At 46.1% G+C, this 71,069-nt stretch overlaps 2 protein-coding genes across 3 annotated transcripts; one reads left to right on the plus strand and one right to left on the minus strand.

Annotated features, from left to right (window-relative positions):
* The first annotated feature begins 3,166 nt into the window (after window positions 1-3,166).
* Window positions 3,167-23,718, plus strand: CCDC63 (coiled-coil domain containing 63). The gene is made up of 10 exons (XM_049787768.1): window positions 3,167-3,324; window positions 5,440-5,629; window positions 7,582-7,701; window positions 8,629-8,810; window positions 12,202-12,383; window positions 12,635-12,855; window positions 14,662-14,736; window positions 18,988-19,180; window positions 21,304-21,504; window positions 23,588-23,718. Exons 1-10 carry the CDS (start codon window positions 3,185-3,187, stop codon window positions 23,716-23,718), a joined length of 1,635 nt encoding a protein of 544 aa, XP_049643725.1. The 5' UTR covers window positions 3,167-3,184.
* Window positions 23,719-25,516: 1,798 nt separating this feature from the next.
* On the minus strand, window positions 25,517-30,970 carry MYL2 (myosin light chain 2). Of its 2 annotated transcripts, XM_049789384.1 has the most exons (6): window positions 30,920-30,970; window positions 29,878-29,953; window positions 27,869-27,973; window positions 26,948-27,026; window positions 26,809-26,857; window positions 25,517-25,615 (listed from the first exon to the last, which is right to left on the minus strand). In XM_049789384.1, the coding sequence occupies exons 1-6, from the start codon at window positions 30,953-30,955 to the stop codon at window positions 25,517-25,519; spliced, it is 444 nt and encodes a 147-aa protein (XP_049645341.1). In that variant the 5' UTR covers window positions 30,956-30,970. The 2 variants fall into 2 exon arrangements, with proteins under 2 accessions (XP_049645341.1, XP_049645342.1); XM_049789385.1 differs by lacking the exon at window positions 29,878-29,953 and having other exon boundaries at window positions 27,869-28,007.
* Window positions 30,971-71,069: the final 40,099 nt, after the last annotated feature.

A 71,069-nucleotide genomic window follows, 5' to 3' on the forward strand; every position in this document is an offset into this window, starting at 1 on the left:
ATCCAGCATGAGGCAGCAGACCCTGGTCTTTACCCTACTTCACTGCCAGCTGAATCTCCCCAACACCTTATTTTCCTTTAGGTTCAATTTACCAAAGCTCTGTCAGTGTCCAACCTTCTAGAATATAGTGAAAAAGACTCTCTCAGCTCCTGCTTCCCTGTTATTCAGCTGGAGAGTCATTTTTTTGGATTATGGACCATGTGAGATAAGAATGTTCTAGGCAGGGCCCGGAGAGATAGCACAGCAGCGTTTGCCTTGCAAGCAGCCGATCCAGTACCAAAGGTGGTTGGTTCGAATCCCGGTGTCCCATATGGTCCCCTGTGCCTGCCAGGAGCTATTTCTGAGCAGACAGCCAGGAGTGACCCCTGAGCAATGTCGGTGTGGCCCAAAAACTGGAAAAAAAAAAAAGAATGTTCTAGGCAGGGAAGGCAATTCTTGATATAGTTGTTCTCGAAACAATTGCTGGTGAGATGACTCAAAGGAGATGACTCAAATATAGCACATGGTTTGCATATGGTTGCCCTGGGTTTCACCCCTAGTACTGTATGGAACCTCTGAGTGGGGGAAAAAAAAGAAAGATAAAAGTTTCTTAATCAACTAATAGTTCCCCTTAACAAAAACTCTAGAGGTGAATAGGCCCAAAATGAGACCATTAGAAGCAGCTTCAATAATTAATAAGTGCCTTGGGGCCGGAGAGATAACATGGAGGTAGCGCGTTTGCCTTGCATGCAGAAGGACAGTGGTTTGAATCCTGGCATCCCATATGGTCCGCCGAGTCTGCCATGAACAATTTCTGAGCATAGAGCCAGGAGTAACCCCTGAGTGCTGTCGGGTATGACACAAAAAAACAAACAAAAAAATTAATAAGTACCTTAAAATGTCCCCATCTTCTCTCTGTTCTCCACCAAGTTTACCTCAGAGTTAAAGGCTGGTTGCTTCAGCTACAATCATCACACCTTCAAGATAATTTACAAAAGGTGGCAAAGGGGAATATGGACAAGTTCTTTTTTTTTTAATCACAAAGAAATAGAAAGACTACTCCTTATGTCAAGTTGGCCAGATTTGAGTCATATGCCCATTTTTAGACCAGTCATTGAAAAAGGGACAGGGGTACCATAATGAGTAAGAACATTGAGATTATGCACTTTGAGGAATGACGTCATCTTAATTCTATTAATAAAGAAGGGGCAGTATTTTTCAGTCATGCCAGCTGCTCTTACAGACCAATCTCCACATCCTAGGGGCTTGCCACAATATAAATGAGTTACCAATTTGCAAAAATCCAACGAGGATGTTCCTACTAGGCAAGTGGCTTCCATCATACATGGTTGGGAGGTTTGTCTTGTGCTTCTGTCCATCAAGGAACCATCTTCCCTAAATCTCTAGGGAGAAGAATGAATAAAAAAGCTGCCTCGATGTCTTCTTTTTATTTTTTTTTGGGGGGGGCACACCCATTCAGGAGTTACTCCTGGCTCTGCATTCAGAAATCACTCCTGGCAGGCTCAGGGAACCATATGGGATGCTGGGAATTGAACCCAGGTCTGTCTCAAGTTGACTGCTTGCAAGGCAAATGCACTACTACTGTGCTATCTCTCTGGCCCCTGAAACTCCCATGGAAGTAACACGAAGAAGAATCCATCCAGACAAGGGGGCTGGGATTATGTAGATTAGTCTGAAATACAGATTGGCCCATCCAGAGCCCTAGTTTTCTCAAGCACCAGGCTAGAGAAGAGCTGTGGGTGGTGATGGTGGTGGGATCAGCAGTAGAAAAGAAAAATAATGACCAATGGGGTGGGGGGAGGTAGGAATGTGTCTTCCCCTCCAGAAACCAGGTGTTACCTGTAGTTAGAGGGATGCTGTATACCCCTCCAGCCCTCATAAATATTGATTACCCTAGACTGAAAACATCTATGTCACAGTATATCACAGCCCTTAACTAATCCCTCACTAGGTACCATCCTGCGCATTAACTGGTGCCAAAGCTACTGTCCCAAAGCCCCCCAAAAAGGTGTGGGAGCAGAGGTGCTGTGGGTTTCACAGCCTTGCAGGCCTCAGAGGCTCGACATGTTGTTTCTTTTTTTTTTTGGGGGGGGCCACACCCGGTAACGCTCAGGGGTTACTCCTGGCTATGAGCTCAGAAGTTGCTCCTGGCTTGGGGGACCATATGGGACGCCGGGGATCAAACCGCGGTCCGTTCAAGGCTAGCGCAGGTAAGGCAGGCACCTTACCTCTTGCGCCACCGCCCGGCCCCCAACATGTTGTTTCTTAAGGACCAGATATGCTTCATGTTCTGACATAAAAAGCTGCCTCAGTGCCACTGGAACCAGCTATAAATGAGGAAGGAAATTCAGCAAATGCTGCCTTCACCCTGAAAACACCAGGAGTAGGAGGGTGACTGGTCCTTGGAACTGTCTGCCAGCTCCTGAGAGTGAATCATGGGGAATATGTGGTGGTACCAGCAAGCAACTCTCCCCCACCAAAAAAAATAAATAAATAAACACCAAGAAAATGTCCAAAGTCTCTTCTTGCAGCCATCCTGGGCTAGGCTGTGGGTGGAGGAGAGGCCCGGGGTCCTGGGTCTGGGAAGGCCATGCGGTTCATCCTTTCTCTTCCTTTCCTCTCTGTGCACAGGGCATTGTTGAGAGAGAAAAGGGTACCCGTGGGCCTCTATGTCCTGGGTCTGGAGTCTGGACTATTTCTGAGAAGAGGGAAAACAGGAGTCATTGAGAATGCCAGTAAGTAATAGTGGCTCCTGTGTCCTGAGGGCTTCCTGTGGAAGGTCTAACAGATCTAATAGGTTGATCTCATAGATCAACTATTCCTAATCTAATAAGAGGATCAAATAGAGCTCATCTAATGCCCACAACGGACAGATGCAACAGAGTTCATAGATGACATGATGGCTCAGAGATGTTAAATACTCTCCCAAGATCACAAAGCAAGGTCCCCACTTGATGGAGTTTGGAGTAATGGGGCCCGGGCGACTCAGGGCGAGTTTGCCATGTAATAGACAAGCTCATGACATGACCCAAGGCTGGGCTTTTACATCCAGTCCTGCCCTGGCACATCTCCTTGCTTTCCTCCCTGAACTGAAAGAAGAGATTCTCTTATCACCTGGCCCATGCCCTCATGCCCCCTCTCCTGTCTCACCCAGGCAAAGAAACTATGGAGAAAGAACTCTGAGATGTTCCCAAAACGTTTGGAGAAGGCCAAAGAGCAACTGGCTGAGTCAGAGCTATGGAAACTGAAGCAGCATTTCAAGAACATGGTGGAAAGCCGCAAGGCCATTGACCTGCACTCCCAGAAGGTCAACCTGAACCAGCAGTGAGTGAGGTGGGCTGGGTGGAGCGGGCCCAGAGGAAAGCTCAAGGTTGGAGCCACAGAGGGCCTTGGCCTCTTTACACAGGGGCCACTTCTCCAGGTCCCAGAAAAAGATTCAAGAAAGCATTGCTGCCCCTGCTCCTTCTAGCCTAGGGTTTGTGCTCTCTGAGCCTCAGCCCTGCAATGAGAGGTGACCTGCTCCGACTCAGGGTCACACAGAGACCCTGTAAGCTCCCAGTCATGTTCCCAGAATCTGGGAGAATCTGGTTGGCTCACTTTGTGCCCAAGTATCTGACCCTAGGGTGTTTGGTGGCATCAGTATGGCTGGGCCACAGTCTAAGATGAACTATTTGTGTCCTCCTGGCAGAGGAACAGAGAGCTCCTGCAGAAGGGCCAATCATGGATACACTTCAAAGGGCATTTTGAGAGACCTGTGTGCCCCATTTGTGTGTCCTTGTGGCATATGTATGAAAGGAAAGCTTAAACATTGTCAACTCTACCACAAATAATGGTGTGTCTTTGAGCACTAGCAAAGGTATTTCCTGGGGCTAAAGAAACATTAAACAACCTTCTAAGATCCCCCCCCCCACACACATCACCAAGGGAACAGATTATTTTAGCTACATTCAAAAGGTTTCCACAGACAGAAACTATCCATTCCATTATTTAAAAGAATGTCTCAGGGGCTGGAGTGGTGGCGTAAGCAGTAGGGCATTTGCCTTGCAAGCACTGACCTAGGATGGACTGCCTTTCGATCCCCCAGCATCCCATATAGTCCCCTGAGCCAAGAGCTATTTCTGAGCGCATAGCCAGGAGTAACTCCTGAGCGTCACGGGGTGTGCCCGCCCAAACAAAAGAATGTCTCATACTGATGAAATCATGGGTGATATTCAGAAAATGGGCCGAAGGGGCTTCTTAAGATTGTCCATGGAATCAATCCACTTGGAATATGAATACTGGTTCCCTGAGGTCTTGAAGGAATTTACAGAAAGTTTCTTCCTTAAAGCACTTTACTGCTATCTGTTGGAAATGGTCATTATGTCTCCCAGAAAAGTGTAATCTATCAACAGACAACAGGGACACTATTTTAGGTCAAGTTTCTCAGGCAGCCTGCTTCTTTGTAGAAAGAAAAATTACTCAGCACCACCTCAGGAAGTTTACCTACTTGGGATTGGAATGATAGGAGCTCGGGGAGGGCACATGCCTTACACGTGGCTGACCAGGGTTTGGTCCCTGGCACCTCATATAGTTCCTTGAAGCCCACCAGGAGTGATTTCTGGACATACAGCTAGGTGGAATCTCTAAGTACTACAAGGAAGGAAAAAGGAAGGAAGGAAGGAAGGAAGATAGATAGAAAGAAAAAAGAAAGAGAAAGGAAGGAAGGAAGAAAGAAAAAGAAAGGAAGGAAGGAAGGAGGAAGGAAGGAGGGAGGAGGGAAGAAAAGAAGGAGGGAAGAAAGGAAAGAATGAAGGAAGAAAGGAAGGAGGGAGGGAGGAAAGGAAGAAGAAGGAAAAAAGGAAGAATGGAGGGAAGGAGTGAGGGAGCATCGGAAGAATGTAGGAGGATTTTTATCTTCTTCAAGTGAGCAGAGAGCATCCCCACCCCATTTTACCCTAGGCTATCTCTCCCCTATAAATCTGTGTAGCACTCCCCGTAGAGGCAGTATTGGCCATTTTGGGGAACACTGTTTTGCAAGAACTGAAAGCCTACTTCTGACAGATTAATGAACTCTCCTTTGTTATTGGTCTTTGGGGGGGCAGCGAGGGAAGGGGGCACACCTAGTGATGTGTGAGGATTGAACCGAGGCTCTTGCACTCAACCATGTGCTCTAGCTCTGGTCAGATTTGGAAGATGGTGCTCTCTGGGGGCCCCAAGCCACCAGGACCTCTTTAAACCTGTCAATTATTGCAATAAGCACTACCAGCAACTCAGTTCTGCAGGTGGCTGCATTTCAAGTGCTTGGAACCACTCGAGACAGTGGCACTGCCAGCACAGAGGAGCATTCCCATCATCGGAGAACATTCTAGAGGCTGTGCTGCATTAGAAAGTCCAGTTGGGGGTCAGGGGAAGGGTTCACATGCATTTGGGGCTAATGCTGGCCCCTGCCTTTTCCAACAGGAAGGAAATCAAGAGCCTGCAGGAAGAGAAGGATGAAATCACCCTACTTTTGAGCCTCCTCAAGTCCTCCCGAAATATGCGACTGAATGAGAAAAACTACACGGATCTGCATTTCCTACTGCAAACCAAAGAGGACTACGAGGGCCTCATCAAATCCATGAAGGCCCTCTTGGAGGAACTGAACCAGAAGGTGTGGGCCTGTCTGACACAGGGATGGTGGAATTACCTAGCATGCCTTAGGCCAGCTCTGATCCCCCTCCCCATAGCCAACTGTTAACCTTGATGATGACCTCTGCTACTACCATCTGTGATCCCTGATGTCCTGCCATACTGATCTATTTTTCCACAGAGGGCTCCAGGGCATCCCATGGCATTTCAAAGAATCTTCCAAATCTGTGGTCCCCATGAGGATGGGTCAGCATAGTGCGTAGTAACAAACAACCCCCTACCTCTGGCATTCACCAAGAAAGTTTTCTTCCTTCCATGATTCAAAAATACATCCCCTGTGGATTGGCTAGCAGCTCTTAGGGCTTCTTGTCCTGGCACTCAGCTGAAGGCACAGCACAATGTTACACACCTGTAACATTGCCAGGTGCCAGGGTAAAGCAAAAGGTCTGGGGCTGGCAATGGAATATTTCCATCTGGAAATGACAGACATCACTTCTGCCAGTCACTCATTGGCTGGCCATTGCCTACCAATGAATGTTTAGAAGACACCCCAAGTAGTGAATGCTCCCCAACTGCAAAAGGTTGAGAAGAGCTGGAGATGTTCTCTGGGCAGTGCCAACATCTGTATTCCTTCCTGTGGAGGGTATGGTCTTGCCCTGCTTCCTGCTGACTGGTCCCATTTCTCCCACTCTGCATCCCTCACCCACCACTATGGATTCAAGAGTCCCCCAATACATGGAGACTCTCACCTCAAGACATGCTTCCCTTCCTTGCTTCCTGTCCTTTCTGTCCCAGAAACATGCAATCCTGGTGGCTGACACTACTCAAAGAGAAGGTGAAACCCTTTTTTAGTTTGTTTGCTTTGGGACCACACCCAGCAATGCTTGGGTTACTCCTGGCTCTGCACTCTGGAATCACTCCTGGTAGTGCTTTGGGGACAAAAGGGGGAAGCCAGGAATCGAACCTGGGTCAGCCATGTCAAGTGCCTTACTTACTGTACAATCTCTCTAGCCCTGAAGTCAAACCTTCCTGTCTTTGAGCAAACTGCTCTTGGCAGGGTCCCCAGAGAAGAGTTTGTAAAGAGCAAAGAGTTTGGGGCTGGGTCAGAGAGATAGCATTGAGGTAAGGCTGCCTTGCATGCAGAAAAACGGTGGTTTGAATCCCGGCATCCCATATGGTCCCCGGAGCCTGCCAGGAGCAATTTCTGAGCGTAGAGCCAGGAGTAACCCCTGAGCACTGCCGGGTGTGACCCAAAAACAAAACAACAACAACAACAAAGAAGAGTTTGAGGCTGATTTTGGGGCCATACTTGGTGGTGCTCAGGACTTACTCCTGGGTCTGTGTTCAGGGGTCACTCCTGGCTATGCTCGAGGGACATGTATGCAGCTCTGGCATCAAATCAGGTCAGCTGCTTGTGAAGCAAGTGATCAATTCCTGATCTCTCTCTCTCTCTCTCTCTCTCTCTCTCTCTCTCTCTCTCTCTGTCTCTCACTCTCTGTCTCTCTCTCTGTCTCTGTCTTTCTCTCTCTCTCTGATCCTGAACTGATATTTGTTCTTTCTGATTCTCTTAACTGGTTCCCTCCTGTGGCCACAATCTGGCTGCCAATGCATTGCTGGGGTGAAATTATACCCTATTTCAGGTTTTAGGGGATAGTGGAATTTACACTCACGGGTAGAAGAGAATTTTACGTGCACAGACCCAACCCTTCAAAAGCTAGGCTGCTAAGCTACATCAAATTCAGCCAGCATCCAAGAGAGAAATTAAAATTCTGCTCATGGGAAAAGAGAGACCAAGGCAGCGTCTGTTCTAGCACTCTTGGGTTAGTGAACTGTGGAGTTCATACTCATCCAGATGTTAACCCAGCTGGGCTTTCTCTCTCTCTCTCTCTCTCTCTCTCTCTCTCTCTCTCTCTCTCTCTCTCTCTCTCTCTCTCTCTCTCTCTCTCTCTCTCTCTCTCTCTCTCTCTCTTTCAGATTGCTGAGACAGAAAAAAAAATTCTCAGCCACAAACAAACCTTCGCAAAGCTGCAGGAGGCCAATAATCCCCAGAAACTCCAGAAGCAGATTCACACATTGGAGGCCCGTTTAAATCTTGTAAGATGAACGAACGCTCTATCTAGCTCTGCAGATGACCTCCTGGCCTTGGCTTGAGTGAAGAATGACGTTGCAGGGTCATAAGCAGAATATTCCCCTTTCCTCAGCTGAGTTAAGAGGGTCCCCAAATTAAGAGGGCAGCTGTGTGGCATTTACTGCCCACCCCCTTTACCTACTCTGTCATCCATCTTTATTCACCCATTGCTGCCTTTGTGGCTCTCTAATTTGGACTTACTATTGTCTCCAAATTTTCACCCCCATCTCCCAGCCTCCTGGGATGCCAACTTTTCATGCCCTGATTCAAAATCTCCTGCTTTCTCAAATATGACCTTACAGCAAGAGACTTGACTCTGGTAATTGGCTTGTGCCTTTGATTATTGTGTCTCTAAGAAATATCAGTGATGGACTGGAGCGATAGCGCAACAGGTAGACCCTTTGCCTTGCACACAGCAGACCTGAGTTCAATCCCTGGCATCCCATATGGTCCCCTCAACCTGACAGGAGTGACTTCTGAGCTCAGAGCCAGGAATAACCTCTGAAAGCTGGTGGGTGTGGTCTCCAAACAAAACAAAACAAACGAACAAATAAGGAATATTAGTGACAGGGTGCATAGCTTGATTAAAAAACAAAAAAGGTAACTCAATCACTGCAATTACTTTTGCTCTATGCATAATCTCTACATTGTTCACTGACTTTAGCCAAAAAAGGAAAAAAATCATTGTGGAAGGGAATGTATTATTAATAGGCTTGAAACAGGGAGTTGGGAAGGCAGGTAGTGGGAGCATTTGAAATGCAGGAAAAGGTTGACAAAGGTCATGTAGCTCATTGGCAGTTGACTTAGGCTCCTTTATTCTGTGGCCCCTGGCTAATAATAGCTGGTCCTATGGGTCTGAGGTGACCCCTGTTTGAGGCATGATTTTTCCACAGGTCACCACCAATTTTGACAAGATGCTGACTGCCAATGCAAAGCTCCGGGAGGAGATTGACAACCTCCGATGTGAGAAGGCCTCATATGACCATGTCTACCAGGAACTTAGAAAGCGCCTGTTGGTGCAGAAGAGAACCATGTACTCTGCCATTGAGCTCTCTTCTCAGGCCTATAAACAGAGGTGGGCTGGGGCCAGCACCTCTAGCTGAGTAGTTTCTTCGCCTTCTACTGAGCTTCTAGCTTTCTCCTGGGCTTCATCTCTGTCCTCGTGCTTAAGTGTTGAGAACCCTAAAATCATATTCAGTCTATCTTTGAGCAGGGACTGTGTGTGACACTGGGTGCCCTAAGCATTTCTCTCTCTTTTTTTTTTTTATTAAATTTTTTATTTAAGCACCATGATTACAAACATGATTATAGTTGGCTTTTAGTCACAAACAGAACACCCCCTTCACCAGTGCAACATTCCCACCCCCCATTACCCCCCTCCCTCCTTCCTATCCCCTGCCTGTATTCAAGACAGGCATTCTACTACAGTTATTTTTTTAAGTTCAGTATACTGTCTTTTTCCCTTTCTTAAAGGATAAGTGTTAAAAAAAAAAACCACAGTAAAGGTGTAAAAGTGGCAATTGCCATTGTTTGCATAGGCCCAGCAAAATATGGGGAAAACGGAAAATAAATTCTTGGCCTAATTACAAGAAGGCCTCACCCCAGAAGTTTATTGGCATAAGACCGACTCTGGGCTCCAGGCATACCAGTCTGCCCAACCCCTGAATCATTCCCCATGGTCCTGGTGAAACTTTTTTGCACTTTAGCTGTTGTTGGTGTCAGGTTCCTGTATTTAAAGATTCTGGATTCTGTGCATTTCCTTCATCAAAGTCAGGCTGATGTGGAGCATCCTCTAGTTTCACCTCATCATTAGATGCAGAGAGACCTATCCTACAAGCAGGTTGTTGCTAAGTCGTCTGGGTGTTGAGAGCACTCTTTGGAGTAAGTCAATATCAGAGCAGTGGTAGGGTCTTCCCTGGTAGAGGTTTGCATCTTGGTAATGTTATAGACAACTGTGGTTGTTTCCATAGATGGTATCCATTGTTTAGGGGTTTATGGGCAATGCCCATTCTTCTGAGGCCTAAGTCAAATCATTATGCCAATGTTCAGGGTATAAGGCCTAACTGCATTACAAATTTTGTGTTTACATATGTATTATTTTCCCATTTTAATGTGCCTATGCAAAAGAGAAACAATGCCACAAGATATTGTTGATGCATCTGGGGGCTGAGGAATCAAGCCCAACATTCTCCATAACTTAGTTCTAACATGAATTCTATACAGAGATACTCTTCTACCAGCATTGCTTATTGAACAAATCTCAAAGGGGAAAAAGCAAGCAAACAAACAAACAAAAAACAGTAGACAAAATTGTCACTATATGGGCCCGGAGAGATAGCACAGCGGCGTTTGCCTTGCAAGCAGCCAATCCAGGACCAAAGGTGGTTGGTTCGAATCCCGGTGTCCCATATGGTCCCCCGTGCCTGCCAGGAGCTATTTCTGAGCAGATAGCCAGGAGTGACCCCTGAGCACTGCCGGGTGTGGCCCAAAAACAAAAACAAAAACAAAACAAAACAAAATTGTCACTATATAAGAGGATATTCAAAAAAGAGTTATAGATGTTAAGGGAATACATCTGAGATATACAAAGGAGATACACATTCCCTTTTATGTTTTAGAAATAATAGAGGGAGGGAGGGTGTTGTTTCTGGGACACCATTTTGGTCTGTGATTTGGCCACCTGAAATCTGTAAACAACTCCCAGCACTCTCATATCAGAAAATGTCTTTGAGTGGGGGTGTCTTGGAAACTGATTATGGTAGCAAGCATAGGTACCCAGTGAAGGGAGTTGGAGGATAGGAGTCCGTTGATAATAGATTGATAGGAACAGAGTTTTGGTTTCTTCTCAGGCTGAGAGTCCATGTTTTCATTTTGGGAGCTGGCTGAGAGAGGATAATAAAAGGACTAGAAATGGGCCTGTAAAGTGGTGAGCTAATGGGGGCAGGGAATAATACAACATAGACATTCTGTATATTGTAAACATAGATGAACACCTATGATATCCTATTTAACTATCTCTAATGTGTAACGTAAAGTGGATTAAACTATATGATATCCTATAAATCTATATAAATTGCATGTATGGGGGCAATAGCCCCTGAGCGGTTTGAGAATGGGGATTAGTGGGAGGGGAAGTTCACCAGTCCCCTCCCCCAACCCGTCCCTCTGGTGCAGGGTGGGGGATGGGGGAGGCCTGGGGTCCCCTTTAAACTGCTCGCCAGAACCCACCTTGCTGGCACCCTGGGCAGGCGGCCAGGGGTGACGCTGGGGTCCGGAGGAAGGAGAGAGAAGGCCTTGGGGGCAGCTGGAGGCTGCATCTTCCCCTAAGCTTGGCCATAAAGCCTACAGCATGGAGCCATGCCATTCCCTGTGTTGCCTGCTGAAGCTTCCGGCTCCCAGAGAGGAGTTTGGATCCTTAATTAGGCTGTAAGCCAGAAGTTCAACAGTCCCCTCCCTCACCCCACCCCGTGCAGGATGGCGGAAGCCTGGGGTCCCCTTTAAACTGATGAGCATTTATTTCATTCCTACCATTTGCCCTTAGCATTTATCCCCATTTTACAGATCAGAACATAGAGGGCAAGGCTTGCACAAATACTTAGCCTGGAAAACCATGTGAATAGTAGATGTTATGCAACTGAGTTAGGAGCCCACCAGGCTCCCTCTCCTACAGCTGCTCCCAGTGCTCATTCTGGGTTATTATCCTTTGCTTTCACACCCAAATGGGTAAGAGATGCAGCATCATGCTGTGAAGAACATATTTTTCAATCAGAGGGACCTGGGTTTGAGTCCGTGCTCTCCATCACTACTCCATTGTTGTAGGACTTCTTCCTGGGGCCGTGAGAATTCAGTACCATGTGAATAAACATAAGGAAGAGGCCAGGGGGACAATATGGGATGCCAGTCTTCGAACCACCATCCATCCTGGATCCACTGCGTGCAAGGCAAAAGCTCTATCGCTGTGCTATCTTTCTGGCCCTGTTGTAGATACTTATTTATTTATTTATTTATTTATTTATTTAATTTTTGGTTTTTGAGTGACACCCCGCAGCGCTCAGAGGTTACTCCTGGCTCTATGCTCAGAAATCACTCCTGGTAGGTTTGGGGGACCATATGGGATGCTGGGATTCAAACCACTGACCTGCAAGCAAGGCAAACGCCTTATCTCCATGCCATCTCTCCGGTCCCAGTAGAATCTTTTTGATGGCAATGGTGATATGTTTCTGATGATTATAGTGGTGGTGGTGGTGGTAGTAATGGTGATATGATGATTCTGAAGATTGTGATAGGCATTATGATAGAATGATCATTTCTTGGGGTGATCTAGAGCTTTAAATTGTTATTTAAGCAAGGAGGTGCTTCTTCAACTCTCATGGTGAAAAGAGACAGTAATCATCAACCCAGGCAGGACACAGCTTTGGGAGGAGAAGGTTAGTCACTGGAGGCTAACCCAGGTCTTCCTCCCCCAGGCTGGAAGCCTTAGCTCGGATGACTGCCATGAAGGACCGTCAGCAGAAGGAAGTCATCCAGCACAGCCTGGAAATCAAAGAGCTAGCGCGTATCTACAACCATGAGGCCAAGCTCAAATCCTTCCTGTTCATTAAGCTGAACGATCGCCTGGAATTTGAGGAACAGGCCAGAGAAAAAGCAGGTACACTCTCCACATCCTCTCCCACTCTCTCCATTGGAAACACTCACTTTTACTTGCTGGATTTAGCAACACATATTGCACGCATGCACATAGTAAATACTTAATGAGGTACTTGTGAAGTCACTAAAGATTGTGGTGATTCTTGATCGTCTCTTGGAAATATTCAGTTGTCCCTCCGAGGTGTCAGAAGTAGAGGAAGCAGGAGCGATGCTTCAGGTGCCTCTCACTGTTTTGGGCTTGTCCGTTCCTAGCTCTCAAGGCAAAGAAGTCTCGAAAGAAGAGAAAGGGCGAGAGTTTTGAGAGCTGGGAGATGGCCTACTTCCGGTTACTGAAGTTAACCAAGAATGGAAACCTGGATCAACTTGTTAATCACTTCCTGGCCAGAGAGGAGAGGAACTTCGCTCGCTTCATGTATGTCGCCGAGCTCAACAATGAAATGGAGATGATGCAAAAGAAGGTCAAGAAAATCCAGGTTGGGGCATTTCTTGTTTCCAGGTCTTGGTCCCTGTCTGCTCCTGGGACAACCTTCTCCAAAATGGGTTCCCAGAACACCTCTTTGAGCTACTCAGCAGGGAAAAAAAGGGCCTTGACCTATATCTCCATCTTTCATATTAATCTTTCTGAAGTGATAATTTTCAGTGCACACACACACACAAACACAAACACAAACACACACACACACACACACACACACACACACACCCCAGGTAGCTTTGTATCCTCCCCCACTGCATATTTTATGACTCAGAACTCAGTGAAATAACTACACTCTGGTTCTTGACCTTAACATCTGGCAGACCCCAGCTGATCAGTAGTTTCAGTGAATCGAGGTAAGTCAGCTATGTTATTCTGGAGCAGCTTAATGGACATCAACAGAGCAAAGGCTCTGACAGAACCTTGCAGTAAAGACAACCAGGGATGGGGCCGGAGAGATAGCATGGAGGTAAGGTGTTTGCCTTGCATGCAGAAGGACGGTGATTCAAATCCCGGCATCCCATATGGTCCCCCAGGAGTGATTTCTGAGCATAGAGCCAGGAGCAACCTCTGAGCACTGCCAGGTGTGATCCCCCCCAAAAAAAAACAAATAAAGAAAAGACAGCTAGGGATCTGGCTGAATGTTCACATCAGTTACATTCGCCCCCAAACATATGTCCATGCACAGGAGAATCTAAATCCCTTAGCAGAATCCTAAGCCCCAGCAAAAGAGGTCTCCAACCTGCATCTCTGCAGGCTTAGCACCTAGCTGCACCCCAGGTACTCTCAGTCAGTCCCAGGACCCCAAGACTACCTCCAGTGTCCCAACCCTTGGTTTTCTCCTCATGAAGTTCTGCTGCTGCATAAATTGTCACTTCATCTGGGAAGCCCACCTTTGGAAAATCCAGTGCTCCTAGACCTTCTGTTTGTGTCCAGGTGCAAGTAGAAACATCTAGAACATAGGACACAATGTGATGGACTAGGTCCCTTTTCCTGAGCTTCTTGTTCATTACATCCTGGTGAACAAGCTCTAGAGATTTCCCCAGAGACCTTTTTCTCCCGGACTTTTATCCTCTTTTTTTTTTTTTTTTTTTTTTTTTTTTGGTTTTTGGGTCACACCCAGCAGTGCTCAGGGGTTATTCCTGGCTCCAGGCTCAGAAATTGCTCCTGGCAGGCACGGGGGACCATATGGGACGCCGGGATTCGAACCGATGACCTCCTGCATGAAAGGCAAACGCTTTACCTCCATGCTATCTCTCCGGCCCCTTTTATCCTCTTTTTACTTAAGAAACATCCTAGAGGTGGGGCTGGAGAGATAGCACAGAGGTAGGGCACTTGCCTTGCACTCGGCCAACTCAGGATGAATGGTGGTTTGATTCCCGGCATTCCATGTGGTCCCCCAGGCCTGCCAGGGGTGATTTCTGACCACTGCCGGGTGTGACCCAAAAACCAAAAACCAAACAAACAAAACAAAACCATCCCAGAGGGAGCCAGAGTGATAATGATAATGGGGAAGGGCACTTGCCCTGCTTATGGCTAACCAGGTTTGATCCCTGGCAGCGTCTTTGGTCCCCTGAGCACCACCACGAGTGATTTCTGATTGCACAGCCAGTAGTAATCTCTGAGTACCACCTGGTGTTGTTTCTCCCAAACCAAAGCAAACAAACAAACAAACAAACACAAAAACATCCAGAGAAAGTATGAGCATCACAGGGGGCCCAGGAATGGGGCTCCTGGGGATGGGACATCTGAGTGGCCGGAGGGCATGGCTGCTTTTGCTGACGTCTGTTCCTGTCTCGAGCAGGATGAGATCACCTACTTGCGATCCCAGCAGAAGATTTCGCAGGATGACAGCCATGCCCTGCTGAGAAGGCTGGAGGTGAGGTCGGACTGTCCTCTCTGCCTGACTTTCTGTTTGTCTGTCCACCTAGCTTCCTTCCTGGCTGGCAGCCTGTCCTTTGGTTCTCAGGATCAAGTAGTCCTGTCTTGGCTCATTCTGACCTTTTGTTCCAGGAACCTCTTTCATAAGTACTGTGGAGGGGGTATTCCCTAGGGTAGGGGTCTCAAACTCGAGGCCCTCGGGCCAATTGCAGCCCTTCGTACAACATTTTGTGGCCCACGGCTGGCCTTCAAATATCGCAGTATTTGCGATTATTCGCTTACCGAATAATCGCAATAAAAATCGCATTAGTAAGAAAAAAATCGCATTAAACATTCGCATACCTCGAGCAGTTCCGTTGGGGTATGCAAATGTTTAATGCGATTTTTTTGTGATTTTTTTCTTACTAATGCGATTTTTTATTGCGAATATTCGGTAAGCAAAATCCCTTATGCGGCCCTGCCTCACCCTGACTTTGCCTCCTGCGGCCCCCAGGTAAATTGAGTTTGAGACCCCTGCTCTAGGGTCTCGTCCTCCTACAGAAGCCCCACCTCAGGGACATCTGGAAATTTCTCCCCAGATTGGTCCCTCCAGAGAGATCTCCGCCTCTACTCTTTTGCTGACACTTCTCTGTCTGCTGTACTCAGAGTCTGTACACCTTTCTGAGACAATCGTTGTGCACTGGGCCAAGTGCTCTGTGGATATTCTTTTCACCTTCATAACTGTGGGAGCACCTTAGTATTTCCAGTTCCCAAGTGTGGGACGTTCAGAGAGCTACTGAACCAACAGCACAGAGATGGGCCCAAAGCACAAAGAGGAACCCATAGCACAAAGATGGGTCAGTAACTCATACATGGGTCAGTAGCACAGAACTGGGCTATTATATGAGGTTGACCGTGTCTTCAGCTGCTAATAAGGACCCCAAACCACAGAGGAGGTGAGCATTGATTGACTCTGTTAAGAAACAATCTGAGGGCCCGGAGAGATAGCACAGCGGTGTTTGCCTTGCAAGCATCCGATCCAGGACCAAAGGTGGTTGGTTCTAATCCCGGTGTCCCATATGGTCCCCCGTGCCTGCCAGGAGCTATTTCTGAGCAGACAGCCAGGAGTAACCCCTGAGCACCGCCGGGTGTGGCCCAAAAACCAAAAAAAAAAAAAAAAAAAAAAAAAAGAAACAATCTGAATGGGCCCGGAGAGATAGCACAGCGGTGTTTGCCTTGCAAACAGCTGATCCAGGACCAAAGGTGGTTGGTTCGAATCCCGGTGTCCCATATGGTCCCCCGTGCCTGCCAGGAGCTATTTCTGAGCAGACAGCCAGGAGTAACCCCTGAGCACCGCCGGGTGTGGCCCAAAAACAAAACAAAACAAAACAAAACAAAACAAAAGAAACAAGCTGAAGTGAGACTGCAGAGCTGGTATGATGTCATCCTTATCCCTGGTATTTTTGTTCTGTTTTGTCATCATTTGAATGTGGTTTAAATACCCAAAGAATGCTTCATGGTCATATTACAGCTGCCACGAGACCTGTCTTTACATATGCATTCTGGGCAGGAAGAAAGTGGAGAAACGCACAACATAATTTACCAGTTTAAAAGCTCTTTCCCTAGGGGCTGGAGAGAGAGCACAGCAGTAGGGCGTTTGCCTTGTACATAGCCGGTGATTCGAATCCCGGCATCCCATATGGTCCACATGCCTACCAGGAACTATTTCTGAGCACAAAGCCAGGAGTGACCTCTGAGTGCTGCCAGTTGTGACCCAGAAACAGACAGACAGACAGACAGACAGACAGACAAAAAGTTCTTTCTCTGAAGTGCATATATATCATGAAAAATTTGGCAAAGAATTTTGAGCAAGGTACACTGTCACCCCGAATACAAGGGTTCTCTTATAAGGGGAGAGAGAGAGAGAGGAGAGAGGGTAGCAAATATGTGACAAAGATATCATCCCACGGATGATAAGTTGAATTGTAAATTCTGTTCTAGCACAGAGCAAATGCTTCTCCAGAATCTTCAATTCCCAGCTCTGTGACCTGTTCTGGGAAGAGCAGGGGGAGGGTGTCATTCTCCATGTGGCCAATCGGGGGCAGCAAAACACAGACCGACCATTAAGTCACTCCAGCTGTGGCCTTAGAGTCTGCTGGGGTCCTTTATCCTCCAGGAGAATTATTCACCATCTAGGCCAGAGCTTATCTGGTCTTTCCATCTCCTCTATAGAAAAGAAATCACTTAGCACAGGACCTCCAACCCCCTACTCCCCACCAGAAATGTATCTTTCCAAGGGGAACCAAAAAGGAACAACCCTCTAATAGCACCCTAGGTCAGTCCCAACCCCTGGAGCAAACTAATGTTTTGAAGCTTCCTAGGCAAGGATGGTATTTCTCTACATTTCTGGTCTAGGAAGGTGTTATGGGGTTCAGCCTGGGGGTACTGACCAGGTAACCCTAAGGATCGCCCCCTGCCTGAAGCCCTTCCTGTTAGCTCCTTGTTCTTTTGACTTTTACAAAACATCTGTTTTTTTTTTTTTCAAATGCAAACACTCTAAGCAGGAGAGAATTTTTAATAGTTAACACTTATTATTAAAAAGTTTAAAAATGGGGCCGGGTAGGTGGCGCTGGCGGTAAGGTGTCTGCCTTGCAAGCGCTAGCCAAGGAAGGACCGCGGTTCGATCCCCCGGTGTCCCATATGGTCCCCCCAAGCCAGGGGCGATTTCTGAGCACATAGCCAGGAGTAACCCCTGAGCGTCAAACGGGTGTGGCCCAAAAACCAAAAAAAAAAAAAAAGTTTAAAAATATTAAAAATATTATTAAAAATCATTATTCTAAACTATGATTTAGAATCCTATTAATGACAAGGTATTGTGTATAATGTTTAAACAGGCTAGCCTCACTCCTTCCCCAAGTGTCTACTTCCTTCCACCATTGTCTCAGTTATTTCCTGACCATGTTTTTCTATTCCAATTTCCTTTATTTAAAGAACATGTGTCACATAGTTGACAGAGTTGATTATATTACATTTGTTTTCAGATAAGTAAGAGCAAAATTATTTAGAAAAAATAGAAAAGGGGAAAAGAAGGAAGAGAAGATAATAAAATAAAAAGAAAATACAATTACAAGCAAAAATTTATTTTTTTAATTTATTTTTCTTGGCCACACCCAGTGACACTCAGGGCTTACTCCTACCTATATGCTCAGAAGTTGCTCCTGGCTTGGGGGACCATATGGGACGCTGGGAGATCAAACCACTGTCCTTCCTATGGTAGTGCCTATGCAAACACCTTACCACTTGCATCACCTCTTCAGCCCCATTGACAAGCAAATTTATAAAAATTATTATATCTCCAATGAGATCATTAAGTCATTGTCAGAAGGTTTAGTAAGCTCTTGTTGCTAGCTGATCATTCTCCATTCTGTTATTTCTTTCGTTTCTGAACATTAAGTGACATTCACATTAGCATCTAAATCAGTGTGTACTTCTGGGAATGACACTATTAAACAAATAGTTATTTGTCCAGGCGTTCAAAACACTATTACTGATACTGAGGCTTTTGTGGGTTGTGTTTTCGGCTGCTAGGTATCCTGGAAGTATGAGGGTAGTGTGTGTGCATGCGTGTGTGTGTGTGTGTGTGTGTGTGTGTGTGTGTGTGTGTGTGTGTGTGTGCCTGCACTCGCCCCCTCCAAAGTCCTGTAGATATCAACCAAAATACCAAAATAACTGGAATTTAGCTAGATTAGTGTCTCTGCAGAGAGTTGCAAAGTGGTGATTATGGGTGATGGATGCATCAAGAGGTGTGGCTTTGGGAGAGTGGAAGCTTGGCCTACCTTTTCCTCCTGAGATTGCCAGCATTCAGCTATGCAGTTGGTACACCCATGATTTTTCATGGGTTGGCTTATATCTTTTTCAAGAACAGAGTGAGCCTATGGAACTGGCTTGGTGCAAACATGGCAACTGCATTTGTTCCTATAATGTTTTTTTTATATCCCACATATGAAATTACTCTGTGTCTGTTCCTCTCCCCTGACAAACTTCACTCAGTTTGATACTCTCCAGATCCACCAATGTTGCAGCAAATCTCATGATTTCATCTCTCCTTATGCCCAAGTAGTATCCCACTGTGCCCATGTACCAAGGTTTTTTGATCTGCTCCTCTGTTCCTGGATGCTCAGATAGTTTCTGGGATAATTTTCAGAATGGGGGGCCCCAGGTAGGTATTTCCCTGCCTCCTGCTAATGCAGAGAGTGGGGTGTTTCACCAGGAGGAGCTGAAGAGGACCACAGAAGAGGCTGACAGGTTTGAGTTCAGCTGCGAGGAGATCAACAATACTCTGGACAGGCTCAAGGATGCTGTGAAGACATTGCTCAAAAACATTGACTGTGATGCTACCAAGATCATGGAGCAGCTTGGGGATAAGGGCAGGGTCACTGATACCAACCTTTTTCAGTACTTGGGTGAGTTCAATTGGGGCCCTGGCACTCATTTACAGACTCTCAGTGAGCTCCCAGACTGCCAGGGGGCTGGAGGTGGATTGTGGGTATCTGTGTGCTTCTGAACCCAGGGCATTGCTTGAGTGTCTCTGGGGATGCACCCAGAGAAGATGGAAGGCCCTAACTGCTGTCCTGGCTCCTGACCCTGGCGACCATCCTCCCAGGATAAGACACTCCCCAAAGGCACCCTGGACCTGTCATGCTTTTATTCCTCTTCTCTCCTGCTTTCTTCTCTCATCTCCTCAACTCCACCTCTCCCCAAACTCTTCCACCTCATCTCCCCTGCAGAGATGTTCTGTCATTCCTCACTCTTAGATCTAGGTTTCAGGGCTCCCCTTCCCATCCCTCACACCATATAGTTTGCCAACCATATTTAATAGTCCCCATAGAGTCCTCTCTGCTCATGAGATTCTTGAGCCCCGCCCCAGTGATTATTGAATTATGATCACGGGTAATTCGCTAGTGAGAGACACCATGTTGGTTGGTGCAATCTGTCTCATGCCCACCCACCTTCAGCCAGAGACTCACAGGGACAAGAGTTGTATTTTTTTTTTTTTTTTGGTCTTTTGGTTCACACCCGGCAGTGCTCAGGGGTTACTCCTGGCTCCATGCTCAGAAATTGCTCCTGGCAGGCACAGGGGACCATATGGGACACCGGGATTCGAACTGATGACCTGCACGAAAGGCAAACGCCTTACCTCCATGCTATCTCTCCGGCCCCAGATTTGTATCTTTGTCACCTTTACCACATACTTGTTCTAGCCATCTCCATACCTCTGTGACATACCACAGTGTCTGGGTTGATGGCATGTAGTTGTCACTTACGAAGGAAGGACAGAAGGAAGAGAGGAGGGCCTAACTAATTCCAGGGACTCCAGGGAGCTGAGTTCTGGAAGACTCGTGGGAAGGGTAGGTCACTCATACAATATCCAGGGAGAGGTACAGGGAAAAGTATTCTTGGCTGAAGGAGGAGAATATGCAAAGGCTCTAAGACTCAAGGCAGAGGGGACTGTTTGCAAATCAATAGTTTACAAAGGATGTCAGCATCTCCCAATCTCAGAGTAGTTATATTTTCTCTTATTTAGTATTGTCCCAAAGACCCTTTTTAGAATTAAAAAAAAAAAAGCAATAGCACAGCGGGTAGCATGTTGACCTTGCTTGCTACCAACCCGGTTTTGATCCCCAGCATCTCATATGATCCCCTGAGCCTGCCAGGAGTGATTCTGAGTGCAGAGCCAGGAGTAACCCTGAGCACTGCTGGGTATGGCCCCCAAACAAAAACAAGTAAAAAAGGTTTTGAACTTCCCATGGTGATGCCTGGTATCAAGTCTGTGGCTCTCACATGCAAACATGTACCCCAGGGCCATCTCCCTGGTCCCCCCCTTTTAGACATGTTCCAATTCTCCCTCATGACACATTAGTAGTAAAGATTGGCTGCATAATTGTGTGACCTGTTTCCCTAAATAAATTAGAACAGTTTTATTGTCTCTCAGAAACCAAATGTTGGGGCCGGGCGGTGGCGCTGGAGGTAAGGTGCCTGCCTTACCTGCGCTAGCCTAGGAGACGGACCGCGGTTCGATCCCCCGGCGTCCCATATGGTCCCCCAAGCCAGGAGCGACTTCTGAGCGCATAGCCAGGAGTAACCCCTGAGCGTTACCGGGTGTGGCCCAAAAACCAAAAAAAAAAAAAAAAAAAAAAAAAAAAAAAAAAAAAAAAAAAAGAAACCAAATGTTGCCTTTTGAGGGCTCTGCTCTGCTCCCCTCCTCTAGGAGATATGGTGTCACCCAGGAAAAAGACCTCTGTATTTGTTTGTTTGTGTTTTTATTTTTTGGTCAAATCTAGTGGTGCTGGCAGGCTCGGGGACCCATATGGGATGCCGGGAATCAAACCCAGATCTATTCCAGTTGACAGCATGCAAGGCAAATGCCCTATCGCTATGCTGTGACTTCAGCCTTTAAAAGACCTTATTTTTTACAGGCCCTCATGAGCCCCTTTCCTGTCCCTCCCTTCCCTTCCTCCCCACTTCAGAACTTTCTGCCTTCCCCAGACCAGGCCTCCTGATGCTCACCTTTGCCTGTTGTTTCCAGCCATCATTGAAAAGAAAACCCATGAGCTCCTCATGCGAGAGTCATATAAGAGACTCCTGGACATAAAAAGGTCAGATGCTGAGATGCTACAGCCTTTCACCAACCCTTTCCGGGTTGGCTCTGCCCTCTTCAAGCCATCTGAATTCAGCAAAGTCATCCCTCCTGTGTTTGGGTTTGACCCCTTGGACAAGTTGGAGGATGGTGAGTTGGGCATGTCCTCAGGTCCAGGCAGGTGGTGGTGAGAACATCTTAGTAGTAAATCTCAGTTCACCGCCAGGCAGCAGAAAACTCTGCAGCCATGTAAAAAAAGCCCGAGTACTGCATCCCAGATAGAATATTCCACCCACCACATAGCATGTTCTGTGTGACATGGACAAGGGGTGGTTCAGGCAACTTACAGATTCTGGGTTGAAAGCATCTGAGAACTTTGCTTTTTGTTGTTGCTTTGCAGTGAAGGCGAAAAGACCTGGGATTTCACAAATACAAGGCAAGTGTTTTAAACTGGTCTGCATTTTCTCTTTCTCCCTTTCTTTTTTTCTTTTTTCTTTTTGGGCCACTCAGGGGTGACACTCAGGGGTTACTCCTGGCTATGTGCTCAGAAATTGCTCCTGGCTTGGGGGACCATATGGGACCCTGGGGGATTGAACCTCAGTGTGTCCTGGGTCAGCGCGTGCAAGGCAAATGCCCTACCACTGCACCATTGCTCTGGCCCCTCTCTTTTTCTTTTAAAAGTATTTAATTTTCTTATATTATAGTATATTTTTATATTTATTATACTATATTATATTATTTTATTTTATTTTATTTTATTATTTTTTGGGTCACACCCTGCAGCACTCAGGGGTTCCTCCTGGCTCTACGCTCAGAAATCACTCCTGGAAGGCTCAGGGAACCATATGGGATGCTGGGATTCGAACCACTGTCTTTCTGCATGCAAGGCAAATGCACTACCTCCACGCTATCTTTCCAGCCTCTATTTTTTATTATTTTATTTTATTTTATTTTATTTTATTTTATTTTATTTTATTTTATTTTATTTTATTTTATTTTATTTTATTTTATTTTATTTTTTTGTGGTTTTTGGGTCACACCCGGCAGTGCTCAGGGGTTACTCCTGGCTCTATGCTCAGAAATCGCTCCTGGTTGGCTCGGGGGACCATATGGGATGCCGGAATTTGAACCACCGACCTTCTGCACGCAAGGCAAATGTCTTACCTCCCTGCTATCTCTCCGGCCCCCTTCCTTTATTTTATTTTATTTGTTGTGCTGCCAGGGATCAAACCCAGGGTCTCATACTTACAAGACACACACTGCCACTGAGATACATCTGTTACCCAAAATTTTGCATCTTTGTGGGGAACAATTTTGCATTGTTTCAAATATTTTTCTTTTTCTTTTCTTTTTTTTTTTTTTGGTTTTTGGGCCACACCCGGTAACGCTCAGGGGTTACTCCTGGCTATGTGCTCAGAAGTTGCTCCTGGCTTGGGGGACCATATGGGACACCGGGGGATCGAACCGCGGTCCATCCAAGGCTAGCGCAGGCAAGGCAGGCACCTTTCCTTTAGCGCCACCGCCGGCCCCTCAAATATTTTTCTTTGTGAGAACCTCTGATTTTTCAGATCTAAGTTTGAATGCAGCCTTGCACCTGGGAGTTGTATTTTCAGGGTAGGGACAAGGTTGGGGAGGAGGCGAGGCTGCCAGTGTGTGTGCAGAGGTTGCAAGCATGCAGGCACACCCCCACATCTGCATACACTCTCACCTCTCTCTGACTTGGCCCAGGCCTGTGAAATTTATGGGATGGAGACCTGGGCCCAGTGGCTTATTAGTCCCGTTAGCCCAGAGGAGACATGTGGCCTGGATGCTAACACTACTGCCCTTACAGGTGGTGGCCCTCATTTCTCCTCCAGGGAATGTTGCTGGACTCTGGAGCTTCAACCCACTGCCTCATGGCTCATGTGGGAACGAGATGAGGCTTCTGAAATAGGGTCCCCCTCTGGGTAAAGTGGGGGGCTCCTCATCTTCCCATCCACTCATTGGTTTCTGCCATGTGTCCATCCTGAGCCATTATTGTTAATGGTGGCCTAGCTTCACCTTCACAGCTACCTTCGGGGCAAACAAATCATTTTCAAACCCCATGCCTACCCTCCTACTTTCTGAACCCCAGAAATTTTTGCACCCCAACTTCCTACTCTTACCTGCTCAACCAGGGCTGGGTGTTCTAGCTGGGCAGAGGGGCTCTGGAGAAGGAAGACAGGGCTGACCTCACTGCATCCTCTCTGCGCAGTGGATCAGCCCTTGGATCACAACAGCCTACGGCAGCTGGTTCTCAATACTCTCAACATCTGGGACCCTGGAAACCAGGAGGGGTTCCCAGATGGCTCGCTCAAGAAGGCGGACTCAGAGTCCAGAAAGTAATGGGCTCAACCCCAAGGGACGATGCTCCGGGCAGAATCCGTGTGAATAAATATTCCTTCCCTAGTTCTGGATGCTTCACTGGTGCTGGGGAAGGGTCAAGAAGGGGCCATGAGAAGCTGGTACAAGGGTCATGAGCCATCCCCATTCTCCTAGTACCCGGGCACAGCAGTAGGGCATTTGCCTTGCACGTGGCTGATCCAGGAAGGACCTAGGTTCCATGCCCGGTGTCCCATATGGTCCCCCAGTTCAGGAGCGATTTCTGAGCACAGAGCCAGGAGGAACCCTTGAGCGTGACTGGGTGTGGCCCAAAACCCAATGTCCACCCCAAGAAAAGTACCTGGGCCTCAGATCAACATGGGGATCCCTGTTCAGCAGATAAACACACTATGGGTTGCCTAGGAGATAACTGGGTTTTGGCTTCAACTGTCCCTATCTCGTGGGTGTGTCTGTATACATGTGTGTGTGTGTTTGTCCATCTCTGTTGCCTATATGTGTCTGTCTCTAGAGTTCCATGTATGTTTAATCCTCAATCTTCTCTCCTTGAGTGGTCTAAGCTGAACACCACCCCCAAAATATGTCCATATCTCTGTGGAACCCCAGGTGACAGCTAGTTCCTGACTCATGGGACATGAGGACCAAAGTGGGGGACCGGAGAGGGGGTCTCCTGCTGACCTTCCCCAGTGGAGGGGATCCTGAGATGTGCTAGTCTTGAGACTCCTTCCTCCACCACCTGGACCCCCATTTCCTCTACATGACCCAGTTTCAGCTTTGCCGTGTCCTGTGTTCTTAGGATTGTCTTGAGCACTTGGACCCCTACCTTCTGATCCTCTTTTCTTCTGGCTTTCTGGCTGCTGGCTTTCCTTTGGGGATACCAGTATCAGTACCAGGTTGACCATGGACCTGGGTTGTACCCCCGAAGTTAAGTTTGGCTCTAGGACCTTCTTCTCATATTTGTATGGAGCTGAAGGGTTGCCCTTTCCCACTGGTTTCATTGCCAGGGACCAGCTCCCTGGAATAGAGCAGCATACAAGAAAAACAGAGCATCTTCCTCACACTGATTGTGAGGTCCTGGGTGCAGCCAAACCTGATGATGTGGTTTGCATTATTCTGTGAACCTTACTCTCCAAAAGATGGAGACTTCTGCTCCCTCAAAAGACAGGGCTATTTTCACTGTGGCTTTAATCACTCAAAACATAGTGAGCTCACTTTCAGGGCTATCCCTGGATCCCATATAGGGTTCCCCCTGCCATCAGTGCCACCCTGTATTTGCAAGGTAAAAGCTACTATTCAAACTTGGTCAGAACTTTAATTCTTCCAAGGAGCAGGTGTTATTTTGGCCAGAGTTGCTCTGTGCTGGTCCTGCACTTCCCCAGAGTCTATGGAGCCTGTCTCAGCACACTTGTGTGAGAAGCGAGGAGCTGAAAGAGGACTGGGGGGTCCCTAGAACATTCCCAGGAAACATGGCCCATGAACCCAACTGTCCTGAATAGCAGCCACTAAAATTCATTCCTTCTAAGGGACAGCCAAGCCACCTAACTCTCACATCTCAAGGGATTTCCCATGGCAGCAGAGATGTTCCCATACTCTCATATTCTCCTGTTTATTGCTCTCGGTCTCTGCAGCCATGGCAGGTAAGGTTGGCAGCATCCAGAAGCATTGCTTCCATTCCCCTGGCAAAAATGGGGAGTTGGTGGGACATGAAGCTGCTGCAGCACCCACAGTCCAGGGGCAGAGCTTAGAAGAGTTTCTGGGCCAAGTGCAGGAGGCTAGGCAAACCCAGAGCCCAGCTCGGGGCGCTTCAATCCTTCTCTTCTCCATGCGTGATGATATGCACCAGGTTCTTGTAGTCCAGGCTGCCTGTCACATCAGGGGGGAAGGCGGCGAACATCTGGTCTACCTGCAAGTGGCCAGCAAGGTGTTGAATGATGGGGCTGGGAATCAAGGGCATGGAGGGAGAGGGGGGGGGTCTGTGTGGTGTGTGGACCCGCTGCCCAGTGCCAACACTGCCAGACCGTATTGGGAGCTAAAGCCATAGCACAGTGGATAGGGATTTGCCTTCAACAGGGCCAACCGGGTTCGATCCCCGGCACCCCGTATAACTCCCCACCTAGCCAGGAGTGCTCCCTGAGCACAGAGTCAGGAGTTAGCCCTAAACGTTGCTGGATGTGGCCCCCAAAACAAAACATTATTGACTGATCATTGCTGATCAACATGTGATCTATCCGGTCTGTAAATTTACATACTAGGGCTGGGGGCAGGGCTCATGACCCCCATCACTGTGTCACTCTACAGATAAGGAAACTGAAGCCCAGTGAGGTCAGGGGTCTCACACACACATTCTCCCCTGGAGGAAGGCAAAGAGGCTTTGAATTTGGGAGTGGAAATCTGAATAAACATTTGAGTTCAGGAAGAACATCAAGAAATTGAGCCCAAGAGGACCCAATAACCTGTTTTAAATTAACACATTTAAGAAGTAAGAAGAATGTTCAGTGAGTGTTGGGGCATGAACTAGAGAGTTTCTTGCAGACACATAACAGCTTGCCAGCTGCCTGGAAGAGTCCCAATAACTATTTTCAAACAGTGACAACAAGACTGCCATCTTCTGGAAAACTATCGCAACACCTACTATGGCACATAACTGCTGCGAGCATGAACCTTTCCACTTTTCCTTGCTGCAGCCCCACATAGGCCTACATTTGGCTCACAGCAGGGCATTTAGGTTCAAGGGAGGGCACTGTGGTTCTAGCCTTTCTACCCCTGCACCGGCATGTGGATCAGTGGTTGAAGTCCATGGATACTAGGGACCTGAAACACCCCAGGAGAATTGTTCAGTGCGGAGCCAAGAGATGCAGAGAGGTGGGCTCAGATGCAGGCTTAGGTATTAACCATTCAGGTTGTCAGCTGGTTTTTGAGCTACGCCCTTGGTGTCCCCATCCAGAAAATGACCATAATATTTGTTCCCACTTGAGTAGGTGTGTGAGATAAATGAGAGGGGATCCTGTGTGGTGTTGGGGTGTTTTGGGGGAAGAACAGGTGAGTGGGCCCAGGTTCTGTGTGGCTGGACTAGGGTGCATTCCAGAGATACTGTACCTCCTCCTTGGAGAACCTCTCAGCCTGTGTGGTCAGCATCTCCTGCACACTGCAGACAGAAAAACCGAGGTTGAGATCCATGGGGTGAGTTGGGAGGCAGACCAAGTCCCCCAAATCTTCCACACAGATTCCCACTCACTAGTCAGCCTTGAGCACCCCTTTGCCTTCAGGGTCGAACACTTTGAATGCATTGAGAATGGTCTCCTCGGGGTCTGCCCCTGAAATAGAAGAAGGGGTGTCCTGAGTGCAAAAACCCACAAGTCCACTGGCAGAGGGGGCCAAGTCTCCACGGAGCTTACGTTGCCTTAACAAGAATGTTTGCCTTCAAGGTCAGGCCCTTCTTCAGACACCCTAAATTCGGGGACTTGGAGGATACCAACAATCCGCTTCTTTCCCAGATGACCCCAGGCTGAACAAGTGAATCCTGGCTCCCTGCTGCCTGCTGTGTGCCACACATGTGAGACAGTCTGTGCCATAGTTTCCCTCCTGGAGATGCAAGGTGGGGTGTACTGGCACACCTAGAGTTCAGAGCACTTCTGGGTATAGTCTTGGGATCCTGGCATGTGCTGAAGTGTCAGGGAGGATGTCCCTGGGGTCCCCAGTGCACTCCTTGAGATGCCCCACAAAATAGATTAAACTTCCCCTCCTTGCTTTGATATGGTTAAATGAAATAAGAATGAAATGCTTAGCATAGAGCCTGGAATTGGGCAAGTTTCAGAGCAGTACAAGCTTTCCTACTTTCTTTTTTGTTTGCTTGTTTGTTTGTTTTTTGGGTCACACCTGGCAGCACTCAGGGGTTACTCCTGGCTCTATGCTCAGAAGTCACTCCTGGCAGGCTCAGGGGACCATATGGATGCCAGGATTCGAACCACCGACCTTCTGCATATAAGGCAAACGCCTTACCTCCATGCTATCTCTCCAGCCCCCAGCTTTCCTACTTTCTAGCCTCTGGCTCTTCTGATTCCAAAATGAAGACAGTCACATGTACACACGCAAAGACTAACCTGTGACATTTTCTCTTAAAAAGCCCCACACACATACCCACACATGGGCCATTTACCCTTAAGTTTCTCCCCAAACATGGTCAGGAACACAGTGAAGTTAATTGGGCCTGGAGCTTCCTTGATCATCTCATCGATTTCTTCATTTTTCACATTCACTCGTCCTAGGGCAGAGAACACACACTCAGAGCCTTGAAGCTGTCAGGGAGAGGCGTGGACATTGTCATTTCATCTCAGGGAATCTGGCCTGAAGAGCATCAGACAAGGTGTGGATGGGGCCACAGGTGAGAGTTAGATGTTCTCAAGAGTGGCATTTAGACTTGACAGAGAACTGGAAATGGCCCGAGCAGATGGTGTGGGGAGGGCTAATTTCTTTTTAAAAGAGTAACCGGGTCAGGTGGTTAGTACAAGGGTTCCAGCACTTGTCTGCAGTGTATACAGTCGATCCAGCACCACCGGTGGTTGCCCGAGCACTATCAGGAGTGATCCCTGAGCACAAGGCCAGGAGTAGTCTGCAAACACTAACCCAGCATGACTCAAAACTTTCTTCCCCTGCAAAAATAAGTGTCTTAGGAGCCTGGACCCATTTGTGCGTGTGTTTTTGTGTTTTATTAAACTGTAATCATGAGTGGATGATTTCGCTCTGGTGGGCGACCAGAATAGGCTTTCCTAAGGTGGGCATGAGCCTGCTGTGGGGGTGCTGGAAATATCCAGGGGGCAGTAGGAGCCTCAGGTACCATTGGGCACATTTTTTGTTTGCTTAAAATGTTAGATTTTAAGAGCACTTGAGACTTCGTTTCTGCTCAGAAAAATGAAGAGCAGGGACTGGAGAGATAGCATGGCATTAAGGCATATGCCTTGCATGTGGCAGACCCAGGAAAAACCTGATTTGATTCCCGGAATCCCATATGGTCCCCACAGCCTGCCAGGGGCAATTTCTGAGTGCAGAGCCCGGAGTAACCCTGGGGCAACACTGGGTGTGGCCCAAACACCAGCCAATCAATCAATCAATCAATCAATAAAGATTATAAAAAATGAAAGAAAATGGAGAACTGGGCCAAAGAAGTCAGGGAACCCACATAGCCCTAGCTAATCTGAACGATCTGTTCAGCCCCCCCTCAGACCCATAAAGTACCTTAGTGTGAATTAGAAAAACCAACCCCTTAAGGCAATATTTGCTTTAAATATAAGAATCTTGGGGTCAGAGAGATAGTACAGCTGGCAAGGCACTTGCTTTGCACATGGTTGACCTGAGTTGGAGTCAGCATCCCATATGGTTCCCTGAGTACCACCAAGAGTAATTCCTGAGTGCAGAACCAGGAGTAACCCCTGAGCCAGGGGTCTCGAACTCAATTTACCTGGGGGCCGCAGGAGGCAAAGTCGGGGTGATCCTTGAGTGCAAAGTCAGTGACCCAAACAACTAAAACAAAACAAAACAAAAAAAGATTCCTCTAGGGCAGGGCCACAAAATGTTGTACAGAGGGTTGCAAACGGCTTGCGGGCTGTGAGTTTGAGACCCCTGCCTGAGCACTGGCAGATGTGACCCCAAAACAGAAACCAAAGAAGAATCTACAAAGGCTACAGCAGGCCTGATACCTAGTCGAATTGGGTAGTGTACAATCATGGGATCAATGGGGAAAGAGATGGTGAGTGGATATATTCTTAAAAGCTCCAAGAATTGAAATATCCCATGGCTGGATCCAGTCTAGAATGAGTCCAACTATTAAAACAACAGCAACCACCAGCAACATATGTGCTAAGAAAGTACCTCATGAAAGAGAAGCTAAAACTTTTACAAAATAGGATGGGACCCAAGGTCTGTGTTGCTCCTTCCTTAACCTTTTTCTGGACAGTCTGAGTTTTCTGTCATGAGTTGGTTTTGCATTCAGAAACTATCAGCAACCATACACATAAGTAAAGCTTGAAGGGCTCTAAATTCCCAGAACTTGCCTCAAGCTTGTCAGTTAGGTCAGTGTTCAAGCTGATTCTCAGGAAAACGACAAGCACATGTCTTTTCTGTGGTCCCACCTCCTGGCCCTCAGGGGATCTAATGGGAAGACCCTCTTACCGAGAGCAGCAAAGGTGTCCCTCAAGTCGTTCTTGTCAATGAAACCATCTCTGTTCTGGTCCATGATGGTGAAGGCCTGTGAGGGGGTGAAGGTCAGGAAGTAAAACACTTCGGTTTTTGTTTTGTTTTGTTTTTGTTTTTGGGTCACACCTGGAAGCATTCAGGAGTTACTCCTGCTCTATGCTCAGAAATTGCTCCTGGCAGGCTCAGGAGACCATATGGGATGCTGGAATTCAAACCACCATCCTTCTACTTGTAAGGCAAATGCCTACCTCCATGCTATCTCTCCAGCCCCAAGAAATACTTCAATTTTTAAGATGCATAGAAGGGTTTTTATTAGTTTTTGGCTTTGTGGGTCACATCCAGCAGTGTTCAGGGATGACTCCTGGTTCTGTGCTCAGGGATCACTTCTGCTGAGGTTCATGGGACATGGTGGTGCCAGGGATAAAACCCAGTGGCCTTATGCAAGGCAAACATCTTTCCCACTATTCTATCTCTCTGGCTTGCATTAAGGGTTTTAGAAGAAGATCAAAATAGTCTAGAATTTTCTCAAAAGGTTAGGCATGGAGGGCCATAGAGATAGTACAGTGGCTAAGGCATCTACTTTGTAGATGGGTTTGGTCCGTGGCACCCATTTGGTCCCCTGAGCTGCCACCACAGTTCTGTTTCAGCAAAGATCTTAAGCTGGCAACTTTTCAGGAACCAGAAAGGCCTTAGTATTAGGGGCTGGGTGAAGGGTCCCTGGGGGGAATGCTGGTGGGGGATTGGGTCATACCCAATGGAGCTCTGGGGCTACTTCTGGCTCTGTGCTCAAGAGATCATTCCTACCACTGCTTTGGGGCCATGTACAGTGATGGGGATTGAACTGGGATCAGCTCCATGACCCTTGTACTGTCTCTCTGGCTCCAGAGAAGTTATGAAAAGCAATCTTTTCATGGGGATAATGTTTGGGGAAGAAAGATTTGTCACCACAGGTTTCTACAGGGACCCCAGCCCCCAGTTCCGTGGACTGTTCTGGGGAAAGATTTCACAGCAGACCCACCTCCTTGAACTCCTGGATCTGGGCCTGTTCAAACATGGAGAACACGTTGGAGTTGGCACCCTCTGCTCTCTTCTTAGCTTTCTTAGGTGCCTGCGGGAAGAAGCGGGTTACCAGAGCCACACTGGGAGTCCAGGTAAGTGGAGGGTAAACCCAAGGGGCCTCTCTATGACCTGGGGCCTCAGTGCCACCCGCACTCCAAAAACAAAACAAAACAAAACAAAAAACAAGCAGTTGGGGGTGTGGGAGGTTGCAGAGGGTCCAGAATGATGGATCTCAACAGCATCTTAGTTCTATGGGAGACAGTGGAGGTTATTGAAACAGACTTGGGGGGGGTGTGCTGGGCCCACCCCAATCTTTCCAGTAAAGCCCAGAGGGATAATTAACTGTGGAAGGTGGAGTCAGACACTCAAATCTCCAGATATGTGAGATGAAAAGTGACACTTTCTCGAAGTCTTAAAACCCATTAGCTCCAAGTCTCCTTTCCCCTTAAAACACAGAGTATTGGAGAGGAGTGGTAGCACAGTGGTAGGGCGTTTGCCTTGCATGCGGCTGACCCAGGATGACGCAGGTTCGATCCCTGATATCCCATAAGGTCCCCCAAGCCTGCAGGAGAGATGTCTGAGCGCAGAGCCATGAGTAACCCCCTAGTGTGGTTCCCTAAAACCAAACCAAAACAAAACAAACCAAAACAAAATAAAACAAACAAAAAAAACCCCACAACATTTTTCTCCACCAGAAGGGCAGTGACTGCTCTAGTGACAGCCTAGCATCATACAAACTGCAGAGAAGGGTGAGGTAGCGCCACCTACTGCCTGACTTGGCCTAATTACATCGACTGCATCTCCGTCCTTTGCCCTGGGCACAGCTCTTCAAGTCTAGAGCCTTGAGCACTGTCTTTTTTTTTTTTTTTTTTTTTAAATCAGGGAGGCACCTAGGCCTAGGGTTTAGAAAGGCTGCCCTCCCTCTCCTTGGTCACACAGTCTCAGAAAGGCACAGCAGGAGGATGCTTACATGGGGAGAACGCTTACACAAAAAGGAACCTGGCAGGTACCACATTGGGTCGTCTGAGCCCCACCAGGGGTGACCCCTGAGCACTGCCAGGTGTAGCCCCCAAACAAACAAAGAAAAAAGGCAGGGTGGGTGGAAGTTGAGTCGTGTGACTCCAGACTCTGTGTTCATGCTCCCCTTTGCCCACTCTGCCTTGAGAGCAGTGCACCCAGCCCAGAGCCAGGAGGGAGAAAGGTGCTAAATAAATGGGCAAGATCAAAAGGTGAGAAGCGCAAAGACTCCCCTCACCCTTCTGCAATTGTCTGAAGGATGGCAGTGGAATCCTTAAAAAAAAAAACAAAACGGTCAATCCCATTTGGAAGGCCCGGAAGTGATCGATTCCACGGGAGGTCAGCAGACAAGGCATAAAAAAGCCAACTCTGACTCTGCTGCTGGGCACCCCCAGGAGCTGCTGCTATTTGTGGCACGTTGGGGTATTGACTGGGGCTCCCCTCTGAGGCACAGCCAGCCCTGCTTTTTGCACCGAAGTTGCCACTCCAACTGTGGGCCTTTGCTTGCAGGTGGAATCGCTTCCTGCCCTTACCAGAACCCCCTGATTACTTACCATGGTGAGCGGGATTCAGTGCTGTCCCCTGGAAGAATACCCCAGCAGCCCGGGGGTTCTCCTGAGCTGTGAACAATAAATACTTCCTCCCCAAGTTTAAAAATAACCCCATGACCACTTTTGGCAGTGCTAGGTGAGGCCCACAGCACCGGCCCATCCCCGCCCCATGCCTTTCTCCTGAAGTCAGGGCTTCTGCCTCACCGGGAGAGCTAGAGGGACAGTCAAGGTTAAAGAGGGGAGAGAGCTGTTGGTTCTGGGTAGCCCAGGCAGGCAGGTGGCATTTGTACTTGTCCCTCCTGCAAAAGGAAACAGCAAAGAAGGGGTTCAGGGTTCCTTAACATCAGCAGGCCAGGCCTGGCCGCCTCAGAACCTTTGCATCAGTTTTCCCAGCAGACCCCCTTTTCCTTTTTTTATTTTTGGGGCCAGACCTAGTGGTGCTCAGGGATTACTCCTAGTTCTGTGCTCAGAAATCACTCCTGGCTGGCTCGGGGGACCGTGTGGGATGCTGGGAATCAAACCCAGGTCTCTCCTGGATCAGCCACATGCAAGGCAAGCACCCTATTGCTATGCTATCTCTCTGGCCCCTATATCCCCATTTCCTGCTGGGCTTTGCTCAAATGCCATCGGCTCTGTGAGGCTTCCCTGAAACCCAGGAAAGCTGGGTTCTTCACCCCTTGCTCTCCAGCCCCCTTCCCAGCTATGTTTTTTCTCCCAGAGCTGCAATCACTTCCCAATGATCTCTGCAGTTCCCTAATCGACAGCTAAACTGACCCTGGAACTGCCTAGCATGGGTAGTTGGGGCTTCCACGTGCCTTTCTAGCAACAGACCCGACATCTGTGGGTCTTGGCATTGCAGAGTCATAGCACGCGTGCTAAAGGGCTTAGTGTGTGCAGAACCTGTGGACGCCGAGCATGACTTTAAATCATGCTGGTTATAGTGTGGCGGTTATGCCCAGCTCATTCCTCGGGCTGCTCCCCACCATGCTGATGGGACAGTTTGGTGCTGCGGATTAAGCCATGCCAAGCCTGTGCTCCGGCCCATTGAGCCATCTGGGGCCCTTGAGCAGTATTTTAAATGAAAACGGGACATTTTTCAGCATTTGCAGTGGCACGTGTACACACCCAAAATGCCCCCCGGCACACAACACAATACCCACACCTACACTTCCTCTTGTATATGTGAAGCACACTCAAGCACACATGGGCTCTCTCATACACACATGCATGCATACACGGTGTATCTGTGTACATGCCCACAGCCAAGTCAGGAGGAGTTTCTGTGCTCTGACAGCCCTAGAACAAATGTTTTCCTAGCTAATCGGCATGCATGGATTTTCGTTAGGAAGCCCCGCTGGCCGTCAGGAGCTGTTAATGGACTAGGGCAAGGTTGTTAGAGTCTGAGTGGTAGTGGGAGTCAGGGGGCTGATGGAGTCAAGGAGGAACTCAGGCCCTCGAGGTTGTGGGATGAAAGTTGGAAGGGGGCTTAGGCACTCTCTGGGGTGTATGAGAATCAGGGTGGGGCGCACACCCTCGGGAGGCAGGTGAGGTGGGGACAGTGTCTCTGGAGGGCTCCCAGGCAGCTGGGAATGTAAATGTGGGAAGCAGTCAATGGGACTTCGGAATCTGGAGTGCTGGCAGGAATTTGGATTCCCCGGGGAGAGCACTAGGCCCTCTGACAAGTCTGCTAGGCACCTTTTCTGGCCTCAGTTTCCATTTCTGGCAAATGGAGCCCAGAATCACTCTGCCATTGCGTAAACTTCATGGGAGGCTAATGTGAAGTGAGATAGTGTGTCGGGTCTTCTGGGGTCTAAGTACATGAAGAGCCACATGACTGCCCAGTCTTAGGGCTCAGACAACAAAGGAGAGTACTGGAGCCCTGAGACCCTCCTTTACGGATGGGCTAGATCCGTGCTGGGAGCCCATAACCAGCAGGCCAGGGTTTGGTATCCACAAATTTCAGGAGAGGCTCAGCGGGGCCTTCAGGCCATCTCACCAGGAGTCTCGGGCCTTGGCCCCAGCTCCAAAGACCCCACTTCTACCATCCACAAAACTTCAGCAGCTAATTGTCCCACAAGCACAGCCTATTTTGGGGGAGTGGAGATATCAAGAACAGCTGCCTAGGGCACGCAGAAGCATGAGAGAACCCTTGGCACAGCTGTTAGAAGAATGAGCTCCAGAGCAGTCAGCAGACCTAGTGTGTGATTTCCATGTTCAGGTATAAAGATATCACGATAGATCCAGAAAGATAGGGCAAGAGGTGGGTGCTGCCAAGTCCAAATGAGCACCTCGAGGTGTGGCCCCTACAAAAACAAGAAAATAAAAAATGGGGGATGGGGGGCCGGCGAGGTGGCGCTAGAGGTAAGGTGTCTCCCTTGCAAGCGCTAGCCAAGGAAGGACGTGGTTCGATCCCCTGGCGTCCCATATGGTCCCCCCAAGCCAAGGGCAATTTCTGAGCACTTAGCCAGGAGTAACCCCTGAGCATCAAACGGGTGTGGCCCGAAAAAAAAATGGGGGATGGAGAGGGCATTTGTCTTGAATGCATCTGTCTTAGGTCAAACCGGGTTCAATCCCTGGCATCCCATATGGTCCCCGGAGCCAAGAGTAATTTCTGAGCACAGAGCCAGGAGTAATCCCTGAGTGCCACAGAGTGTGGCCCTAAGATAAAATATAACAACAACAAAAAAGAATAAATAAAAACGTCACCTTCAATTTGGTGGCTAAAATCCCACCAAATTTACCACACAGGACAATTGTGAGAGGTCAAGGGGGAGATGCTACTGAGGTCCTTGTGGAGACTCTCACCTCTGCCACTAGAAAATCTATCCTTGACAGCATCTCTTGCCTCCAGCTTCAGCCTCCCCTCCCTGGGTCCCTGTGGTGATGTCAGCCCTCCCGCTTTGGGGGAGGGATGGTCCCCAACTCCAGATCTGAAATAGCAGCTGCAAAGTCCCAGGGCCACAGAGATCACAGATCATAAGCTTTGAGGCCTGGGACATGGTGTCCTGGGGAATCTTTAAATCAGCCAACTCCCATCTGAGGGAACAGGCAGAGAGATGGAGAGCTGAGAGCCGCCGAACAACTGGGAATCATATTAATTACAACAATAAAATTTAAGTGTGTGAAAAGTCATGGAACTCTACTCCCAAAAAGAAAGTCAATTTTATTGAATGACCCAAAAAAAAAAAAAAAAAGTCTCACCACTGACAATTTTAAAAGGAGGAAGTCATGTTTACAGACCTGCACTGTTTTGAGGTGAGAATGATTTGAACCCAAAATGCAAAGAGCGTTCATGCCTAAATATCTACTCGATTGTCACTGTGCAGGGCTGTTCCCAGGCCTGATGCTCCCAGGACACCTCACAAGAAAGTACTAGCTATGTGACCACAGCATGTTCACATCCATGAAAAGTAGGTCTCTGGGTTCAGTTATATCAGATACAATCATCTGTCCTAGAAAAATAGGAGCTTTATCATTTATAGTTTTTGCTTTGTTTGGGGTTCATTCCCAGGAGTGCTTAGGGGTTCTTTTGACTTCGTCCACAGTGGGGCCTCACGAACCATTTGTCACTGACAACCAAACCTGAGCCTTCTGCATGCAAAGTTGAATGATCTCTCTGGCCTTGATTTTTTCCCTTTTCTTTTCCTCTCCCCCCTTTTCTCTCTCTTTTTTTTTAAGGCTCAAGTAAGTATTGATTTACTTTTGTCAGAAAACAAAAACAAAAACTAAAGAAAACATGTCGAGACATTCAAGTGAAACCCCCAAGTGCCTTCCTGCAGCTTTTAGACATGATTTCTGAGCTGAAAAATTTAAGCAGATGAATTTCCCGAAAAAGATGGTCCCTGCTGCATTGCAAATTGTGTCCTGGTTGATGGTGTGCAGGAACAGCTGTGACCAAGAAAGGAAGAGATGCAGATGGGAGAGGCCCAAAGTCAAGAGGGAAAATGAGAAAATTTTCTTTAGAGACCTGGGACAGATAACTCAGTGAAAAAGCACCTGCCTTACAAGATCTGGGACCTTGAGTTCGATGCCTCGTCCACACCACATACCATCATCTCTGATGCAGCCAAATGTGGGTTGTGCCTAGTCGTTGCAGCAGCAACCAATGAAGAGGGAGGAGGGATTGTTTGTTAGTGAGAAAGAAATAAAAGAACTGTCAATGGAAAGGATTCAAGAACTTCAGGCAGTGGGTAAGGGAAACACATTCATTAAGGAATACCCTGGCAGAATTCACTAGCTCGCAGGAAAGGAAAAATCTGACCTACTTCCTGGCGGAAAGAATGTTCCAGAGAGATGTTTGACAGTTGCATCCAACTTTACTCACAAGACCCAGGCCACCTCTTGGTAAAGGACAGGGGAATCATTTGCCTTTAAATTTCCTTGAAGTGACTACCTGGGGTTCAGGGAGCCAAGCAAAGCTTGACCCCTACCAGCTGTGCAGCCGTAGGCAAGAGTATTCCCCACTCCTGGCCTCAATTTTCTCATCTGTGAAATGGGGATAAAGGAAATTCACCTCCTCAGAAGGCACCACGAGTGCTCACAGTCTCGCCCAGAAAGCAGTCTTGGTAGGAAACACCACAGATTCATTTTCAAGGAGAAGCCCATTCCAGAAGGCACCGTGTTTGTGATTTGGAGCAAAGCCAAAGTGGGGTTCTAAGTCTCTCTAAGGTCTTTGAGCTCAGCTCTACCCAGGGCAATGCATGTCTCCTCAGTGCCCAGAGTGATGTTTTGTGATTCTACTCCACACCCCATGCCACCTCAAGAACCAGGGCTGTCCATGCCTGGAGCTTGGCTGTGTACCCTGTGCCACCCATGGTGCCAACAGCACTTCTCTCTGACCTCTGGCACTGCCAGTGGGTTCTGCCATAAAGATGCCACAAATACAATGGAAAGTCCTTTTGAACGACAACAATCTAATTTTAGAATTTGGAGAAAATGTGCCGAGTTTCCAGAGAGCCTCGTCCAGATGCCCCCCCCCCACCTGCTGTGGCCCCAGAGCTAGAAGCAGACATGGACAGATGCAAACACAGAAATTCCGATGTGAGAGATTGTCTCAAGCTTGCTTGCTCTCCCCAGGATTGAATTCCAGACCCCATGCTGGATTTGATCTTGCATTTGATACACGTATGCTCATGTCACATCAACTTCATACCGTGTTTGCACGCGCGCGCACACACACACACACACACACACACACACACACACTTCTTTATTTTTGTTTTTAGGTCACACCCAGCAGTGCTCAGGGGTTACTCCTGGCTCTACACTCAGAAATCGCTCCTGGCAGATTTGGGGGACCATATGGGATGCCGGGATTTGAACCACCATCTTTCTGCATGCAAGGCAATGCCTTACCTCCATGCTATCTCTCCGGCCCCAACACACACACTTCTTTACTCTCTACAATACTCTCCACCTCAAAGACCTTTTCAGAGGCCCAGCCCTCACCTCCCTGGGGAGACAGTATGTCCACTGAGAGGCTCTGTGGAACAATAGCTGCTCAGAGCTGCTCATGCTGGGGTGCTATCCCCAAAGAAGATATTTGAGGTACCCTTTGAGGAAAATGACTAAGACACCAGCTTGCAAAGCTGAAAGAGTCTCCAGAGGGAAACTAAGGACATTGTCGGCCCCTCTGCAAACTGGGCCATTTCAGACTCTCTAGTTTCCATGAAGTGATGGGAGCTGACCAATCTATTTGTTTTCTGTTTTATATTTGTTTCTTTGTTTAATTTTTTTTGTCACACTGGCTGCACTAAGGGGTTACCACTGGCTCTGTGCTCAGAAATTGCTCCTGGCAGGCATGGGGGTGACCACATGGGATGCCAGGATTCAAAACGTCCTTCCTGGGCAGCTGCATGCAAAGCAAACACCCTGCCGCTGTGCTATTGCTCCGGCTCCCTGTTTGTTTGATTTTTTTAAAAAAGATTTCAGTCCAGTCCAGTTGGGTTCACTTGACCAATTAATTTCATTTCTTTTGCTCCATTGCAGCTTCCCGTATTTTAGCCTGCACCCCAACACCCAACCAGGTCACACACACACACACACACACACACACACACACACACACACACACACACACACACCCGTCATGCCCTCCGCCATGCTTCAGAAGCCGCTTCAGCAGCTAGTGTCTCGTTTGCTAACATGGGCCCAGGACAGAGTCAGTGCTGGGACGTGCCAGCAGGCAGCACAGCTCTACCCCATGTCCTGTGTGTCCTCCCTCCATGGCGGGACACAAACTGGTGAATTTGGCGTGGGACCAGATGCCCCTTTAAGGAGTGAGAGGTCAGTCGTGTCCCAGAGAACAAAGGCATGTGGGGCCCGTGGCTGATGGCTGCTGTCACCAAGTGATAGTCTTTATCTCCCCTGTCAGGGTCCCCAGGTGTCAGTGAGAGCTGCCAAGTGGGACAGATGGCTGTGCCAGTGGGACTGGCCTGGGCAGTCTGTGGGCTGGGTGTACCTACTATGACCTGAGCACAGGCCAGACCCAAGCCCTCAGCTTCCTCATTTGGAGACATTTGCTCTGATCTTGCATCTAAGCATTCTTGGGAGCATGGGACAAAGTGATCGATGCTGGGCTCAGCTGGGGACATTCTGTGTGTTTGCCAACATTGGTATAATGTACCAACTCTTATGCCAGAGACCAGATCAGAGAGAGAATATCTTCAGACCTTTTCTCCCCCTTTCTACTCCCAGTTCCCTTTTCTAAAGTGATGACTTCGCCAGTGACAGATCTATGCTTTTTGCAATCCCTCCCCTCCTCTGTCTCACCTGGCCCAGTTCTGGTCTTTGGTCATTGCTCCCAGTGGGTTTTGGCCTTTTGTTGTTTTGCTGGTTCTACCCTAATCAATATTTGTACTCCACCCTAGGGTGTGATCTGATGATGGGATTATTGGATTATTCCCTACTTGGCATTCCTCTCCCACCCTAGGGTAGGGCCTGGTTCTTGTCGATAAAAGCAGGAATCTGAGGAAGGCAGAGGCTCATTTTTTAGTCTTCTTCCACTAAGCTGCCTTCCTTTTGAGGAGTAGAAAGCTTGGATGGTTGAATGACTTCGAGTGCTGGATTTCCTGAACCTGTTCTAGTACCTTTTCATTGTGTGGATTATTTCCTGTGTCAATGTTTGCTTCCAGACCTGTGTCTCAGTAGATCCTCATTTTGGAGCCTTGGGATCCACTAGCAGCCTCTCCTCCATGACCTTAGTTTCTTCTCTGTCCTGCCTCCCAATAATTTCTATAATTTTGGTGACTCCCCGTAAACTCAGGACAGTCTCTCCTCCTTAGCTCTTGTTGTTTTTAGCATTCTGTTTTGCAGCCATGCCTTGTGGTACTCAGGGGCTACTTCTGCTTGGTGTTCGCTCTAGTCATAGTTTGGAGGATCCTTGGGTGCCGAGGATCGAGGTCTTGAGCCTGAGCTCAGCCCTGAGCTGCCCTTCTTCCAGCTGCCTTTTACTTCCTGTCCCAATATCCCACAATAATGCAGTGATTGGCAGCTGATTCCAGAGGAGACCCAAGCCTTCCCAGGGGGTCCTAGAAGAGTGACAGCCCTCCCTCAACCTAAGAGTCCCCTTGTCTAATGGGGGAGCATCAATGCTGACTGTGGGAAGAGGGTTTGGGCCACACTTGGTGATTCTCAGGGGATCACTCACTCCTGGTGATGCCTGGGACATCCACGTTCCCTGGGAGCAAAATACACCCAAACTGAGAAAGTAATTTGAATCCAAAGGAAGGGGCTGGAGCCATACATAGTACAGGGGGTACGGTGCATATATTACATGTGGCTGATTCGGGCTTGATCCCTGGCACTCTACGAATACTGCCAGGAGTGATCCCTGAGTGTAGAGTCAGAAGGGAGTCCTGAGCACCACCCAGTGGGGTTCAGAAACCAAAAAAAAAACAAAAACAAAAACAAAAAAACAAACAAACAAAAAAACACAGGAGCTGGAGAGATAGCACAGTGATAGGGCGTTTGCCTTGCTTGCAGCCAATTTAGGACAGACGGTAGTTCAAACCCCTGCATACTATATTGTCCCCGTGCCTGCAAGGAGTGATTTTGAGTGCACAGCCAGGAGTAACTCCTGAGCAGCGTTGGGTGTGACCCTCCACCCCCACAAAAAAGAAAAGAAACACAAGAATAAAGTGTAAGCATGAGACAAATGCAGGAACCAGTGAAGGATCAGTGGAATGCTGGCAGCTTGGCCCCCAAACTGGTAGACTCTGATTCTCCATGCTGGCAAAGGCCCCCCACACCTACCTTGTAGTGGGCTTGTTGGTACCCCCTGAAGGACAGTCTTCGTTTCCTCTTGGGTAATAATAGGTTTGCTCTAGAAAATTGATGCTAAAAGACCCAGAAGCGAGTCACGTGTGCCTTTGTTCTACAGAGATAAATGAGCGTGTGTGTTTTCATGCGTTCCCGTGTCTCCTTAATAATTATGCTCAGTGCTGAATTTGTTCCTGGAACCTGGTTCCTGTGCACCTCAGCTTTGAGAAAATTTCAGTCCCTCCCACCCAGGGGACTCGTGTTGGAGTCACCTCAGTGCAGAGAAGAAAACTGAGGCAGGGAGGCTGTGCCATCCAGTGGTCAGGCACTGCATGGTGCTGAACTCAGGTCAGATCCCACCGGTGACCCAACTCTTCCTCCTCAGTTCCCACGTGTGCTCTGGGGGCTCAGGGGTCTGGGCACCAGCTCTCATCACCCCCAGGTGCCTGGAGGTCAGACATCCAGACGGTGCTCTGTGGATTTTTCCCTTTGGATATTTTTAGCTTCTGTCATCTGCCTGGCTACTGGGGGCGGTGAAAGCACCCAGACAATTCTGCTCATTGGTGTCCTTCAGACATTTCCCAGCATCGGCCACCCACTCTACCTAAGGTCTCAGCCATGCCTGGCACCTCACAGGGCATCTTTCCTCTTGGCAAAGCCCCAATTCCAGTAACAGCTGCCCTTACACTTTCCTCAACCCCCAGCCCTGGCAACCCCGCTGAGACTATGGGCATTGTCAATTCAATGTCAACATATAAATAGGGGCATATCTGTTTGCTCCCAGATGTTCTACAGCTAGACATTTCTAGTACCAAAAGTTAGCTGGTTGAGTTGGGGTTCCATTGCAGAACTTCTTAGAACCTTTTGCTTTAACTAAGGGCCTTTCTTGACCTTTGACACTGACCTGGCACTGACTGACTCAGTGGCTTGATGTCCAATACCTCCTCACATATTTACTCCATGTGACAAGGACTTGGGGACCAAAGAAGAGAGAAGAGGCAGTGTTTGAGCCTGATTCTTTGTTGTTTTATTTTGGGGGCCACACCCAAATGGTGTATGGTGGAGCTTGTACCAGATCTGTGTTTGGGATTTGCTGCTGGGAGAGCTCAGGGAACCTTTTGGTGCCAGGGACCAAATCCAGGCCTCCTGTATGCAAAGCCTGGCATCGTGCTCAGGACTTACTCCTGGCTCTGCTCTCAGGGATCACCGATCCTGGCTCTGGCAGTGTTGGGGTGGGGGGAACCCTATGGGGTTGGGGATAGAATCTCTTGTCTGCTGAGTGCGAGACAAAAGCCCTTCCCACTGTACTCCCCTCTGGCTCTGTATCCTCCAAGCTTGCTTCTTTACCTCCAAATTCTTCTGTATCCCACTGAACAAACAGGCACTACAATGGTTAAAGGCATTTTGAATGCTAAAGGCAGAAATTTCCTCCCCCTGCCCCTCAATCCACCTCTGTGTTGGGGAAATTTCCAGTGTAAAAATCACTCCTTGGGATCTCCCTGCCCCCAGAATCTCTTCTGCTATGTAGTGTCTTCCTTTTTGTCTTGTTCCAGAGCACTTACCCCAGTTAAAAAGTAGATAACTGGGGGCCTGAGCAGTGGTTCAAGCAGTAAGGCAATTGCTTTGTGCGTGCTAGCCTAGGATGGACCACAGTTTGATCCCCCAGTGTCTCATATAGTCCCACAAGCCAGGAGCAATTTCTGAGCGCATAGCCAGGAGTAACCCTTGAGTGTCACTGGTGTGCCCCACCCCCCCAAAAAAAAGAACAGAACTAAATGTCCAGAATCAAGTGCAATGAAATCACGGGGCCCAAACTTTAATCATCAAACTTAAAAGGTGCCTGTTCTAATGGCAGGCTGGAGCAGGGTAGTGGTGATGTGCAATGGACCCTGGGAACATCAGTGGAGGAAGAAGTTGACACTGATGGTGGGACTGGTGCTGAAACATTGCATGTCTAAAACATAACTATGAATAACATTGTAAATTACAATGCTTTAAGTTAAAATATTTTTAAAAGTATCTAGTATTTTGTCAAGTGCATATTTAAAAAGTTTAGGTAAAGGAACTGGAGAGCTAGTATGGGGTAAATGCTTTTTCCTTGCATGCAGTTAATTGGGGTTCTATGCTTGGAAACCCATCTGGTCTCCCAAACTCTGTCAGGAATGAGCCCTGCGCATTGCTGGGTGTGGACCCCAAACCAAAGTCTGAATAAAAATCTGTGTTTGAAACCTCGTTTTATGGGGTGGGTTGGCTAAAGTTATGTGCTAATATAAAATCTAGGAAAAAAATCCTGAATTGAAATACCTGACATTTCAAAAAAAGGTCTCTGGATAGCCTTTGACTGTCGTTGATACGTTGGGTTGAGTTTCTTAACAGAAAACCATCCAGAGAGAGAGGAAGTAGGCCCGAGTCAGGTCATTGCAGGGGAAAAGGTGGGACTCGCCTCCTTCCCAGCCTTCTCCCAGGGGAACATCATCCTCGACATCCCCAGTCGCCCTAGGTGCCTTGACCAAATAACCTTTCCATTTCTTTATTAAAATTCCCACGTGTGAGATTTGAAATGTTTCTGGGGTGACGGTGCAGCATTGCAGTTCTTTCCATTTCCCAGCAGGGGGCGGTGCTACTTTAAGTCTCAGCACAGTTACTCGGCAGATGAAGGAGCAAAAATCTGGAAGAGACAGACAGGGCCATCTTTAGTTGCACCTGTCCCTTGCCAGGCCTTTACATAGCATTTACATTCCTTCTAAAAACAAGACTGGGGAAGACAAAAGTCTCTATAAAGGAAAACCATTTGAATTTTATTTGTTCACTCATTGCACAGAGCCAATTCAGGTTCAGTCCCATCGTTCCATATAGACAAGACCCCTGAGCTTGCCACCAGGAGTAACTTTTTCTTTCTTTCTTTCTTTCTTTCTTTCTTTCTTGCTTTCTTTCTTTCTTTCTTTCTTTCTTTCTTTTCTTTCTTTCTTTTCTTTCTTTCTTTCTTTCTTTTTCTTCTTTCTTTCTTTCTTTTCTTTCTTCTTTCTTTCTTTCTTTCTTTCTTTCTTTCTTCTTCCTTCCTTCCTTCCTTCCTTCCTTCCTTCCTTCCTTCCTTCCTTCCTTCCTTCCTTCCTTCTTCCTTCCTTCTTTCTTCTTTCTTTCTTTCTTTCTTTCTTTCTTTCTTTCTTTCTTTCTTTCTTTCTTCTTTCTTTCTTTCTTTCTTTCTTCTTTCTTTCTTTCTTTCTTTCTTCTTTCTTTCTTTCTTTCTTTCTTTCTTTTTCTTCTATCTATCTTTCTTTCTTCTTTCTTTCTTTCTTTCTTTCTTTCTTTCTTCTTTCTTTCTTTCTTTCTTTCTTTCTTTCTTTCTTTCTTTCTTTCTTTCTTTTCGGCCACACCTGGTGGTGCTCAAAAATTACTCCTGGCTTTGCTCTCAGACATCACTCCTAGCAGGTTCGGGGGACCATATGGGATGCCGGGGATCAAACCCAGGTCAACCACATGCAAGACAAATGCCCTAATCGCTATGCTATTGCTCCTGCTCCTGTTCACTCATTTCTTTTTAAATATTTTTCAAATATTTCTTTTTCAATCCATGCTAGCTGAACTGGACAAACAAGAGACATCTGAGTGGAGACTGAATGGAGATTGGATGGGAGACTCCCCTTTGGGGAAGAACATTCTAGCATAATGATCTTGTCAAGGCACATACTCAGAATAGGGCTTACTTCATTTTTTTGTTTTGTTTTGGTTTTTGCGTCACACCCAGCTGTGATCAGGGCTTACTCCTGGCTTCAGCCTCAGAAATTGCTCCTAGCAGGCTCAGGGGACCATATGGGATGCCGGGATTCAAACCACTGACCTTCTGATGGCAAGGCAAACGTCTTACCTCCAGGCCATCTCTCTGGTGCCCAGGCCATCTCTCCAGCCCCTTACTTCATTTTTGAGGGGACTCCAAACTAATGTTTTGAGGACTGTGGGGGCCATTCCTGGATGTTCTGGGTCAGTATGAGGGCTGGAAGCTTTGGTGCTCTGTGGGCCCCGTGTTACTGGGGTTCCCTGTGCCACAATGAAAAGTGTCCGGAAGCATGTGGTGCCAAGGATCAAACCAGGGCTTGTTAAAATACGCAAGGGGTGTGTTAGCCCCAGTGTCATCTTCCCAGTCCCCCATGTTTAGTTTTTCAGATTTATTTATTTATTTTATTTTATTTTTTGGTTTTTGGTTTTTGGGCCACACCCGGCAGTGCTCAGGGGTTACTCCTGGCTGTCTGCTCAGAAATAGCTCTTGGCAGGCACGGGGGACCATATGGGACACCGGGATTCGAACCAACCACCTTTGGTCCTGGATCGGCTGCTTGCAAGGCAAACACCGCTGTGCTATCTCTCCAGGCCCTATTTATTTTATTTTTTAACCACACCTTGTGATGCTCAGCAGCCACTCCTGGTTCCGCTTGCAGGAATCACTCCTGGAGGTGTTGGGGATTGTAACCAGACCAGCCATGTGCAAGGTAATTGCTTCCCCACCGTACTATTGCTCCAGTCTCTCAATTTTAGTTTTTAAAAAAGTACACAGTAGGGGGCCAGAGAGATAGCATGGAGGTAGTGTGTTTGCCTTGCATGCAGAAGGTAGGTGGTTCGAATTCTGGCGTCCCATATGGTCCCCAGAGCCTGCCAGGAGCAATTTCTGAGCATAGAGTCAGGAGTGAACCCCTGAGCACAGCCGGGAGTGACCCAAAAACAAAAACAAAAACAAAAAGTGCATAGTAATAATATCTGGTCACTGTGGAAAAGTTAGACATGGGTGGGAAATCACTTGAAATCTCCCCCAATTACTAGGATAACACTTTGCGCCTATAAATTTTGGGGGTAGGCAACACCTAGCATTACTGAGGGGACTGCCTCCAGCTTTGTGCTTGGGGAACATTCCTGGCAATATCTGGGGTTTATTCATACCAGAGATTGAACCAGGGTTGGTACATACTATGCTACTAAGTGCTTTAACTCCTACTACATCTGGCACTTCTGTGGCCTACTTTTCAGGGTCTACATGAAAGTACACACATGTATTTTCTTTTTCTCTCTCTTCTTTTTTTTTTTTTTTTTTTTTTACAATTTTTTTTACTATGTAAGCCATCCTTACATTGTTTTATAACCACTTTTAATCACATAAAGGAAAAACATAACATCAATAACTATTGACCATTGTCACTATACTAATTCAGAGATCTCTCTCTGGTCAACCCTTTCCCCTCTGATGGACACTTAGATGTGGACTTTTCCCTCTCAGTGACCAGAGGACATGTAGCCCCCTTCTTGTCACACGTTATCCAAGTACCTGCAGGTCTCCTTAAGGCCTGTGTCTATGGCAGCCGAAGCCAGCACTGTCCCTTTTGAGAGCTGTTATGAGAATGTGAGTCTATGAAGTAGATATGTGTGTGTGTGTGTGTGTGTGTGTGTGTGTGTGTGTGTGTGTGTGGTTTCAGCAGAGGGGGTCTTCTCTCAACTCTGAGTTCCTTTTCTAAGGAGAAATAAAAACCCGACCGGAGAACTGACTTGTTTCTAGGGGCTGGCCATATGGGGAATTTTATTTTCATTTTCTTCTTTATGCATTTCTATATTAAAGTTTTTCTATATTGGGTATGCATTGCTTTTTATATTAATTTTGTTCACAAAGGCAATATTTGCTTTTTATATATATTAAAAAAAAACACACACCACACAGGAGGGAAGTCTGCAAAGCCGGAAAAGAAGGTCTAGGCCTGGCCTCACGTCTGCTGCTTCGGCTTTTTTTGCACTCGCCTCCTGTCACACCGCCTTCGGCCGTCCACAGACAGACCAAACTCGCTTGACCCCATGGCCTTTGCACAGTTGTTCCACTGCCTGGGTTCCTGTTAGCAGAGCCTCCCCACAGGAGGGTATCTCTGTCTCAGCTCAGTTGTCTCTTCCTGACAAGTATCTTTCCTCTTCAATGCATCAACTTGTTTTACTTTCTTCCCTTTGCTTCCCAGTATCTGAAAGATCTTATATTTACCTGCTTTTGTGTTTTCTCTTTCTCTTTCTTTTTTGTTTTTGGGTCACACCCAGTGGTGCTCAGGGGTTATTCCTGGCACTGGGGATCAAACTCAGGTGGTCTGCATGCTAGCCAAATGCCCTATCTGCTATGCTCTTGCTCTGGCCCCTGCCTTCATGTTTTCTGTCTCCTCTGCAAGAAGACAAGCTCCTGGCAGGCCTGCTTCTCTGTACTGTCCATGCCTGCCAGAGGGCACCCACTGATTCACTGCAATTGCTCCCTCTTATAGCTTTGTGAACAGATGCCTGCACCGCAGAGCCCTGTCTCTAGTTTCACCACCTTTGGGAGCTTTGGACTGTGCACAGAACCAAGAACCAAAAGTGAAGAATCAACCCAAGCTAGGAATGGCTCTTTTTCTCGAAGAAATTGTCCAGATGCCTCCCATAAGCACCAGAAAAGTTACTCAGAGACACCCATCTTTAGGGAAGCATAAATCCAAAGTATCATGAGACTGCTTCGCACTTGGCTATTGCAAATTCAAACCAAACACCAAAGAGTGTTGGAGAGGAAGTTGGACTCTGGTAGGCACCCATCGCTGGTGGGGACAGAGAACAACAGTTCAGGCATGTGGAAAATGGTGTGACAGTTCCTCAAGAGTTTGACCTGGAAAGATCAGAGGCCCAGGTACCCCCAGATTGGGGGAGGTACTCCCCAGATGGGAATGCAAGCAAAACCTTGGGTGGAGATTGGTGAAGGGGGTGTCTACCCAGCATTTTGGAAACACCCAATGCTGCCAGATTATTCCCTGATTTGATGCGCCAAAGATTTGACCACAGGAAAAGGAATATTACAACAGCCACAGATTCACTAAGCCAAGACGATGACACCCACCTGGGAAACTCTCTTAGGGCCATTTGAAAGCATCTGTTCCTGGGATGTCTCTCCTCCCTCTCTCATTTTCTTTCTCTCTCTTCTTTGGTTTTTGGATAAGATTCAGCGGTGCTCAGGACTTACTCCTGGCTCTGCACTCAGGAATCGCTCCTGGCAGGCTCAGGGGACCATATGGGGTATCAGAGACCGAACCCATGTTGGCTTTATGCAAGACAAATACCCTTCCAGCTATGTAATTATTGCTCCATCCTGGAGAAGTTCTGCTTTCCCTTCTTTATCTCCTAAGGGTGTGGGTGAAGGGGGGGTCAGCACTCAGTGTCCAGGAAGCAGATGAAAGCTGAAAAGAAATGATTGATTCTCCTTCCCGTTGTTGCTGCTGTTGAGGGCCCCAGCGTTTGGCACACTGGGCAGAGCTCCCAGACCATGCCAGCTTTGGGTGAATGTGATTTGACCAGCTCTGCCGCAGCCTGGGGCCTCCTGCTGGAGGCATGAAGAAGCATCAAGGGCCTTGAACACCTAGGTGATGATCTACCAGGAGGCCAGAGGTAGGCCAGGTACAGCAGGGGACAGAAAATGTCATCCAGGCCTGCAAGGATGACAGTGCCTGGGACCAGGAGGCAGCCAAGCAAGGCAGCTTTTGACCTGGACACATTTAGGGACCAACCAGATTTCAACAGCTCTGATACTCCCAGAGAGGCTCCAGGAAGTGTGCAGTGGATGGGCGCTTCTCTGAAGGGGTGAAGGAAAAAAATAAAAGGTTTTCTTCATCTTTCTGATAGGGTTAATCAGGGCAGCTAGTCTCCCCCCCCCTTCCCTTCCTCCCCTCCATCACCACCACAATGATGCAAATGGAAATGGTATTAAGAGGAAAGAAATGGATCTAAACCCCCCCTGCCCTCCACTCAGAAAGAGGCCCAGTTAACATTTCTTGTAGGTTTTTAATATATTCACACATGCTCTCCCCACCCCAGATTGTACTTATTGCTGTTGCTGCTGCTGCATTTTTCTTAACACTTAAAATATGTCACGAACACCTCTGCGTGTCAGTAAATCCAGCCGAATGTCATCCTTTTTAAAGGTTGCAGAGTAGTCCGCAAATGCGTCCCACTTTAATTTACAAACCCCTCTTAATGGAGCTGGAGGTTGATTCCGACGTCTGTGTGATTGCAAACCATTCTTTATGGCCCGCCTCGTGTCTTATCTGGCCACTTCTTTAGAATTAATTCCTAGTGGTGCAATTGTGAGGTCACGGCACTTTTTAAAAAAGATTTGATGCACGGAACCAAACTGCCTTCCAGAAAGATGCTAATTTAAGCACTCCCCAGTGGAACACCCCCTAATCCCATACCCCCAGTAAAGCCGCTTACTCCTGAGATTGAACGGATTTCCAAACTGCTTTTTAGCCATTTTTATTTCTCCTCCTCCTCCTCCTCTTCATTTTCTCTCCTCTTATTTGGTATGATACCAAAAGGCTCTCTCCTTCCCCCCACCCCCAGTTTTTATTTTTTAAAGCTGGCAATATATTGCGGTTATCTTCACAAATATATTGCATTTTTCTGCTTCTCTATTTGTTTCAAACTTATTTTATTTTTATGGTGGGAAAACATACAGAACATAAAATTTGCTGCTTTAATCACTTTTAAGTGAATGATTCAGAGGTCTGGAGGACATTCACACAGCAAAGCAGCTTCACTGGCCTCCTTGGCACTGCTGTGATTTCCCCAAATTGAACTCCTTCCCAGTTAAAACACTCACACCCCATCCTTTTTCCCCCAAACCTCTGAAAACCGGGAGCTGGAGAGATAGGACAGGGGTAGAGCGTTTGCCTTGCATGTGGCTGACCTGGGATGGACCCAGATTCGACCTCTGGCATCCCAGATCATCCCCCGAGCCTATCAGGAGTGATTTCTGAGCACAGAGCCAGGAGTAATCCCTGAGCGCCGCCGGGTGTGGCTCTAAACCAAAAAAAAAAAAAAAAAAAAAAAACAACAATAACAATAACAAAAAAGGGACTGGAGAGATAGCACAATGGTAGGGCATTTGCCTTGCAAGCGGCTAACCCTGGACCAACAGTGGTTTGCATCCCGGCATCCCATATGGTCCCCAGTGCCTGCCAGGAGTGATTTCTGAGCACAGAGCCAGGAGTAACCCCTGTGCACCGCCGGGTGTGACCCAAAAACCAAAACAAAAGAAGACTTGAGAACCTCTATTTTTGATGCCACACCCAATATTTCTTAGGGTCTAGTCCTGGTTTGGTGCTTGGGGGTGCTCTTGGGGATCAAACAAGCAGTGTTGGTGAAGGAACCGGGTCTCCTGCATGCAGAATCCGTGTTTTAGTCTCTGGACTAAAACTCCCCAGTGTTGTTCTTCCTTTCTTCAAGTTTCAGTACTTTTCGGAGTCTCCTATAAGTGAAACCACAAAACTTGACCTCAGTGTTTGGAGGATGGCTTAGCACATTCTCGAGGCTCATCCACTTTGTTAAATGTGTCAGAATTTCTTTTTTTTTTTTCTTTTTAAAGCAAGTTAATTTTTACAGACCTATTTATTTCCCATCTCTTTGTTTCTGCTGCTTCATATTCTTACATTTAGGTAGATGAGACATTATGCTTATTTTTGGTATATGGGACAAAAGAATATCTGCTCACCATTTTTTTTCCAGCTGTACTGAAGTTATAGACAGTTTGATCAAACAAAGAGAAAAGATAAAAGACAATAAGATTGGAAAAGAGCTCTGGTGGAGCTCAGGGACTACTCCTAGCTCGGTTTTGGGGAGGAGTGACTCCCAGCATTCCTCAGGGAACTGTTTGGTGCTGGGGATAAAATTTGGGCTCCCTGCAGGCAGAGCATGTGCTCAGCCTGTTGAGTTTTCTCTCCCTGGCCCAACAGTTAAAATCTGCAAATGATAGAATTGTCTCTATAGAAAAATCTGGTGGGATCTACCCAAGAAAGCAAAGAAAATGGCTTGATTTTATGGGGCCGAAGTGATAGCACAGCAGTAGGGAGTTTGCCTTGCATGCGGCTGGCCCAGGACGGTCCTCCAAGCAAATAGCTAGGAATAACCCCTTGAGCATCACCAGGTGTGGTCCAAAGACAAAACAAAAACAAACAAACAAAAGGAGAGAAATGGGTGTTTTTGCCACTGAAAAGGGAGGAGAAGAAAACAACTTTAACCTTAACCCATATTTCTTCTAGACATCTGTAGACAGGAGTAACCCCTGAGCGTCATCAGGTGTGACCCCAAAACAAAAACAAAAATCTAAATAAAACCTGTTTTGACTTCTCAATAAAAGGATTGAACATCTAGATATCAGACCTGAATCTATACATCACTGAGAGAAAAATATAGGTAGAACTCTCCAAGGTATTGAAGCTAAAGGCATCTTTAAAAGTTAAATATCCCTGACCAAGTAAATAAAAGCAAAGATAAACAAATAGGTCTACATTACTAAGACATTTCTACACCTTAAAGAAAAGAAAACTATGACCAGTATATAAAGACAGACTGGCAGAAATTATTTTCCCACCCCCTCATCAAACAAAATTTTATTATTTAAGATATATAGAATTCTATGGCAGCTGTGGCAGAACTCTATGAGGAAAAAAATATATAATCCTATCCAAAAATGAGAAGAGGGGTCCAAGCAATAGTACAGAAGATAAGGTGCTTGCCTTGCATGCAACTGACATGGGTTCAATCTCCAGCATCTCATATGGTCCCCCAAGTCCACCAGGAGTGATTGCTAAGCACAGAGCCAGGAATACCTCCTGTGTACTGCTGGGTGTGGCACAAAATGAGGAGAAAAGATGACAGTAACTTCCTCAAAGAATAAATATAAATTGGGGCCGGAGCAGTGGCATAGAGTGGTAAGGCCTTGCCAGGGCTAGCATAGGACAGACTGCAGTTTGAGCCCCCAGTGTCCCATATGGTCTTCTAAGCCAGAAACAATTTCTGAGTGCATGGCCAGGAGTAACCTCTGAGCGTTACCCGGTGTGCCCCCCCAAAAAAGAATAAATACAAATAGTCATAAAAACACATGAAAAAATACTCAATATGACTCAATACAGAAAATGTAAATCAAATCAATAAGATATCATCTCACACTACAGAGCCTGGCACTCATCTAAAAGAACAACCATCACCAGTGTTGGCAAAGAAATGGAAAAAAGAGACCCTCATTCACCACTGATAGAAATATTGACTGGTCCAGCTCTTTTTTTTGTTTGATTTTGGGCCACACCCGGCAGTGCTCAGGAGTTACTTCTGGCTGTCTGCTCAGAAATAGCTCCTGGCAGGCACGGGGACCATATGGGACACCAGGATTCGAGCCAACCACCTTAGGTCCTGGATCGGCTGCTTGCAAGGCAAACGCCGCAATGCTATCTCTCTGGGCCCACTGGTCCAGCTCTTTTGAAAGACAATAAGGACAGTTCTTAAAAAACTAGAAATTGAGCTTCTATATTGGAATGGGATATACTCTAAGGGCCCAAAGGTACATGCATAAAAGACATCCACATTCTTATGCTCACTGCACTAAAACCAAAATATGGAAAAAATCCAAATGTCCAAGAACAGATGATTGGATAAAGAAGCAATGTTATATATACACACAATGAAACACTACTTGTAAGAAAAGATAAAGTGATGCAATTTGCTACAGTGATAATTTGGAAATTATTGTGTTGAGTGAAATTCATTAGAGGGAGAGGATCATAGACTCAAAACATCTTTTTCATATATAGGATATATAGCAACTTTGTAGGGGAATATCAAACGTACAATGCAATAGAAACAAAGATTGGGATAACTGGTTTTTAGTAGAAGCTTGCCACTGGGAAGTGTAAATTAAGAAAGGGTACTCTATGACAATTGGAAAGGAGAAAAGTGCCATAAATATGTGTGTCTATGTATATACATACTTGTTTCTTTTATTTGATCTAGTTTATTGCCCTGTGACTGACATATAGTAAAGTCTGTGTTGCAATTAGATATTTCTCCATGCAAGTTTACTTACTGAAGCCATCCACCATAAGCACAATGGACAATATTCATTTCTCAGAAGTCCCCTCTTGTCACCCTTCTTTCTACAGGAGTCCCTGACCCTCTTAATCAGTTGAAGTAACATCTTTCTTTTCCGACTTACTGTTTTCTTTTTTGGTCAATTCTATTTTCTGGAGCTATATTCATCAAGTTGGCATTGGAATTGGATCTTTCCCTGGCCATTTTCATCCTCTTGTGCATCACTGCTGTTTACACAATCACTGGTGAGTCCTTAGCTCAGTGAGGATTGTAGCCCTCATGTTAGCTTATTCACCACCCAGGTAAGATCTTTTATTTCCCACTATGAGAACAGGACACAGAAACACAACCAGAGCTAAAGAAACAGAGTTTTTTATACTTGGTGGAAGCATCTCCATAGAGGAAAGGTAATGAGAAGATGGGCAGGGTGTAGAAATGGTGTTTTAGGTCTGTTGTGCTTCGTAATGATTGGTATTTGGAACCCAGCATCTGATACACATGAAAGGTAAGAATGAGATAACCACTCAGATATGGAACTGTAAAACCCAAGTTCAGGGACCAAATAAATACAATATACTAGGATTTGTGGTAGGCTCTGGGTGGTAAAATAAATAGAAGCAGTAGGTGGATAAATTATAGGAAGATATTTGACTATAAGCTAGCAGGCTCTCATGAACAGATATATTTGTATAATCTAATGCATATTATCATAGAACTTAAAGTATTCTAAATTTAATTGGGAAAATTATGACAAATTAAATAATCAAAAATTCTTTTTTTTTTTTTTTTTTTTTGGTTTTTGGGCCACAGCCGGCAGTGCTCAGGGGTTACTCCTGACTGTCTGCTCGGAAATAGCTCCTGGCAGGCACGGGGGACCATATGGGACACTGGGATTCGAACCAACCACCTTAGGTTCTGGATCGGCTGCTTGCAAGGCAAACGCCGCTGTGCTATCTCTCCAGGCCCAATAATCAAAAATTCTAAAGTTATTTTTTCTTCTATTGAGCATGGCTTTAAGGATAAACATGCTCCAGATTCACAGATTCATGACTAATCTCAGATGAGATGGAAACCAAGCCACAGTGGTAGTATCAGTCTTACAGCTAAAAACTCTGGGTATTCCTCAAAAAAAGAATAGGTTGTGTCCCCATCTAGTGGAAGCCCTAGCAGCTGCACCCATATGCCACAATTGCCACCATGCCAGCGGCCCAACTTCACTACTTGATGATTAATTTCTGCAGAGATGCCAAATCAATCAAAATTCTAGGTACATTGGTTTTACCGTTGAAAATTTAGGGTTCTTCTCAGAATGGGAATAGGCAGCCTCTCCCTACCTCTCATACTACCAGAAGTCCCAGCAGTCACACCCATACCAAACGGCCTTTGTCATGTAAACTCATCAGCTTAGCATCACAGATTCACAAAATCTATCTTGGAAAATATGCAAGCCAAGTCATTAAAATTCACAGATACAAAGTCTTCCAACTTCAAACTCTGGGGCATCCTTAAGAAGAAAGTAGACTAAATACCCACTTGACAAAGCCCCAGCAGCCAAACCCCACAGCCACTGCCATGACAATGGCCCGACTTCACTACTTCACAACGAATCTCTGCAGATGCCAAACCAATGAAAATTCCTGAAACAATGATTTCAGCCTGAAAACTCTGGGGTCTTCTCAGAGTGAGGGTGAGCAATTTCCCCTCCACCCATCTTTTACTGCCAGAAGTCCCATGAGTCAACTACACCCCAGCTTCCATGTAAACTCATAGGTCCAGCTTCACAGATTCCTGACTAATCTCAGTAAAGATGCAAGCCAAGATTTTCAAATATTGCAAGTAATTGTGATCTAGTGTAACAATTCAGCTAATTTTTCTTTCTTTTTTTTTTTTCTTTTTTGGTTTTTGGGTCACACCGGGCAGTGCTCAGGGGTTACTCCTGGCTCTATGCTCAGAAGTCGCCCCTGCAGGTACAGAGGACCATATGGGACACTGGGATTCTAACCACCGTCCTTCTGCATAAAAGGCAAACGCCTTACCACCATGCTATCTCTCTGGCCCAATTCAGTTAATTTTTAACTCTAAAATGTGTTTGAACAAGGCTAGAGAGAGAATATAGGTGTTCATGTACGTGCCTTGCAAATGCACTGACCCTGTTTAATCCCCAGCACCATCTGCCAAGGGTCACTCAGGATCAGGAATATCCCAATATCCCTATAGCTCCTCCAGAGGTGTTTGGGTGACCAAACATCCCCAATATTTGAGCCCCACAGGAAACAACCCTGAGTACCTCATCAGCAATAGCTCCAGAGAACTGCTGGATATGGCAGCCAACCCAAAAATATCAATTTAATAAATAAAAATACAAACTACTTTAAGTCTCCATAGCAAAAACTAAATAGTTAGCTGAAGAACGATGCAATCATGCAATTTGCCACAACATGGATGGAACTAAAAGATAAATACAAAATAGCACTTGTATTCCGTATTTAGAATAACTGCATGAAGAAATGCAATAGTCTAAATGAAAGTTGCCTTGAATACCCTTGGCCCCAGAGTAGATAAGAAGGAAAGAAACTGATTGGAGGGGGAGAAATACAAGTATGAAAGGATAGGGACTGTAGCCCCATTTCCCATTCTTCCTGTGTAACCTTACCTACAAGAAAGACCCTCCCATTTCTGAAAGGAGTCTTGGGGAGGTTACAAAAGGTTTGGCCTCAGGGGCAAAGGGGATTTGCATGAATGGAGGATGGAGAAGGTAGCAGGAGGAGAGATGGCTGAAAGACAAGTTAGAATGCAGGGCTGAATAAGGATCCAGCGTAAATGGTTATGATAGGCCACACATGTTAGCCAGGGCCTGGAATACATCTACCTTAAAGCCTGCCTGTGAGTTTTCTAGCCGCAGTTCTCCTGAACTTGCAGACCCGCCGACTGGTGGGGGTTGAAGTCACGTGACCTGGGACTGCAGAGAAAGGCACCTCCATTTATCCCATCACCATCCAGCTCCATCCAAAGGGCCTCTTTATTATTTTATTCTACAGGGGAGAGGGACCAATTAATTTTAGGGTATTGGTGGAGATTTAAAAAAAAAAGACAGAACTAAATAGCCAAGCCAAAGTCAATAACGATGGAATCAAGATATCCAAACTCAAACAATCTAAACTTAAAATGGGCCTGTTATACTGGTAGTCTGGGGGGCAAAGGGTCACATGGTATGGGATACACTCTGGAAACAGTGGTGGAGGGAGGTCTACACTGATGGTGAGATTGGCTCTGATTCATTGTATGTCTGAAACCCAACTATGAAGGACTTTGCAAATCACAATGGTTTCAATAAAATAAAATAAAACTATAAACAAAACAAAACAAAACAAAACAAAACAAAAAACAGAAAAGAAAAGATATGCAAGCCAAGCCACAGACTTACCGGTCCAGTTCTACAGATCTTGAACTTCTTGCAGCATGTAGCAGTGTATGTGGCCATGTGACCCCTCCAAATTCCACAATACTAACAGTCCAGTAAAGAAGCACAGAAAATTGGGAAAGTAGCATAGAAGCCAATTAAACTCAATAAACAAAGCAACTAAATAGAAAGTGTAACTTGGAAAATATCTATCAGTAAATCCCTAGATACTGACTTAACCATTGTGAGATATAACAATTTTTACAAATTTTCTTTTACTGAAGAAGTTTTCAATAATTCCATTAACCACTTGTTGCACAAAGCAGTATAAAATAAATTATCTTGTGCCTGCTAAGGGAGGTGAATGGGAAACTGGGGACAATGACGAAGGGAAGGTCACACGGGTGATGAAATTGATGATGGAACATTGAATACCCAAAACAATTGTATTAAAAACAACTTTGGAAAAGTGTTAAATTGAGTATTAATTTTTTGTTTGTTTTTTGGGCCATACCCGGTGACGCTCAGGGGTTACTCCTGGCATTTGTCTGATCCAGGACTGACCTCGATTCAATCCCCGGCATCCCATATGGTCCCCCAAGCCAAGAGCAATTTCTGAGGGAATATCCAGGGGTCACCTGGTATGATCCAAAAACAAAAACAAACAAACAAAAAAGAAATGGATGTTTTTGTCACTGAAAAAGGAGGAGGATGCGAGGGTGGAGGAGGAGAAAATAATTTTAACCTTAGCCCATATTTCTTCTAAACTCCTGTAAGCAGGAGTAACCACTGAGGGCCATCAGGTATGGCCCCCCAAAAAAAGAAAGAAAAAAAAAGCTTAAGTTTATCTAGGTGGCAGGATGGAAGATGATTAAACAAGCATCAGTTGCATTTTAGAGACAGCTAGTGAACAATTGGAAACTGGGATTTAAAATAAATGCAACTACCAGGACAGAGTAAAAAAACTGTGGGTTAGGGCAGAATAGATAGTGCATGTGGCCAACCTGGGTTCAATCTCCAGCACTTGGCCTGGTCCCCCGAGTGCAGAGCCAGGCAGGAATAAGTCTGGAGCATCTCTAGGAGTGGCCATAAATTTTAAAAAAGTAAAAATTAAGAAAAAAAACTATTTACAGTTGCGCTAAATGTGATAAATATTTAGAGATAAATCTGATGAAGATGTGCAAGACTCTAAGTACAAAACCCAGATTGAGTGAGGTGTGGCCCCAAAACAAACAAACAAACAAACAAATAAAAACAAAACAAAACTCGAATTGAATGAGAGACCTAAAGAAGTGAAGCTTGTTGGGAAGTTAGAAGGCTCAATCTTGCTGAGATATCAATTCCCTTCAAACCAAGAGACAGACATAATGCAACCTTGATAAAAAATCCCAGCAGGTGTCTTGTAGAAATTGGTACACTGATTGGAAATCTCTCATACAGAAGCACAAATGGCCTAGAATAGCCAAGCTTTGCAAAAGGAACATGGCTTGACTTCCAGACTTACTCTGAAATGACAGTATTCAATACAGGGTGGCATTGGGGGACAGATAAACAGACAACAGGCCTACACATGACAGACAACTGGCTTTTGATGAAAGCTACTGAGTAGGAGTGTTTTGATCATTCTAAATTGTGTGGTTGGTTTTTATAAGAAAATGAAAAAAATTTAAATGGAGTCTTGAGAGTTTTTTTTAATCTGTTTATCATGGATACCAGTCCTTCATAAGATATGTATTTTTGCAAATATTTTCCTCCCAATATGTAATTCCTGGCTTTTCATTGTGAACAGTGCCTTTGAAAGAGCAGGAGTTTTAAATGTTGATGAAGTTCCATTTTGCTTAACTCCAGTCACAAAAATAGTCTCTACATCTTCTAGAAGTTTAATTGTTTTAGATTTTCTCTTCAGGCTTATGTCAACTTAATTTTTGTTGAGAGAGATTAGATCCAAGCTGGAGGTCTCTCTTTTCTTTTTTCTTTCACTCCTCTCTCTCTCTCTCTCTCTCTCTCTCTCTCTCTCTCTCTTTCTCTCTCTCTCTGTATGGCTGTCCAGTTGCTCAGGTTCTATTTGTTGAAAAGACTATCCCTTCACTATTGAATTGCCTTTGCACCTTGGTTGAAAATCAATTGACCGTATACGAGTGGGTCTATTTCTGGGCTCTCTATTCTGTTCCATTGATCTGTGTGTCTATCTTTCACCAATCCACACTCTCTTGATCACTGTAACTTTATAGTAAGTCTTGAAATCGGGTAATAAAAATGTGAGGTTCTTTGTCAGCTTGAGATTTTTTTTTTTTTTGCATCTAGGGGGGCTGGGAAGGAGACAGAGTTTGGCCTGTAGTCCCCACGGATGCTGTTGTTCCCTGTCTAGCCACTGTAGTTCTGACATCACCTCGCTCCTGCATGTCACAGTTTCCTCTCTCCTCTCTCCACAGGGGCACAAAGGTGACAAAGTTGCTGCCACCACAGCTGTCTTTTTCTCCAGACCTTTCTGGCACCGTCAACACAGTCCCCAGGATTAATGTCTCTCCAAGGCTCTGGGAGGTGTGAGTGGCCTAAGCCCCTGGGCCCTGTTCCTTGTTCCCTGAAGTAACATGAAGCTGGGCCATAGGGAATATGTCCCCTTTGGGCTGGAGTGCCTATAGGGCTCACGCATGTCCTGGTCAGGGTCCACTTCCCAGTCATGGGCCTTGCTAAGGGTCACCCCCTTTAAGTTGGGTTGTTCACACATGCCCGGCTGGTGATGGTGGGGAGCTAATCAGAAACCTTAGGGTACTCAGACCGAATGACAGCAGTATTTGAACAGGAGACAGAACAGTGGGGAAGGTACTTGCCTTACAAGCAGCCGACCACTGCGCTCAATCCTTTGTCCCCTATAGACCAGCCAGGAGTGACACTTGAATACAGAGCCAGGAAAAAGCCCTGAGCATCACATGTGTAGCCCACCAAAACTAAACTTGCAGATATCAAAGCTTTCAGGATGAGGTTTAGCACACAGGGACACAGAAAATTCAAATGTCTCAGCTTCTGTCTCTGCAGGCTGCTGAGGCCTCCTTGTGCTCTGGGCAGCCCCTTCATTTGGTTTTCCTTAAAACTTTTGCTGGGGTTTGGGGCATGAAAATCTGCAATGCTGAAAGTAGCTCACCTGGGTCACCAAAGCTGATTGTAAAAGTTTCAGGAATTTTGCAATGCTGGTTGTTAAACACCGCAATTATTTTAAATTACATTATATAGTCTCACACTTGAATAGATTAAATTAAAATGGGGGTAATAAACACAAAATGCTTATCACTTCCTAATTATTTTATACGTTCAGTTATTATCTATGCTCTTGGGGTTAAGTAGAATGCTGGACTTGTAAGGTACAGTGACTTCGCCATTCTTTCAGGGGGCCTCTTTCAGTGTTCACATGCAGAAATATTGTCCAGGCAGCCAGAAGACGAGTATTTATGCCACATACGTTGATAGTGGCTACAAATCAGGGCTTTGAAAGGGTCCCTGCCTAAACCTAAAAATAAAGTGGGGTGTTTGCCTTGCACACGGCCAACCAGGGACAGACCGGATTTGATCCCCAGCATCCCATTTAGTCCCCCTAGATTGCCAGAGCGATTTATGAATACAGAGCCAGGAGTAACCCCTGAGCGTCACCGGGTGTGGCCCCCAAACAAAAACTAAATAAATAAACAAAGTGGAGAAAATGTTAAAGTGCAATTTAGACTCACCAAGTGTGTGTGTAGGGGTAAGGGAAAAGAGAGAACAATGTGTAGGGCACATTTGTGTTTTGCACACAGCCAACTTGGGTTCAGTCCCCGACATCCTATATGGTCCCCAAGCACCACCAGGATTGACCCCTGAGCATAGAGTCAGGAGTAAACCCAGCAAACTAAGGGCAGGCTATACATGCAGGAAGTCCAGGTTTGATTCCAGGCATGGCATGTGGTCCTGCTAAGCACTGCCAGGAATGACTTAAGAACCAGGAGTAGTTTCTGAGCACTTCTAAGTGTGGATCCATCAAAAAACAACTGTAGCTGATTTAAAAGCAGGCACTTTCCTTGTGCCAGGTTCCATGCCAGGAATCCACCAGCATGTGACCCCCTGGACTCATATGGACACCCATTTTTCAGACAGGATCTGTGACTGGCCTGAGGGTTAATGGCCAGAACCTGGCAAGCTAGGGAGGGACCCAGGTCAGTCTGAATGGAGGGTCTAGCTCATTCCCACCATACTTGGATCCCAGAATCAGACTGTTCGTGAATGAGTGTGCCCCTAAATATGAAGTTAAAGACAGGGGTCCTTCAGAATCCCATTTTCCATCTCCAGATCTTGTCTTCAGTTTGCTTTGGAAAGTTGCTTATTGGTGGGTAGGAGGGAAAGGCGGTGCTTCTGATCTCCTCTCAGCCCCTTCCCCCAGCATCTCCTGCTGGGCCTGAGGTGGGGAGGGAGGGAAGATTCGAGGCTTTACTAATTAATGAAGCCAGTGTTGCAACACAGGCAGAATCCACAGAGGAAGCTCGAGAGCAGACTTGAGTTTGTGGGTCATTTTTCCAGTTGGCGGCTCAGTTGCCCCAAAGAGAAAAAAGTACTAGCTCAGGGTCAGCTCCCCAGGAAATCCAGGGCCTGGTTTACAAGAGCGAGAACTCACTCTGGATTTATAAGGGAGGGCTGTCCTGGGCCTTGAGGTGATCCTAATCCTGCAGGGACCCTGGGCTTGGCTGCTGGTTCGGGATGCATTAGCTATGGGACCCCTGGAGGGGTTGATCATTCTGTGCCTCGATAACCCCAGCCCCTGTGGATGTGACATGGGACTTCCCCAGTGGTGTAGGAGAGGCTGAATATTTGGAGATTCCAAGAGAGCCCTAAGGTAAGCAACCAGCAGCTGAGAATTACTGTGTGCTAATAAAGAAGAGAGTTCTGGGAAGGAGGAAATGCCTCAGTGGAGCACCTTTTGTAGCTGATGTAAATGTCAGTGGGGCACAGGATGGGGCAAGGGGCTGTCTAAGGGAGTCCTTGCTGCCCCTGGAGTCCTGACTCCTCAAACTTGCAGAACTGGAAGCCCTCCCTGGTAAAGTCCATCTCCTGCCTGCTAACTCCTCTGTGCTTGCAGTGAGCTCCGGCTTCCTGCTGGGCTCCTAGAGGGGACTCCCCCCCCCCCCACACACACACACACAAGGATTCTCAGGGATGTGGATGCTGGCCATTTCTGGCTTCCCAGCATGCACTGCACTTCTGGTAGCCCAGTCCACATATGGGCTTCTGGGAAGCTGCCCAGCTTTTCTGCCTGTAGCTCATGCCTGCACCAATGATATAGACTCCATACCCTAGACCAGGGGTCTCAAACTCAATTTCCCCGGGGCTGCAGGAGGCAAAGTTGGGGTGAGGCAGGGCCACATAAGGGATTTCACAAAAAAAGTCCTCAAACGTCATTATTAAAAGTTTTAATTATTTCTTCTGAACATGAATAGAACATTGAGTGAAGATCATGAACAGTTCTTCTGAACATGGCATCTTTTGCCTATTCCTTGCTGCCAGAGACTTGACAGCGCTTCTTCTCACAAATCTGAACCACATTTGGCTTTAGAGAGGAAGCAGTTGAGACCCTCAGTATGGCTTGAAGATGATCATCATTAAGTCTAGACCTGTATTTTGACTTATTGAAGTTCAATGTGGAGAATAATTTTTCACACAAATATGTGCTCCCAAAAAGACACATGGTGCGCTTGAACATTCGGGAAAGCTCAGGGAAGCTGGGGGGCAATTCTCTCAAAAATTGCCCATGCATGTCTGCTTTTCCACTAATCTCCCTGAACTTGGCTTTGAGATCAGAGTTGCATTGCAGGTCAATGAGCTCCATTTGAAGCACAGGAGGGGCATCTTGCACTTCAAAGGAAAAGGGGTCCACAAACATTTGGAAAGTGGCTCTGTGCTTTTTGAAGTCTGCAAATCTGTGATCAAATTCCTTCTCTAGCTTAAAAATAGCATCAACATATTTCTCACCACTGAATGGTATGCCTACATCCACAAGTTTCTTGCATGTTGGGAAATGGCAAAGGTTTGTCTGAGAGAGCTGAGATTTCCATAACACAAGTTTTGTGGAGAATGCTCTCACATTGTCATAGGCAGCACTGATAAACTGCCCCGGGCCTTGTAACATCTTGTTTAGTAATTCAGCTTATGTGTGATGTCAACAAGAAAAGCTAAGTCCATGAACCATTTGTGATCACTCAACTCACAAACAGCATTCCCATCCTTCTCCATGAAGGCTTTCACTTCTTCTCTCAACTCAAAAAATCCTTTCAGGACATTTCCCCTGCTGAGCCAACGTACCTCGGTGAAATAGAGCACATCTCCATATTCTGACTCCATTTCCTCTAAAAAAGCACAGAACCTCCTGTGCTTTAAGCCTCTGGATCTGATTTGGTTGATGCATGTCACAACAACAGACATCACATTGTCACACGACTGGCATTTACTGCAAAGGGCCTGCTGATGGATAATGCAGTGAAGAGCAATGGCCTTCTTCAAGTTTTTTTTTGAACAAGTGCCAGCAGTCCATTTCTCCTCCCTGTCATCGATGGCACTCCATTGGTTATTATTTCAACAAACCTCTTCCATGGCAAACCTGCATTCTCAATGGCATCACACAGATGCCGAAATATCTCATTAGCGGTGGTCTGGCCATGCATTGGAATTATTGTGAGCAGCTCCTCTGTCAATTCAAAATTGCAATCAACACCACGGACATAAATTGTGAGCTGCGCAGTGTCTGTTATATCTGTGCCCTCATCAAAAGCAACTGAGTATGCATCAAAACATTTGGCTTTCTCACACAGTTGATGATAAATGTCACTTGACATGTCAGAAATGCGCTCTGTCACAGTGTTGGCAGACATGCTGATTTTGCTAAACTGACCTTTATTTTCTGGACAGATAATACTTGCAGCCTGTAACATGCATTTTTTAACAAACTCTCCTTCTGTGAATGGTTTCCCTGCCTTAGCAATCATCTCACTAACCATGTAACTAGCTTTGACTCATGCAACATTCTCTTTGGTTGCTTTCTTGAAGAAATCTTGTTGCCTCATTAGACATGCTTTAAGACTGGCAACCCGCTTGGCTCTCTCATTTCCTTGATATTTTGCACATTCCTCAGCATGTTTAGTTGAATAATGGCGTTTCAAGTTGTATTTCTTGTGCACTGCAACTTTCTCTGAGCAAATAAGACATGTGGAGATGCCCCTGTACTCAACAAAGAAATACTGCGTCTCCCACTTTTCCTGAAATTGTCTGTGCTCATCATCTATCTTTCTCTTCACTGCAGGCTTTGATGAAGTCATGATAAAGGTATGACAAAATCTAATTCTGTAATAAACTTCTCTCCCTTCTCTCCCTTAGGCCTCGATAATGCAAGGGACAGTGGGCAGGAGCAGTGGAAATGACGTCTTCGCTAGGCGCAAAGTATTCGCGATTATTCACTTACCAAATATTCGCAATAAAAAATCACATTAGTAAGAAAAAAAATCACAAAAAATCGCATTAAACATTTGCATACCCCGAATGGAACTGCTCGGGGTATGCGAATGTCTAATGCGATTTTTTTCTTACTAATGCAATTTTTATTGCGATTATTCAGTAAGCGAATAATCGCGAATATTGCGCATATTTGAAGGCCGGCCGCGGGCTAAAATGTTGTACAGAGGACTGCAAACGGCCCGCGGGCTGCAAGTTTGAGACCCCTGCCCTAGACAGTGAAGGGTTCAAGGACTGGTCTGGGCTGCTCCCAAGCAGGTTCAGTTAGAACTAAGCTGACTTTGGTTTTTTTGTTTGTTTGTTTGTTTTTTTAAATAGATGTTGCAGGCACTGCCATTTTCTTCCTCCACTTAAAAAAAAAAGAAAAGAAATGTCTTCTTTTCTCTAGGTGCTTCAGGCATCTGAGAATGAAGCTATGGAGGAGGAAATGATGCAGAGAAATAGAGAGGAATTGAATCCCATTTTTTAGCCCAAATAAAGCTGATTTCTCTTTCCCCTGGCTCCTGCTGCCACTGGACTGGTTAGTGATGCTATTTGAACTTTTCTGTTTTTTTGTTTTTGCTTATGTCAGTTAAGCTTTTTTTTTTTTAATTGTTGCTTGCAACCAAAAGACTTCTAATGGATATAGCAACTTTTATAGATGTAACAAGAATTTTTCAAGGAGGAGGCATAGGGGACATTACGGCTTCTCCTAAGACTCTGTCTTACTGGTTCTCACTTCTTCCTTGTCTTTCTGGATTTCATTCTGTTCTTGCAGTTGCAAATTCCTTCACCTCTGTACACAGAACACATCATCTCTCTTCTTAGGAGTGCTCCCTGGCACAATTTTTTTATTTTGTTTTTCTTTTGGTTACATCTGGAGATACTCAATATTTACTCCAAACTTTGAGCTCAGTAATCACTCCTGGTAGTGCTTGAGGGACCATCTGGTTTGGAGGGGATCAAACCTGGGTTGTTCTGTGCTGCAGGCATCTTGTGTCTCAGCAACTCTAGTGGGAGAAATATCCTTTACAAGAGGAAAGAGGGTGAAACACAAAGTTTGCGGGTGGAATAGTATTGAAGAAAATCAGACCACATAAACATGTGGGGACAACATGTCTGGCAAGCGTGTGCCAAAATTTAATCTTCCATGTTGGATATATATATATGTGTATATATATGTGTGTATATATATATATATATATATATATATATATATATATATATATATATATATATATATATATATAGGGCAAAACCAGTCTTAAGCATGAAAGGAATTTCTGTGTTGACAAAAGGCAGGAGTCATAGGAAAACAGAATTATTAACAGTAAGCCCTGCTAAATATATACATATCAAACTAGGCAGTTCAGATGAGAAGGATTTTTCTAAGAAGACCTGAGCTAAGAAGGAGGAAGTAGCATAAAAAAAAAGAGAAGGGGGGGGGCCTGGAGAGATAGCATGGAGGTAGGGTGTTAGCCTTGCTTGCAGAAGGACGGTGGTTCAAATCTCGGCATCCCATATGGTCCCCGAGCCTGCCAGGAGCGACTTCTGAACATAGAGCCAGGAGTGACCCCTGAGCACTGCAGGGTGTGACCCCCCCCCAAAAAAAAAAAACAAAAAAATAAGGGGGGGATGTAGCTGGATTAGAAAGGAGGAGCTTATGACAAAAGGTGAAGAACTTGTTTTGCTGCAATTTGGGGGCTGGGCCCGATGGAAGTCTCTGTAGGCTAGCATTGAAGGTAGAAACTGTTTGTTTACTATTAGAAGCTGAAACCAAAAAGACAAGTTTTGCTAGCTAGCAGACTGACTTGCCTTGAAAATGTAAATTTTTCTGGCCAGAAGGGAAATTTTCTCTGTAATCTTTGGTGCTGAAATTTCTCTGAGCAAAAGAGTTTGACTGAGGCCATATTTCGGCCTGTGATTTTACAAGAAAGAGATATGCCAGATAATATGAAAAAAATGTAATGTCAGTACCATGGCATGAATCTCAGAAATATTGCCAGTAATCTACATAGGGGGAATTAAGCACATGGGCCTGCTAAACAAATATTTCTTGGGGAATTATTAGTCTTAGTTCCAGGAAAATATATCTGGTGGGTCTGCTGAATTCCCCTTAAATAGAGGTGCCTATGCATGGTGTGGCAGCTGTGTGCAAGGCAAGCTCCCTCCATGCTGTACTATAGCTCCGGATTCTCCCTGGCACCATTTTGGGAAGGGCAGTTTACTGTCTCTGAAACCTTCTCAAGGTGTTTTCAGGACTAAGTCCATTCCCTTTGTAAGAGAGACTCAGTGGGAGAGAATTATGGCAGATTTCACTAAAAGCATATTCTGGGGATCCTGGGAAAGCTTTTTGTCTCTAGTAAGAAAAGAAAACAGAAGAGAATCTATAGTCAGAGTGATAGCACAGTGTTTACATTAATGTAGTTGACTTAGGGTTGATCCTTGACACCACATATGGTCCCTTTACCCTCCTGAAATGATCCGTAAATGCAGAGCCACATGTGGCCGCCAAACAATAACAACAAAAGCAAAAAAGAGAGTCTGTATGCTACAAACCATCTGTTATGGAATAAAAATGCACAACGATGGATTTCTGGAGCTGTGGCAGCCATTTTATGATTATGAGGGCAAGATTCAGAGAGTCACAGACAACAGACAACAATGTCCTGAGTTGTGATAGGATTCATCTCCTCTAGCTTTCTACTTATAGGAGAGAAATCAACTTCTGTTCCTTTAGAACAGTGTTTGGCAAATGTTTTCTGTAAAGGTCCACATAGTGGACATTTTTACTTTGTAGATTCTAGTCTGCTATGTTGAGAAACCAGCCAATAGCAATGTTTTAACAAATGGGTGCGATCATTTCAATAAAATGTCTCCCAACAAATTCATATAGGCCCTATATTTGCTCCTACAGAAAGTTTGTCAGTTCTATTTTGGGCTGTGTTAGCTGATGAATTCACTATGACTTGAACATTTCTTGTTTTGTTTTGTGGCCACTTCTAGCTATGCTCAGGATACTTCTGAATATTCCAGATACTCTTGGATCTGTACTCGGGAATCAATCTTAGCAGGCTCTGGGGACCCTATAAGGTGCCAGGGATTAAACCCACTTCAGCATTGTACTAGGTAACTAGGCAAATGCCCTATCCACTGAACTATCGGTCTGGCCTAGTGGTTGGCAAGCCATGGCTGGAGAGCACATGTGGCTCTTTACACTTTTTGGCCGCTCCAGGAGTCAGGACTCTGCTCCTAGCCTCTGTCAGTGTGTGCCCTGTGTGCAGCCCTGGCAGCCGGCTCCACACAGCTCCAGTCGGGTCTTGTGGTATCGGAGGCGTGACTTTCTGTGTGGCGCCAAGGCTTTGAGGCAGCATCCTCTCTCTGTCTGCTGCCCTCAGAAGAAGGTGTTCACTATCCAGAATTAACAAACGATCAGTGGATTCAAAAGCTGTATTTCATGATGGATGTTACTTCACATCTAAATCAGCTTAATCATAAACTACAGGGGAAAGGAAACACAATTTTTTCGATGTTAGAAGAAGTTATTTCGTTTGAAAACAAATTATCTGTTTTTGCACAAGATTTTGACAGAGAAACTTTGATTCACTTTCCAAGCCTGTTGAAACATCTACAAGAAAATAATTCTGATATTGACATTACCTATTTTAAAACAGCACTTTTAAATATGAGGGAAGGTTTTCTCAAGAGGTTTTAGGATTTCAGAAACAGCAAAGTGACATTGGCCTTTGTTAAAAAAAACCTCTGGATGTCACTGTAATGGAATTAAATTTTTCTCCCTTTAATATCGACATTGGCAACTTTGAAATGCAATTGCTGGATTTAAAAAACAAAGAACTGTGGAGCTCAAAATTTGAATGTCTTTGAGCTAATTTAAAAAGATTGGGGCCCGGAGAGATAGCACAGCGGCGTTTGCCTTGCAAGCAGCCGATCCAGGACCAAAGGTGGTTGGTTCGAATCCCAGTGTCCCATATGGTCCCCCGTGCCTGCCAGGAGCTATTTCTGAGCAGACAGCCAGGAGTAACCCATGAGCACCGCCGGGTGTGGCCCAAAAACAAAGAACAACAACAACAAAAAAAATTGGAGAACCACAATGGGAACTTAGTTCACAGCACAAGTGGTCTGTTTTGAAAGACCTGGAGAAGGAAGATATGTTGATTTTTAATACCTGGAATAGTATTTCTGACTCATATAATCAACTAAAAAAGCTAGCGTTTGCTGTTTTTTCCTCGTTCGGGTCTACATATTTATGCGAACAATCATTTTCAAGCATGAATCTTATCAAGAGTAAATTGAGAAATTGTCTCATCCATAAGAACCTGGAATCATGCCTAAAATTAAAAACAACAACATACAAACCTGACTTACTCAAACTATCCAAGGAAATGCAAGGCCAATGTTCACATTAGTGTTTGTGACTTTGTCAGTCATTGTCAGGATGTAATTTTCTCTACATTGTAAGGCAAATTTTATGTAATTTAATGTTATTGATAAATAATATCGTTCTAAAGTTTCTGTTTTATTAGTTGTGCTATTTGTATCCTCCCAACCTATGTGGATACTTGCATGAAGAATATTCTCAATAAAAACGTATTGAAACTAAAAACAGTGTATCATCCTATGTATTTTCAGTTTTAAAAATGTGGCTCTCGGGGCCAGAGAAATAGCATGGAGGTAAGGCATTTGCCTTTCATGAAGAAGGTCATCAGTTCGAATCCCGGCGTCCCATATGGTCCCCCTTGCCTGCCAGGAGCAATTTCTGAGCATGGAGCCAGGAGTATCCCCTGAGCACTGCCGGGTGTGACCCAAAAACCACACACACACAAAAAAAATTGTGGCTCTCAAAATAAATTTCAATCGTCGTTTTGGCGAGATTTGGCTCAGTTGTAAAAAAAAGGTTGCCCACCACTGGTCTGGCCCACTTCAAGTATTTAAAATAGAAGGGCAGTCATATGCCTCAAACACAGCTAAAGTCTCAGGCCCTTGGGCTATCTCTTGATAGCAGGAACTTTAGTTTACTTCATCTACCATTCTGTATTTTTTAACAAATACCTTTTGAACATCCATGTTTCAGGATGCTCACAGAAAAATATGCACAAGACAATGACAAGGGAAATCTAGGAAGGTTTTTTGGAGGAGGCTCTGGTTTAATTTCAAAGGATGGATAGGATAGAGGGTAAAAGGCACTGCACATGGGGTGGGTGAGTACAAGCAGATTCTAGGCAGAAGTCCTAGGGCCTAAGAGAATTTAGCATTCATTCTTCTGCACAGGACAGAGTGGAGTTGAGGGAGGTGAGAGAGATCACATGAGTGTTCTGAATAGAGGATGACAGACTGATTCAGGGCAGTTTGAACCAGAGAGGCTCTGAGGCCACCAGAAGGACATTCTTGGAGAGAGTTTTGAGCAAGTGAACTCAGACTCGAGGAAATATCAAAGACAACATGCAGGCATCCATTTCTAACTCTGTCCCATCTACTTCCCAGAGCAAGGACTGATCAGAGGGGAACTCAGAAAAGTATCTCTGAGATTTTTCTGCAGAGGTTTTATCTGGAAGAAAGGAGCCCACAGCAGAATGGAGCTCAGGCTTCTGCACCAGGATTGAGCTTCGGCTCTGTTTGTCCTAGAAAATTAACTGAGTTAACTGGACCACAGCACAACTATCTTCATTTGCTGCATTAGGTAAAATCTATATGTGTCAGGATGTAAAGTGCAGGATAGGAAAGGGGAGTGTGAAGAGGTCACAGCATCTGCAATATTCTCCCCTAACTGCCAAAGAGGTGTCTGACTTATGGCTGGGAGGACTCGCCTAAGAATTATAGGAGAATTAGACAGGGAGAGAGGAACTGACTAAAACTATTGAAAACCATGTATAGGCCAGCAATCCATGTTGCCAGTTCCAATCTTTTTTTTGAAATTAAATTTTAGAGTGCATCAAAATGCTGATATGCAGAGGCAGAGAGGTAGCACAGGGGGTAGGAAGTTTGTCTTGGCATGTGACCAACCTAGGCTTGATCCCCAACTTCTCATATAGAACCGGAGCCCACCAGGACTGATTCCTGAATGCAGAACCACTGCAGCGCACTGCCAGGTGTGGTCCCCCAAATCACAGTCCCACAGTCCCTGTATCTGATATATATTTTTTCTTTTTTCTTTTGTTTGTTTCTTTTTGCTTTTTGGGCCACACCCGGTGACTCTCAGGGGTTCCTCTTGGCTCTGCACTTAGAAATCGCTCCTGGCTTGGGGGACCATATGGGACACTGGGATTCGAACCACTGTCTGTCCTGATCGGCTGCATGCAAGGCAAACACACTACTGCTGTGTTATCTCTCTGGCCCCTTTTCATCTTTTTTTTTTTTTAAAGCCTTCATTACTGAATCAAACACAGATTCTCAAATATGTAGGGAAAGAGTCCTGGCTGAGACATGAGGTTAAAGGGCACCAATGTGGGGTGGGGGGGATCATCACTGTCTTTCCTGCAATGCCTCCTTCCTTGCTGCATCTTGTGGAAAGAGGAACAAGTAAAGATTATCCTACCTGATGATAGACCTTTGAATATAAAAATATAGATTATATACATATTTATAAGCTAATTCACTAATCTGGCTAGATGTATATAATACCTTTCTATATCTGCACACACATAAATATCAAATGTTTTTCCCCCAGGTAATGTTTTTGTTTTGTTTTATTTTTTGGTGCGGGCTCCCTTCCCCTAGTAGTGCTCTGGAGGCTCAGGGGATCTCTGTTGCAGTTCTCAGACAGCCAGGACAGTAGTTCATAGTGAGGGCCTGGGGATGCCATGTAGCTCAGGCCCTCTGGTGCTAGAGATTACTGGGCCCACCTGGTACTGGGATCCCAAGCCATGCTTGGGGGCCTCTGTCATTGCACCTGCTGATTCTTGGGTCACTGTGATAACAGCGAGGGGGAAAAAGCTCTTGCAGCAGTTTCAGACGTTCTAGGGTCAGAAACAGCTACCCTCACTCATCTTTAGGGTCCCCTCCCACTACCACTTGCATTTTCTTCATCCATTTGAAAGCTTGGATGTGGAAGAATGAGATTTCTTTTCCATTCTCTAGAATGCAGATTTATAATTAGTCCGAGTGAAAGAGGGTTACTCAAATGTACAGTGGGAACCAGATGTATATCCCAAGAGAATTTTTCTTGAAATTGATGGATCTTCTCATTAATTTATTAAACATTTATGTGCCAGACACTGTTAAGCGCCTGGTAATGCAAATATGAATAAGATTTAGTTCCTCCCTTTTAGGACTCACAGCTGAAAAGGGATACACTTAGATAAATAACATGACACTGAGTTGTGACAACTTGGAACTTTAATTTGTTATATTTTGTATTTAAAAACTGTCAATGGTGATTTTTCTTTTATTATGGGTTTTGGGTCACACCAGCAGCACTCAGGGGTTACTCCTGGCTCTGCTCTCAGAAATTGCTCCTAGCAGGCTCG

Source organism: Suncus etruscus, chromosome 15 (assembly GCF_024139225.1).
Source record: "Suncus etruscus isolate mSunEtr1 chromosome 15, mSunEtr1.pri.cur, whole genome shotgun sequence".
NCBI lineage: Eukaryota > Metazoa > Chordata > Mammalia > Eulipotyphla > Soricidae > Suncus > Suncus etruscus.

Bases quoted from the DNA above. Each gene is read 5' to 3' on its own strand.
- MYL2 (XM_049789384.1), bottom strand. From the start codon at position 30,955: ATGTTTGAACAGGCCCAGATCCAGGAGTTCAAGGAG. The intron at 27,974-29,877 runs GTAAGAGGGTCT...TCTCTGCCCTAG, and splicing joins GGACACCTTTGCTGCTCTCG to GACGAGTGAATGTGAAAAAT. The intron at 25,616-26,808 runs GTACAGTATCTC...GGCCACTTGCAG, and splicing joins AGAGGTTCTCCAAGGAGGAG to GTAGACCAGATGTTCGCCGC.
- CCDC63 (XM_049787768.1), top strand. From the start codon at position 3,185: ATGTTCCCAAAACGTTTGGAGAAGGCCAAAGAGCAACTGGCTGAGTCA. The intron at 5,630-7,581 runs GTGTGGGCCTGT...TCTCTCTTTCAG, and splicing joins TGGAGGAACTGAACCAGAAG to ATTGCTGAGACAGAAAAAAA. The intron at 8,811-12,201 runs GTGGGCTGGGGC...TTCCTCCCCCAG, and splicing joins TCTCAGGCCTATAAACAGAG to GCTGGAAGCCTTAGCTCGGA.